We start from the raw sequence: 67,775 nt of genomic DNA on the forward strand, positions 1-67,775 counted from the left end.
CAAGCGAAGACGAACAAAAGATTTTAAAAAACGCAGTCGAAATTTAGTCAAAAGGCATGGAAACGATGCCATATGCATCTCTCATCTGTCCAAGGGTGAAAAAGTGCAGGAATTTATACGAAACGGTAGGAGCCTGCGTGGCTGCGTCAAACAATGGCTTTCTGGCCAGGCTCCGTCGAAGGATCTTGCTGAAAATGCGTCGACTGGGATTTTTAACGACATTGACTACAGGTAAGCCACACACATGCCTTTTGTTGTGAATAATAATGGCCATTGAGGGGCCTCTGATCAGATCACATATGAAGTTAAGACTTACAATGTGAATTCTGGGCTCTAACTGTGATGTCATTTTAAGAAGTCATGATTGTTTTACATTGAGCACAAAAAAAAAAAAGTTTGAGAATGGTATAGCACTGCCATTAAGTAACTGGGATGGGGTATTTTGTAACTGATTGTCATTTTAAGAAGTCAACATTATTATTAGATCGTTTCACATTGAGCAAAAAGTTTAGTTTGAGACTTGCCTAGCATATCCTTTAAATAACTGGTTAGTACAACATATACAAAAATGAGACATTGACAAACAACATAGCATTCAATTTAAATATAGTTCTAAAAACTTATTTGATCATTTTGTTCAGTCAAAATAGGCAAGCCTAGATAATTTTGATTGGACGATTATGTAAATTTTATATGGATTAAGCAGTTCACTTATGGTTTATGTGTGTGCTTGTTTTTCAGAACGGAAACATCCTTTACTGACAGCTACAACTTCTGTGAGACGGTCATCTGTCAATTATTCTGTGAATGGACAAGCTTCAAGACATTTGTGGACATAGTGAAGAATCAAGAGGGTCTTGATGCTTCAGGTAACCAAGATATGTGTCTCTGTCATGGTTCTTGTAAATAAACCCCCCCAAAAATACTACAGAGTTAATTGTTATTAATTTATTCTCACAAAATTCTTATTTAAACTAGTGTTGTACTGATACCACTTTGTTTAAAAAAAAAAAATATATATATATATAGAGTGTATAGAAAGTGAATCCAGTGGTACTTTTTATTGCATACCTGGTATGGGTGACAATAGTTAAATAAACCTTTAAGCTCAAGAACATCAAGCTGTAGTATGACAAGAGGTGCTTGGAGTGCTGCTGGGTGTACAAAGTATACTTCTGGTGCTCTTCGGTGTGGGGATCAAAAAAGCTAATAATTCAAAAAACTGAGGCACTCAAGAAGTACAAAAATAAAAAGCCTTTATTCAGTCATGGCTTTGTGTTAATTAAAAAATGCCGACATGTTTCGGCCATGCAGGCCTTCATCAAGACAAACAGTGACTCTGCTCAGACCACCTCTTAAAAGTAGTGAACAATTGTAAGTTCAGCATATCCAGGTGAACTCTCTTCACTTGATTGGGGTCAAAGGGCAGATCAATTAGGAGCAGCAGAGAAAAAAACATCCTCATTGCAGACCATCACAAATAGAAAAAGCAGGGAAGAAAAAAAAAAAAAAAAAAAAAAAAAAGCAAATTTTTACATACAACCAAGGACCTTTATAGATGACTTCTCAAAATATTTTTTTCAGGTGGTTCAACTTGAAATATCATCAAAGGCTATAAGGCAGAAAAACAACAACAACAATAATAATCCATCGTTAACTTTAAACTAGCTTTTCAAGATAGATACTGTATATGTTAGATCTTCTATCAAGACTGACTATGTTCTCAAAGACCTCTTTCAAACTTTTAAATGACTTTAACTACATATATTATTTTTAATAGCAAGAAGAGATAAACAAGACACACTGAAAATTTATAGTGCATTGAGGGGAAAAAACAAAGGGCAATAAGCGTAATACAAGGAGCCCCAACACTTTAAAAAAAAAGGAGAAAAGTCCAATTCTGCATTTAAACCAGGATATTGGGTCGCTTTTAATGTATATATCCAAAAAGATTCTCTCTGTAGGAGCTTTGTCGATCTATCACCACCTTTTATGGAGTTTTCGATGTGGTCAATGCCAAAAATTTTAATGAATCGCAACTGCCATGGTTAGCTTCTTTATAATGTAGAGCCATAGGATATAATGGATTAACAGTTCTTATGGCTTGTTTGTGTTCAGCCAATCCGGCCTTCAATTTGCGTTTAGTTCTTCCAACATAAAAACGACCACATGGACCTTTAAGTCTGTAAACAACAAAAGAGGTATTGCAATTAATGAATGACTTAATGTTATATTTACGCCCTGATGAAACATCGGTGAAAAGATTTGTTTTTGTCATGTTACTGCAATGATTGCAGTTACCGCACTTGTGGTTACCTGATCTAATTAGGCTCGAGCGTTTACGTCACAGCAGCACGAGATCATGCGAGATTTGCGACAACGCAGCCATTGCGGAAGCGTCACGGGACATTTAAACTTAGCGGCAACCAAAGATGGAGAAAAGTAAGGAATACTTGCCAGTTCGATACAGGGACAAACTTGTTACCACGGCAAAGGATAGATATGTGAGCAAACTTAAGGATGTGAACAATGTTGACCCTTATGAGCAACCCGAACACAAATGGAATAAAGATGTCAACAAGCTTCCACCACTACGCGAAATGGACATCGCGCTGTATTTGGTCTTTGGTGTGAGTTACTACACTCATCAGCAATTCCGAAACTACAAATCGCTGCAAAGCTACGAACAGTTTTGCTGCGGATGGGTGCAGGACCTGCACATAATGACCGTAGCAAACGGCAACACCATCGTTCTTGCCAAGGTAAATATGTGTTTACATTTTCATTATCATGAACATCTGAATTTGTGCTGTGCTGAGTTGTGATAGTTAAGTGACAAATCAATGCTGTGTTTTAGAAAACAGACTTACCTTGCTTTCTCAGTTGGCCTACTGCAAGCCATTATGTATTTGCAAAGGAAAAAGTTATTGCACAACATTGGCTTACTCCATTTTTATCCTGATTTGCATTGTCCGTTGTCTCCATTGTCTGACCCTCTACTAACCTTTTAAATTTCCTTTTTTGCTTCTGCCCAGGTTATGCACTCACAGCGTCCGAGTCAGCCACCATTAATTCCATGGGTTATCCTGGCACCAGATGGGCAAGTCCTTTCAGCATACTGCACATGCATGGCAGGTGTGGCTGAGTCCTGCACGCATGTTGGTGCACTACTTTTTAAAATTGAAGCGTGTGTGCGAGTGAAAAGACAAGCCACAGTTACAGACACTGCAGCCTACTGGAAATTGCCCCAAAACATCAACAAAGTAACCCCTGAGGTTGGGCATCACATCAATTTCTCATCTGCTGCCATGAGGAGAAGGTCCGTAAATGACGCCATACATGGTGATGCCGAAGGGACACCATTGAGGAGCCGCACATCAGCAAAACGCCCACCAATACCAACACACGAAGAAATGGTGAAGTTTTATGAGGGCCTCCACCAAGTGCAACCTGCTGCTGGCATTTTACGTGTTGTGTCGCCACACTCCAAAATGTATAGAGACCCAATTCTGCCAATCAGGGGCATCAAAACACTTTGTAATGCACATAGGGAATTTGTCGACATTGAGGACTTGTCTGCCTTGCGGAAGCACAGCCTGGCTATTAGCAACGTTGCAGATGTTTCCGAAGACATGGCTCAACACATTGAGAGGAGAACAAGGGGCCAGCAAACAAATGCCAGTTGGTTTACTGCCCGTGAAGGGCGCATCACGGCATCTTGTATGCACAGTGTTTTTGCAACCAACATTGAATCGCCAGCCATTTCCACAGTGAAGAAGGTTTGCTACCCTGTCCGTGGTTTAAAAACAACAGCCACACAGTGGGGTACCTGTCAGGAGAGAGTAGCCAAAGATGCCTACATTGGTCAAACCGAAAGCCAGCATGTGCATCAAAGTGTGGTGGAATGTGGCTTTTTTGTGAATCCAGACTTCCCACAGATAGGTGCATCACCGGATGCCATCGTGAACTGCACATGCTGTGGGAAAGGCTGCGTTGAAGTGAAGTGCCCTTTTATGTACAAGGACAGTACAATTCTTGATGCCTGTGCTGCCAACAATGAGAACTTTTGCCTGCACTTGCAGGACGGGCAGCTCTGTTTGAAGAATGGACACCCCTATTATACACAAGTCCAAACTCAGATTTTTGTGACCAAGAGCTCATATTGTGACTTTGTTGTGTGGACACTCAAAGACTGTGTGGTCCTTCGCATTGCTCCAGACAAAGACTTTTGGCTACCCCGCCTCCAGAAGGCACAAGACTTTTTTCTAAAGGTGTGTCTCCCTGAAATGGTGGGACAGTACTATACGAAATGTGTACCCACCAAAGCGCGGGGAACCAAACAGCAAGAGCCAGCGGATGTATCACACAAAAGGAAGCGTCGTCCAGGTAAAGAAAACCGGGCATCAAAGACCAGAAAGACAAAATGGTGTCTTTGTCACAGACCTGAGCATGGGGAGATGGTTGCTTGCGACAACACCAGCTGCTCTGTCCAGTGGTTCCACTTTCAATGTGTAGGCATTGTCGACACACCTCCAGCTGATACAGTATGGTTTTGCCCATCATGCATAAATGACTGACAGTATGCTATCTGTAGGCAACACAAATGCAAACCGTTGTCTTATACTATATGTTTCAAAATGCCACCATTTTTACATTTTTAGCATTGTTTGCTGTGTTTGTGAATCTTATCCTCTTTACAGTTTTGCACTGTTGTTTTTTGCACGGTTTATAATTGTTTTACAAACTTTACGACATATGTTCCAATATGCCAACATTTTTACATTTTTTAACATTGTTTGCAGTGTTTGTTTTGCACTGTTAATTCTTCTAAATATTACCAACTATATTATAAAGTACCTCTTTTTCTGTTTGACCTTTTCTGTGTAAACCTTGCATTTTGTTGCAGAATATATAAAAAATAAACCATGTCATTCGGATTGTAGTTTCAAGTGTTTATTCAATAAAGGAAATCATTACAAGCACATCAAACTACACTTTTACAAATATTAGTTAAGGCACAGCAAACGGTTACCATTTGATCTAACATTGTCAGATTTTCCCCTTCCAAGGGAAGCAACATACTAATTGGCACAACAGTTTGCAAAATACTGTACTTGTTACGTACAACACCAATTACTCTCTCCACATGTATTCGGAGGTGGGCAATGCGTCTGGTCTCTTCTACGTCCTTTGCGTCAAGTTGTGCACGACCTCTTGTATATGCAGGGAGCTTCACTTCCGCACACATCATACCCACACTGTCCTTGATATTGAAACCTCTATCTGTCAACACAATGTCCCCTGGTAACAATTTGTCAAGAAAACCACATTTTTCTGTTATGTTCTTGTCACTAGTGCGCCCCCCCCCACCCTTTAGATATAAACGATATCACACCTTGCGGGGTTATAACTATCAGGTACTTCATTGTGTGATGATGTTTATAGTGTGAGAATGTCTGTGCCCTGGCATGCAGATTGGATGGTGTTTCTGCAAAAATTTCAAAACAATCCACAATTGCAGCGACACGATTACCAAAAGACTCAACAAATTGGTGTGGCATACTGTCCATTAAACATTCTCTGCTTGGCCAATGAATTAATGGAGAGAGACGTGAATACATAACAGCTAATGTTTGCTGAAAGATGACACTGACTGTTGTTCTGTGGACACGAAATAGGTAGCCGAGATGTTGCAAAGGAAGATCTAACCTTAGACGCATTAGAGTGATGAGAAAACACTGGAAGGGTGGCAGCTTTCGCTTATTAAGGGGAAGAAAAGGAAGAAGTTGTGCAAATAAAAACTGTAAAACTGCCAAAGTTGGTAGTCCAGTATAGTACCTCACTTTTTCGTCATCATTTTTCAGGAAATTTTCATTAAGCTTATAATCATTCAACTCTTCTTTCAACAGCCGGTTTTCTACCAAAAGGTTGTTTATCGTGTTTTGCCTTGGTTTACACAACACACAGACTGGTGGCTGGTCCATGCCTGCGTGCGTTGCAGCAGGAGAGGGTGGCTGGTCCTTGTCTGTCTGTGTGGCAACATGACAAGGTGGCTGGTCCATGCCAGTGTGCGCTGAAGGAGGAGAGGGTGGCTGGTCCAAATCGGATCGTGTGGCAGCAGGAGGGGATGGCCAGGCCTGTCTGCGACTTATAAGCCTCTGAAATCTTGCCTTATCAGTCACCTGCACTTCACCGTGGCCCAACCGCAATGACGGTTTCCAATCTGGGTGGTTCTCTAGCATTTCAAAGGATGGCTTACCTGTAAACAATGAACAACATAGAGAAAACAGTCTGTGACCACGGACATACTAATTTTTTGTTGCAGACAATGTAGCCTGTGTACAAATTCTTTGCCTCTCTCTAACTGCAACATATTACAGGTTTTTCATTTAGAAACGACAGGAAGTATGTCTTATGAAGACAATGCACATGCATGCATGCTAGCTTTTTAGCTGTAGCGATAGCTAACAACAGGCCGACTTAGGGCATAAAGTTCCAGAAATTTGCGTAGACAAACGAAATTAACTTACCGGAGTGGAAGTGCATAGAGCAAACTCTGTGTGTAGCTTGACAATCAAACGTTATGCCCTTCCTTCTAATGGAGGCCACCCATGCCATTCTTCGACGTTTGGTAAGTTCCGATATGACCTTTCCCTCGCCTTTTCTCCATTTAGGGATCCGGAAAAATCTCAATGGGGTTCCGTCGAGCTGTGCATTCTCCTTTCTATTTGATCTGTTGTTGCAGTTCTTGACCGAACAATAATTCCCAACCATTTTTAAATAGCGACCTGTGTTGAAATGCCTCAGTTTGTTTTTCGCTTCCAAGATGACGATTGCGGCGGAAACCTCGCGAGTGCCACGTCATACGCTCGAGCCTAATACTCAACCAGGTTTTCTGTTGTACAGGGGGGAGATGGCTCTTTACAAGATTATCGTTAAGTGTTGGAGCTCTCCTGAAACTAATAGTTGGAAGATCCGGAAGTGCCTCTCTGAGTAAACTATCACATTTCAATATGTCCTAGTTTTTTCAATAATTTTTTAAAATTTCATTTGCTTTGTTGCTATATTGTGTCACAAAATACACATGATTGGAACTTTCTTGTTGCCTCTGTTTTTTAACCAGTAGCTGTTCTCTCGTGACACTTTTTACTTTATTATATGCTGTGTTAATAGTCTTGTGTTTATATCCTCTTTTCTTAAATCTTTGACTCATCTCCTGAGCATTTCTTTCAAAATCATCTTCTGAGTCACAAATACGTTTAAGTCGCTGAAATTTACCAAAAGGTATATTATCTATCAGCCAAGGCGGGTGGAAACTATCCGCTCTAAGAATTGTATTGCAGTCTGTTAATTTTCTAAATATTGAGGTAGGCAAATCCCCATTACCATCTTTAAAGATTTTCAAGTCAAGAAAATGGATTTCAGTCAAAGAATAGACTAAGTTTCAAATTGCTATTACTACTGTTTAAATATGTATGAAACTGAAAAAGTTCTGTCTCCGATCCAGACCATATCAAAAGAATATCATCTATATACAGTGGGAGACACACCAAACATGTGGAAGAAGGTGCTCTGGTCAGATGAAACAGAAATTCAACTTTTTGTCCACAATGCAAAACGATATGTTTGGCGTAAAAGCAACACACCTCATCACCCTGAACACACCATCCCCACTGTCAAACATGGTGGTGGCAGCATCATGGTTTGGGCCTGCTTTTCTTCAGCAGGGACAGGGAAGATGGTTAAAATTGACGGGAAGATGGATGCAGCCAAATACAGGAACATTCTGGAAGAAAACCTGTTGGTATCTGCACAAGACCTAAGACTGGGACGCAGATTTATCTTCCAACAGGACAATGATCCAAAACAAAAAGCCAAATCTAAAATGGAATGGTTAAAAAAAAATAAAAGTATCCAGGTGTTAGAATGGCCAAGTCAAAGTCCAGACCTGAATCCAATCGAGAATCTGTGGAAAGAGCTGAAGACTGCTGTTCACAAACACTCTCCATCCAACCTCACTGAGCTCGAGCTGTTTTGCAAGGAAGAATGGGCAACAATGTCAGTCTCTCGATGTGCAAAACTGATAGAAACATACCCCAAGCGACTTGCAGCTGTAATTGGAGCAAAAGGTGGCGCTACAAAGTATTAACGCAAGGGGGCCGAATAATATTGCACGCCCCACTTTTCAGTTTTTTATTTGTTAAAAAAGTTTAAATTGTCCAATAAATTTTGTTCCACTTCACGATTGTGTCCCACTTGTTGTTGATTCTTGACAAAAAATTAAAATTTTATATCTTTATGTTTGAAGCCTGAAATGTGGTGAAAGGTTGCAAGGTTCAAGGGGGCCGAATACTTTTGCAAGGCACTGTATTTTATGACTCTGAGGTGCTGTTTATGTGTGCGTTTTTGTTTCATCTGTATAGGTCCTTTTTTTTTTATGATTCAGGGGTACTGCCCCCCCATACACCATGGTCACTCAGGTTATGAGTTTGATCCCATTGCTGAAGATGTTTGCCAAATTTAACTTCTGTGACTGGAAAACAATGAAAAGAAAGTTGAAGAAAAAATATATACATTATACTTATATGTGACAATCTATGTACATCGAGGATTTGGTCAGACAATATTTTGCTAAATAATACCTTCCCAATAGACACACACACAAAAAATTAACAAATCCCTCATGTGGTTGGGAGACAAGTGATTGTGATTAAACAGTTAGTCAGTGGGTGGGTCCGTGGACACATGAAGCTCCAAGAAATGAACCCTTTCTCCAACCATTTGGCTCAAGTGGTGCAATGCCTCATGAGGCTTCATCTCACCATCACTAGTTTAAGGTGTTTATTCCAACTCAAAATTCACACAATACTTGTGGTTTCTAAATCAAATAAACAGAACTAAACAACAACATGCAGCAGTGAAACAACGGTCAACAGAAAATATGCCTTGAGCCAGCTAACCCCCTCGCTCTGTGTGTCCAACTGACGTGGCTCCTTCTGACAGCCCCATTTAAGCAGGCATAAACAGCTGAAATGTGTCAAAGGCTGATTACCTAAAACCACGCCCACACCTACCAATTAGGAACACAAATAGACAGCCATATACTAAGCAAAGGAAGCTAATGAGGCTCCTAAACAAAAGAAATAGTTTAACATAATCAAACGCAACACTAATAGACACAATGGCTCATACAGCATGTATGTAGCTCTTCATATAAACACGAGTGGTATCGGTACCGTTTTTTAATGGGTCCATATACCGTATAAGCACACCCACCAAAACATTGTCAATTTGCTGTTTTTTATTTTTAAAACATGAGAGCAATTTGAAAAACACAACATATGTGAAACTTAACAGGCAACTGCTGTCCAAGTGTTTAAAAAAACTTACACAAAAATGTACAAAATCATTCAAAGTATTTAGAGTGTAAACAAAAGGTAAACAGCAACTACTGGAGGATTTTTCAACTAAATTTCAAGTGAGCATGTGAAATCCATGTGAGACTGCCATACAAAAGGATGGGCTTAATCTTTTTCTTGGCAGACCCCTTACACACACACACACACACACACACACCTACACCCCCACATTATAGTACATACCCATCTCATTCACCATTGCATAAGTGTCTACAATACTGTAAACACAACTTACTTCAGTTTATTATCATTTTTCCAATAAAAATGCAGTTGTGTAACAAGGTATTTACTGGAAATAAATAGGATCTGAACAACACATGTACAGATAAAATCAATGCCTCTAGCGAAAATAACAAATGAGGTGAAGTTTGTAAGGCTTGTGCGAAATCTTGGAAAAGAACACTCACTGCCTTCAGGATCCCATGAAGCAAGTTTAAAGATGAGTAGAACCTCCCTGATTCTGTCAATTATTATGTGATGCAATATTGCAGAGATGTACGACTGTTTCAGTTCATATTTTGCATTCTCATTGCATCATATACACTCAGGTGGTTAGACTAATACAAGACTTTGAGGTGCTGTTTTATTCTTCAGTCTAAAGTGCACCAACATCTGAGTTTTAATGATCACAGACATGCAGAACACAAGTAGGGATTGAGCAAATTGTGTCGTGTCACACTTTTAGTGGTGTTTACTCATGCAGGGTTCAGGTGATATCTCAAGAGGTGGCAGCGTGGTTCTAGGCCTGATCCACGTGTTAAGTGCCCTGAGACAACTTATATTATGATTTGGCGCTATAATGTAATTGTTCTGTTGAAAGTTACAAAGAGAGGCTTGTGAAACTAATTTAATGCTAAGGTTTGAAACTATGTGCTCAGCATGGTTGTCTTTGGTCTCCTTTAGGTGTGACCTTCAAGCTTGTCAGAGTGAGTGACACCTGAGATTGGAAACAAGCAGCAGTTGTAGATAGGTGATGGAAATCCCACATCCTGTTTGGACTTGTATTTTTATTATTATGACTCATCAATCTGGGTTCATATTACACAAGCATCGTCTCCATCCATGGGCTTTTTGATGGGAGTGTCCTCCACTGCCATGTCCACCTCCAAAAAGTCAGGCTGGTCGTTGTCCTGGGAAGTTTTCACCTCTTTCTCCACAAAGTCATCTTTCTGTTTTTGGCACATGCCAGACTTGATTGGACCAAGCAGAGCAAGGCAGATAGCACCGAGCCCCATCCCAACAGCACAGGAGTAGAAGGCAGCACCGTAGTTCTCTGTAATATCCACCAACACACCTGGAAAGGTAACATTATTTAGAGGTGAAAATACAGGTAAAAGTTGTAAATCAAGCAAACTGAAATAAAAAATAAAATAAAAAGATTATACCTCCAAGTGGTGGTCCAGCAAGTCCAGCAAAGCTCTGAATAAACACATACACTCCGACAGACGATGCCATTTTGTGGATGCCCACCACATCCTCCTCTGCCAGCATGGGGATGTGTGTTGAGCCCACCGTACCCATAAAGTAGCCGTAGACAGCACAGCAGAGCACCAGGCCCCAGAATTCCCATACGACAGTGAAGGCCACCAGCACCAGACACAAAAAAACAACACACCAAAGTAACACCAGTGTCTTTCGGCAAGTTACTCTGTCCAGCAGGACCCCAATAGACAGACGGCCAAAGATCTCCGCTACTGCCATCACACTGAGCGTATAGGATGCCATGCCGGGCTCCACGCCATGGCTTTTACTCAGTTCGATAACGTAAAGCTGAGGTGCAAAAAAGCCCAATGTAGCGAACAAGCCAAAGAGTGAGTAGCAAATGAAGGCACCATCTTTCAAAACAGAGAAATCCAGCAGTTTGGATCTGGGTTGTTCAGGAGGAACAGACATGTTCTTCTCATTATTCACCTCGGATGGGGAGTCAGGCTTAGACAAAGACTGTTCCTGGTCCCCTTTGTCCTGCTGTTCCCACTCTGCCTTGACTTCCACTCCTGCAACCCCCAAATCCACATTTGAGGCAGAGAGGGAAGTGACACCTGAGTCCTCAGAACCGTGAGAAACCTCTGAACTGATGGAGGTTCTGGTTTGTTCGTTTTCCAACTCAAAAAGCTCCCGAAGATGCTTTAGGGAAAGTGACTCTACTACTTCAACATCCTCCTTTTCAACATCTGGCCGGAGGTTTATTGGACGAAGAAGAAGGCCACAACCGATAATAGAAGACTGAAAAATCCCTAGGATGATGAAACAGTAGCGCCATCCAATGTGCTCCTTCAGCTTCATGAAGGCTGTTAGGACACAAAAAAGGTCAAATTTGAATTAAGCATGCACTTATGTGTATAAACAAAATAAACACATACTGTAATACAGAGAACATAAATAACAAAGATGCAGGGACAGTGCCAGTTCAAAAATGTTAATAGTCATCCGACTGGCCAAAAAAGGCTTCATATTTCAATGTTTGAATCCTACCTTATGAGATAAATTTGTTCCTTTTGGTTATCTTTCCTTGTGGAAATGAATGTACAGTGCTCTCCATAATTATTGGATTTATAATAATTATGTGTTTTTTAGCTTCTAATATTTTTTTTTCTAAATAATATGGGACCTTAATGGAAAAAAGAGAAATCAACCTTCAATACAAGTGCATTTATTCAGTGGGGAAAAAATCCCACATAAAGAAATAATTATTTGACATCAAATAATGTGTGTCACAATTATTAGCACCCCTGGTGTTAATACTTTGTACAACCCCCTTTTGCCAACAAAACAGCACCTAATCTTCTCCTATAATGTTTCACAAGATGGGAAAAGACAGAAAAGAGGGATCCTCAGCCATTCCTCTTTGCAGAATCTCTCTAAATCATCCAGAGACCTGGGTCCTCTCCTCTGTACTCTCCTCTTCAGCTCACCCCACAGGTTTTCAATGGGGTTGAGGTCTGGGGGCTGAGATGGCCATGGGAGGAGCTTGATTTTGTGTCTGGTGAACCATTTCTGTGTAGATTTGGCCATATGTTTAGGGTCATTGTCTTGCTGAAAGACTCGGTGACGACCCATCTTCAGCTTTCGGGCAGAGGGCAACAGATTTTGATTTAAAATGTCCTTGTATTACAAAGCATTCATGATGCCATGCACCCTAACAAGGTTCCCAGGGCCTTTGGAAGCGAAACAGCCCCACAGCATCACTGACCCACCCTCCAAACTGAACAAACACCAAAGAGCCGTCGAAGGACACCAGAGACAAAATTGTAGACCTGCACCAGGCTGGGAAGACTGAATCTGCAATAGGTAAAACGCTTGGTGTAAAGAAATCAACTGTGGGAGCAATTATTAGAAAATGGAAGACATACAAGACCACTGATAATCTCCCTCGATCTGGGGCTCCATGCAAGATCTCACCCCGTGGCGTCAAAATGATAACAAGAACGGTGAGAAAAAATCCTAGAACCACACAGGGGGGACCTAGTGAATGTCCTACAGAGAGCTGGGACCACAGTAACAAAGGCTACTATCAGTACACAATGCACCGCCAGGGACTCAAATCCTGCACTGCTAGACCTGTCCCCCTGCTGAAGCCAGTACACGTCCAGGCCCATCTGCGGTTCGCTAGAGAGCATTTGGATGATCCATAAGAGGATTGGCAGAATGTGTTATTGTCAGTGAAACCAAAATAGAACTTTTTGGTAGAAACACGGGTTCTCATGTTTGGAGGAGAAAGAATACTGAATTGCATCCAAAGAACAACATACCCACTGTGAAGCATGGGGGTGGAAACATCATACTTTCGGGCTGTTTTTCTGCAGAGGGACATGGACGACCGATCTGTGTAAAGGAAAGAATGAATGGGCCCACGAATCGAGAGATTTTGAGTGAAAATCTCCTTCCATCAGCAAGTGCATTGAAGATGAGACGTGGCTGGGTCTTTCAGCATGACAATGATTCCAAATACACAGCCAGGGCAACAAAGGAGGGGCTTTGTAAGAAGCATTTCAAGGTCCTGGAGTGGCCTAGCCAGTCTCCAGATCTCAACCCCATAGAAAATCTGTGAAGGGAGTTGAAAGTCCGTGTTGCCCAACAACAGCCCCAAAACATCACTGCTCTAGAGGAGATCTGCATGGAGGAATGGGTCAAAATACCAGCAACAGTGTGTGAAAAGCCTGTGAAGAGTTACAGAAAACATTTGGCCTCTGTTATTGCCAACAAAGGGTACATAACAAAGTATTGAGATGAACTTTTGGTATTGACCAAATACTTATTTTCCTCCATGATTTGCAAATAAATTCTTTAAAAATAAACAATGTGATTTTCTGTCCCCCCCACCCCCCCCCCCCCACATTCTCTCTCTCATGGTCGAGGTTTACCCATGTTGACAATTACACGTCTAATATTTTCAAGTGGGAGAACTTGCACAATTAGTGGCTGACTAAATACTTATTTGCCCCACTGTATTTGTCAACTTTTTAAGAAACAGACAAGGTGGTTTTGATTGAGTCTCTTATTCACCCCCCTTTGGCTCCTGCAGGTGAACCTAGCCTGACTACACAGTAATTCTCTACTAGCCCTGACTCGTTACATATACAAATGTAATAATTTGTCTTAGCAGCCGAGCGTGGTTTACTGAACATTCACCTGGAGCAAATGCAAAGATGGCGAAGGATTCTCCAGAAGAAGAAATAGATGTGACAAGGGCTCGTCGCCTGGAGAAGTACTGGGAAAGAATTGTGACGGTGGGAAGAAAGGTGAGGCAGTAGCCGAGGCCTGTAAACAAAGAGGAGAAAAAAGGGGACATGACAGCCACTGGCCCACATGGTAGGAACACTGCATGGCTAGAGGGTTGGGTCAAAGGTCAAGATGTCAGGTCACTCCTGAGTCAGAGTTGGTGGGTTGCTTGTGAGGGTTCAGCTTTTTTACAGCAGCAGCTGCAAGACAAAGGCATGTAAAGACAAAAAAAAAAAAAAGACGGGGAGAGAAGAGAAACGGGATGGTCAAGTTAGTTGTGGTTGGTTAAACAGACATGGCAGTCAAGGTGGGAGAGCTAGCAGTGATTTCTGTACCACCCCTCCTCTCAAAAAAAAAAAAAAAAAAAAAAAAAAAAAATCACAAGCACACCTCCTTTTACAAATTATCGTCTGCAAAGGAACATGAAATCTAGTACTTAAATAGAGTTAATGTATGGCATTTTTCCTTTGCCACTCAAACCAGATCAGAAAAAGTTTTGTTTCATAATTTGCAGCAGATGTCCATCATCATTGAAAGCTTCTGGAAGAAGAAAAAAACGATTTGGGTGTTGACACTGCTAGAAGTCCCTTTTGTTCAAAATAAATAGGATGTCAAAACAAGACGTCGATAGCCATCACTGTAAAAGCCACTACGCAGGACACACGGGCAAATGACACGTAGCTTGATGCAAATGGCAGCAAAAGTTGAAATGAATTACCTGAGACGATTCCAATAGTGATGTACATCTCGTTGATGGAGTTCGTAAAGGCGGAGGTGATGGTTCCCAAGCTGACGAGGAAGCCCCCTGTCATTACGACAGGGCGATGACCAAAGCGGTTGCTCAAAATGGTGGACAGAGGGGCTGCAGGTAAGAAACAGCATGACAGCATTAAGAACCTCTGAGTTATGGCTGGGTGATTTTCAGATCCAGTTAGAAGATCGTGAAAAAATTGCCTCACTGTACATATAATTTATTTAATTTCATCACCCATCTCTAAAATGAGATAATCCAGCCTTTTGATAATTCATTATCTATTATTGATAAACATACAGTAAGGAGCAGAAGTATTTGCACCCCTTGTGATTTTGCAAGTTCACCCACTGTGAAAATAGGTAGAGGTCTGAAATTTCAATCAGATGCATTTCCACTCAGAGACATAATCTAAAAATATCCAGAAATCACATATTTTGTTTGTTTGTTTTTTAATTATTTGTAATCAACTGGGGTTCATAAGTATTTGTACCCCTGAGAATCAGTAATAATTATGACACTCAAAGAGTCAGTCTACCTCAGAGGTTGCGCTAGACATTTTCGTTGTCTGTCATTTTGACTGACAGGGTCATAAAAATCCGGTCATAGTCTATTTTTACCCGTCACTTAAATTTTTAAAATGATAATGATGACATATTCAATAGTATTCAGTTTTCATTCATTTTTAATTAATATTGTAACGCTTGCTTGGCGGCGAAAAATTAGACACGGAAGTCGTGGTATTTTTCTCCCTTTTTACTCTGCTTACCGCCAACAACTCCGCCCCCAAAGAAAAGGAGGCAACGATATAGACCCCAATCACCAACGTCACACAATGATCTTAATTGTGGTTGTCAGCCCAAAATCTTCTAAATATATATTAAATGCATCTTACCAGATATAAAAAGACTACTACATAGTCTGTGGTGATCGTTTGGTGCCCAGATTTCTTGTCGAATTACAGCAGTCCATCTCGCTCTCATCTTCGGGTCTCTCAGAATACGGTAGAACTTCAAGTCTCTCCATCTATCTTCTCCGTTACAGCAACCAACCGCCACACACGCCTTCACCATTTTGATTATTAATATTAACGAGCAGAAAAACAAGCCGTAATAGGAGGCATGTACGTAGCGGTAATGTGTAAACATGACGAGCTGACACACAATATGGCGGCTCCGGTCAGGGGGGCGGAGTTGTGACGTCATGTGATTGGGGTCTATACACAGGCGGCAATCTTGTCCATCAATTGGATGACGCGCTGGCACAACGGGTGCACCAATAAGAACCTCGCGTTGATGTGTCAATCACGGTGCCGCCGCCAGACCCCGGTGATGCTACAATATTCTGACAGAATATCCAACGACGTCATGCATTAAGAGAGACAATAGCTAATTAATATGCTAACTCGCCATCCTGTGGTCTGGGGTGTGAATTGCAACCTGTCAAAATGACGGACGGACTTCAGTTTTTTCCGTCACCGTTTTAAAAAAACGGTCAACGACGGAAAATTTCCGGTTAACGCGACCCCTGGTCTACCTTAAAAAAAAGGTCCAACTTTACCCCATGAGTAAACACCCACCCACCCCCCATTTGTGCTCACCATTGTTTTCCATGCACCCCATAGTCAGTCATAATCCAACTTCTACCATGGGCAAGATCGGAGAGCTTTTAAAAGACACCAGAGGGAAAAAAATGTTGAACTCCACAAAGCTGGAAAACACTATGGGACAATTGGAAAGCAGCTTGGCGAGAATAAATCAACAGTTAAGGCAATTGTTAGAAAATGGAAAAGGCTAAACATGACTGATAATCTACTTTGGACTGGGGCTCCATGTAAAACTTCTCCTCGTGGTGCATCACTCATGATGAGAAAAGTGAGGGCTCAGCCGAGAACTAGGAGCTGGTCAGTGACCTCTGAAGAGAGCTGGATGCAGTTACAAAGGCTACTGGCAGTAGAATACTCCGGTGCAATGGTTCAAAATCATGCATTGCTCAGATGGTTCCGCTGTTGTAGCCAGTACATGTGAAGGCCCATCTGAAGTTTGCAAGGGACCATTTGAATGATGTAGAGGGGTCATGATAGAAAGTCATGTGGTCAGATGAGACCAAAGTAGAACTTTTTGGTGCAAACTTTACTCGTCGTGTGTGGAGAAAAAACAAGAACGAGTACAATCCCAAGAGCACCATTTCCACTGTGAAGTATGGGGGTTGAAACCTCATGCTTTGGGGCTGCTTTTCGGCAAAGGGGACAGGACGACTGTACTGTATAAAGCAAATGATGAATGGTAAAATGTAACGTCAGATTTTGAGCCACAACCTCCTTCCCTCAGTCAAAGACTTGAAGATGAGTCGTGGCTTGATCTTCCAACATGACAATGATCCGAAGCACACACCCAAGCTGACCAAGGAGTGGCTGCGTAAAAACCATATCAAGGTCTCCAGACCTCAATCCAATAGAAAATCTTTCTCAACAACAGGCTAGAGCAGGGCGGTAAACCGAAAATTTACCGGCACCGAAATTCTTCACGATGACCGACGTAATTTTGACCATGACGGTAAATTCGGTAATTTAATAAAACAAGAAAATATAGTCTTTTCATCCCGCTTTGACTCTGTGTTGTTCGGCAATGTTCATTCCCCTTTAAGAAAGCAGAAAGTGTGCTTACGTATGGAGTCACATGGTTATCAGGAAGCCAAACAAACAAGAGCCCTGTGGCTAACGCTACAAGCAAACGTGATGGAGTGTGGCTTAAGGGAGGTTCGCCAAACTTTCACCCAACATTAAATAGACTCTTGGCGGCATCCAGACAGGCTTTGACCCGCTGTCCTCCCTTGTTCTCACGATTTCCAAAGAGGATGCTTTCAATGCTTTCTACTAGTGGCTAACGCTAATGGCTAACGCTAGCGGCTAACACTACAAATAAACGTGATGGAGTCAGATAGCGGCTCTAACCTTGGCGAAACAGCTGAACTTAATGAGTGGATTGGGCACGGACTGCATCTAGCAATTAGTATGTCACGTTATTGTGTATCTCTGTCTATGAATGATTTCTGATGGCTGTTGTGATAGTAAAGCATTCAGCATAAAGTACAATCCAACAGCAAAAATTTTAATATGACCGTTTAATGGCCCCAGCTATTTTCCTGTATGTGCTTAATTTTGTGTCATTAGATCAATGCAGCTTTAATGTGTGTGTGTGTCTGTGTGGGGGTTCATGTGTGCTTGCATGTTTTAAAAAATGCACTGGGGAAAAAAAAAAACCTGAAACCTTGAAGTAAACACTTGTGTTAAGTAAATATGTCACAGCAGCCGTTAACAAAAAGTTGTCTTTTTGAAGTGTACTGTTCAAGCTGTAAGTCATTTGTATTACAATGACATGTTTGCACAGGCATATTGATTTTGACAATGTACATTGTTCAAGCCATACAAGCTGTTATAAATGTTCATACTTGAATTCTTATTGTTTACAATAAAATTTTTTATACTGAATGTTTAGACTGCATGTACGATTGTTAAACATAATTAAATTGAAAGCTGTTAAATAAATCAACAAGAAACGGTTAATTCTGTATTTCATGCATTGATTCAGATTTTCAAATTATATAACAGTCCGCTTGGGCGAATTTATCGTCATTTATCGTTATCGAGGTAAATCTGCTCAATTTACCGCGATACGTGCTTAAGGCCATATCGACCAGCCCTACAACAGGCCCGAAACCTGACAGATCTAGAGAAGATTTGTGTGGAGGAATGGACCAAAAATACCTGTTCCCATATGTGAAAACCTGGTGAAGAACTACAAAGCGTCTGAGCTCTGGAATCGCAAACAAAGGCTTCTGTACTAAATATTATCACTGATTTTCTCAGGGGTACAAATACTTATGAACCCCAGTAAATTATAAATATATTATTAAAAATCATACAATGTGAGTTCAGGATTTGTTTTTAGATTGTTTTTATATGTGGAAATGCATCTATTATGATTAGAATTTCAGACCTCTACTTATTTTCTAAGTGGGTGAACCTGCTCACAAAGGGTGCAAATACTTCTGCTCCATCAGAAAACCAGAGAAATGAAGGTTTTATTTTTCAAGATTTTTGAAGCCAAAATGTTCGAGTTTGACCCTTATACAAGAAAGATACCAAATAACTCACCGGTAAACGTGAAGATGAAGACACAAATGGAGATGACCCATGAAACCCGACTGTTACTCTCCTTAAATTCCTTCATCAGATCCTGAAGAAAGATCCCCAGGCTCTTGAGGATCCCATAAGTGCAAATTTCCACCACAAAGAAAGCGACAGCTATGGCCCAGCCCCAGCCACCTTCGGGTACCTCTGCGTAGACATTTGAACCCAGGAAACACTGGGAGATGGACCCCCTCATGGCTACAATCACAACAAAAAATAGCGTTCAGTAAACATAGAATACATTTTCATTTTAACCTCCGCAACAGATTTGGATTCAACAAACTGGTGGAATTGAGCTGTTGATTCATGCACTTGTAATCATATCAATCCTCGTAATGGTTGTTGTATAAGCTTAATTTGTCTATAGTTTTATTCTTGAAAATTAATTTCTGCCACACAAAGATAGCAAAGGATTGTATCGTTCTACTGTAGTCATATCAAATGGACTTTTATGACAGTTGATTATAGCATTCCGTATAGTTTGTGCGTGATTTTAATGAAGGTATGGACAGTTGACATATGAAAAGGCAAAAACAGTTTTCGCTTATCCAACAACCACAACAAACCTCTCCAAATCCGCCATTCTCAAATCTCTGAGCCATGACATAGCCTCGGGTTCCACCAACATGCCACACAATTTATGGAAAAGGTTGCCAGAATCAAACAGTTGAAAACAAGGGGCCTTTTTTTCTGGTTCTTAATCGATTCCACTTGTTGCACAAGAAAACAGCAAATCTAATTTTACGGAGTAACAGAGATTGTAATAGCCTTGTAAAGAACTTTACTCGTTTCAGCGAGAACAGAATACTTTTTTGTTGTTGTGAACTACAGTTTCACACAAACGTACATCGAGATCTCATTTAGCTTAGCAACTGAAGGCGTGAGACCCAGTTTTCAACTGTCCCAACCCTCCTCCCCCCCAAAAAAGCGAATTTGTCAAGGTTTCATTGGCCGTGACGTCAACCGAAAAGAATGCTACGATGACGCTGGCACCTCTGATATAGGAAGCGTTCAGAGTTTGCCACAAAATGCTCACTGCCGCCGGGAATGCACCCTTCCAAGCGGTTTCAGATTCTGCACCTTTGAAATAAACTTTCTTGAGCCTCAGGGGTCATACGACATTTTGGAAGATGTTTGCGTACTTGTGAAAAGGGACCATATTTTATGTCCACCTGATCGTTAAAAAAAAATAAATAAATAAAAGGTCAAGGCCAGGGGTGTCCAAACTTTTTGCAAAGGGGGCCAGATTTGGTATTGTAAAAATGTGGGGGGCCGACCTTGGCTGACGTTCTTTATGTTGTGGTATATTTAAACAAATGTTAGCAAGCCATTATGTGTGTCACATTTGCTTAATTTTTTTTTTTCATTAATAATTTCAACAATCTCGCAACTAGCCTTTGTGGCGTTCTCTTTCGACTCTCGGACTCTTGCGAAATACTGCTGCTGTAAATTCAAACTAGCTTCAAATTGCTCCAATTTCTCGCTCCGCATCTTCCCTGTAATCTTGTTGCACATGTCAGCGTGTCTTGTTTGGTCATATCGCATCACATTGAACTCTTTAAAAACAGCGACTGTCCCTTTGCAAATGAGGCAGACACAGTTGTTGTGTATTTTAGTGAAGAAATAGTCCAATTTCCACCTATCCTTGATGCGTCGGCCGTCGCAGTCAACCTTTTTTTTTTTGTTGATTGTCACCATTTAAGAAAATTGGGAGTAAAAGGTCACATGGGGTAATGTTGCTTAGCGTGCTGATGCCTTTTAGTTGGTAAATGATGAGCAGCATTTAGTGTGTAAGCTACTTCATATGCTGGTAGCAGTACTGCTGACCAATTTATTAAGTCTGTGTGCGGGCCAGACGTTATTGATTTTATGAAAAAGGCTGGGGGCCGGATGAAATTTGACCACGGGCCGCATTTGCCCCCCGGGCTGGATTTTGGACACTCCTGGTCAAGGCTAAGGGCATAAATCGGGAAATAATGAAATATATCTATATTTTTTTAATGAAATAAAAAAGGAATTGGAAAGTGTACTATTTGGCCTTCGGTTTTCGTATCTGTCAATACAATTGAAATAATTATACGAAATGGCACAGTACGAAATGTGTGCTTAACTCATTCACCCCCAGCCATTTTCACCGGAGCAAGGACCTTCACTCCCGGCCGTCTTACTGGATTTTGACTGATTTTGCAAGGCCCACAGAAAATTCTGTTCTATTGCTATATAAACATGGAACCCACCAAAAGAAAGATTAGACTCTCTTCTTTCAGCAGACAAAAAAGTTAGTTCATATCTTTTTCCATTCTTTAGAAATCAGCATTAGAAAATAGCTTAGTTTGAGCAATTTTCCAACTTCTGATGAAAAAAAACGAGAAATTGAGCTTTTTGTGAAAGCATACATTTCAAACATAACTTTGACTGATACACAGCTATTTTTTCGCATGTGACATCCCAAACATCTGAATGTTTTCGTTCTACAAAATAACAAACAACAAGACAACTAGAGCTTTTGATTGCAAAGTAACAATTTATCTAACATAACTAAACTATTGAACTGTTGAACTATTTGCGCACATCACAACGGGGAATAAGCCTGAACGATATATCGTTTAAACATCGCCATCGCGATGTGCGCGTGCGCGATAGTCCCATCGCAAGCATGTGCGAGTTTTTATTTTTTTTTAATCCACATACGCCTTGCTTTCTGCTCTGCGCACAGCCTCACACCCTCCCTCTCCCAGTCCTTTGTTCCTCTCAGTCACTGCGGCACTTGTTTATTAAAGTTATCGATGGCTTTGATCTGGCCAAAGAAGCCAGGCAGCAATCTGTCAATCATCGTTTAACTTGTTAAACAGTGTCTGCAAGGAAGCCGCGCTGGAATGAATGTGTGTGTGTGTGTGTGTGCGTGTGTGTGTGCGTGTGTGTGTGTGCGTGCGTGTGGTGACGTTGGAGACATATAAATGCCAGAAGTGATCATGAGGAGTTTGAAATTTCTACATGGCACTCCAACTGTCACAGCTAAGGTAGATAAACAGAAGCATTTAATAAAGCCAAGCATTTATCTACTACAGTACTTTATTCTTGTTAAAAAATGATTTGGTTGGACAGTTATGTTTAAAACTGATCATAATTATGACATTTGAAGTGCTTGAAAACCATTTATTTATATACATTTTTTAAATCACTTTGGGGGGAAAAGTGAGAAAAAACATGTCTTATATGTATCTCTTTCCAATGCTAAATCTGAATAACTACATTGAGCACAAAAAACACACACACACACACACAAAAAAAAGGGGGTGTGCGCTACTTCGCGGTTTTTTACTTATCGCGGCGGGTTCTGGTCCCCATTAACCATGAAAAACGAGGGATCACTGTACACTGTGGTGATGGTGAGTCATCCAAAGTCTTTCCAAACAGCTATTCAAGTCATCTAGTGAAAATTTCTATTAAAAAATATGTATACATACTATTTAATATATGTATACATATTTTTTAATATCGCAATATAATATCGCAATATATCGCAACCCCCCCAAAAATCGCAACAATAGTTTTTTCCAATATCGTTCTGGCCTAACGGGGAAGGCTCTCGGCTGCTCCCGGTTGAATGAGGTGGCTCCGAGTAATCTGGTGAGTCTGGATCAATATTGGTCTCACTTTTTTCATCATCTTCATCGTCGGTTTCAACCTCCGGCTAAGGAGTAACGCAAAGTGAGCTCCGCGGAACGCGTGTGGAACCTGACGCTGTTGTGGACGTCACCGTCTTGTCTCAAGAAGATATGATTTTTAAAATATGCTTTGACAATGGTTTCGTTTTATTTTCAAAACACTCCTCCAGTGTCGTTTGCCTTTTTTTCCGATCGTTCTCCACATTTTTCTCAAATTCTCACGCGTCTTCACAAGATCCCTCCAACTTCTGTTTCCTTAAAATTTTTCTTCACTTCCTTTCTTGGCCCGAGATGAGTTCTTACCAAATGCGCTACTGACCTCCAGTGGCCAGTTTTATTGCTTTAAAATGGGTTTTGAGCTTTGTGCATTGTATCTTAGACAGCAGGGTTTCCCCTAGGATTTTTTGAAGCTGCGGTGGTGGGCTGCATCGGAGTTGGACCGCCTCACCATGTCGTGCCAGAGCAAAATTGCGTCATATCATGACAATTTTTTTATCTCACATTTTGTTACCAAAGAAGAATCATAACAAAGGTTTATTTGAAATATTTCATTAGCCAGGCTAATGTCGTAGCTCTCAGCTACGGTACGTGTACGTAAAATGCGGAGTTGATTACAGCTACATTACCCAACGTAATAATACGACTTTTTTTTCTCGTAGCAATAGTATTACTTATATCATGTAGTCCTTAATGTACTACATTAACACAACAATACTAGTCCTTCTGTTAACAGACTAATGGCGTAGGTTTGCATAGGGACGTTAGGAACATAACACTAAGAACTTTTCAGGATGCTCAAATTGTCTCCACCAACTTTAAAGCAACCTTATTTGCGTTATATAATGAGTTCAGTTATAGAGGTCATTTAGCTTGTCTTCACATATTTTTTAAGGATAGAATTGACCCTACCATTATTAAGTGAATTACTTTCATTATGTTCAGACTTACAATGACACAATTTTTTCCCCCTATAACGCACATTTGATTGGCTGATGACTAGCTGAATTCCCTTGTTTTCAGTGTAAATCTACTAGAAATAAGTTAAATTATCTGCCAGTTCTATAAGTAAATTTTACTCAGATTTCTTGAAATAAAAAAAAAAAAACAGCTTTCTGAGAATAATCTTAACACTCTTATTTTAAGCAAAAAATTAGTATATTTAATCTTAAAAAAAAAAAAAAAAACTTTTTTTGTCACAAATGTTCTTCTTTCAAGAAGTGATATTGTTCAAAACATTATTTGAAATCATTTTCCCCCTTGATTTTGGTGAAAAATGACCAACCTTTAGATGTATGGGCTAAATAAGAACAAATGGTAATATTTACCTAAAGTAAATTGAATAATCTGACCCATTCATCTGTTAACTAGTCTTTAACACTCAAAACAAGATGGAAAAAAATTATTCGAATAGATTTAAGAAAAATCATCAGATTGAAACGTTATAAATTTCCACTGTGAAAGTTAGTACAACTCAATACAGATTTATTTTTGCATTGATCATTTAGCCTATCAATTAATTAGGTTCATATTGGTGAGAAATGTAGCCCTGACCACCGTTCACCTAATCTGTTTGGTTCATGTCCTGTCCCCAGCAAAAAGTGTACATGCAGGTTATGCTGTTATAGCGTCCCCACCAATATTGAGACCAAACCTACGTCCTTGTAATGGAGCCATTTGAAGGTGTAGGGGGAAATTCTAATTGCCGTGTAAAGAGTTTTACTATTTTCGGTGAGAAGGTGAATAGTTTTTTGTTGTTGTTGTTGTTGTTCGTGAACTACTTTTCCACACAAACGCACATCGAGGTACCATTTAGCTTAGCAAGGAGAGGTATGAGACATTTTTCGAGTGTCCCAGAGCTCGTGAAACGGGGGGAAAAAAAGCGCATTTATCAAGGTTTCGTCAGCTGTGATTGCATAAATCCGTCCGCTGTAACAGCCCTGCATTTTCAGCTATTGAATGCGTTGTTGACACAACGCAAATTTGCAAATTGTCAGTGCGAATTCATTCGAATTTGCCTTTCCATCCAAGACGGGGGGGGAGCCCGGTTCCCCGGCTTCGGGACCTCCGGCGAACACCCCGGTTTCTCGAGCGTTCCCCCACGGCATGCGAGCGGAGCCAGGCCCCGAATACGTTGCGGCGAACCGGCCGGTGCGGGCGGATTATCCGGTGTTAGGCGCACTATCCTATTCCCCTCACTATCCACTCATGGGGGCCTGAGCTTGTCAGTGACGTTCCTTATTCTCACTATATGATTATACAACTTTAATATTTGTTAATAATACGCTGTGTGTAGTATCATCCATCACTTTTCCTTTTTAAATGGACACTTTTAAGTGAACGCAAGAAGTAACAACGGGAACATTTTTAAACAGGCATTTCACGGGAGAGCATTTCGGCTCTTCGGCCAATCATATAGCGAGAGCGAGTGGATAGTGAGGGAAAGAGGATAGTGAACCTACACCGGTACGAACGTAGCTGCCGCCACCGAGATGAGACACGATTTTTTTTGACCGAAATGACCCGAGAGCCAAAGCCCTGGATAAAAAAATAATGCAGTTTATACGACCACCATTCTTCATAAAAAACATGCCAATCACATTTTCACCACGGACATTTGGAAAGTGATGTCCAGTAAGCAAGCTTATCATGACGGCACAGTGGTTAGATGATAATTTAAACATGGAGAAAACGAAGTCAGCCAGTCAATAATGCATTCAGTATGTAAAATGACGAGCGGTCAGGTGACTTTGTAACGCTGCCTTTATTTTCGGCTTAACAAAACTCAGGCACAAAACAACTCCGTCCAAATAGTACTGCCGTGTATCAGTTTAGCTGCTGTAAAGCAAATGTCGTGAGTGCCGCAAATGTAAACAAAGCGCTGCAGAATGGGTATATGACATCTTGCTCTTTTGAGTTAATCATTTTCACAGTGTGCAACAAGGCATATAACATTAGCAATCACTTTTCAAATTAATTTAACTTATTTGTCTGCTCAATTACAGTCACAGTAAATAAACAAAACTTATTGGCACTTATTAACACATTAATTTGTATATGCACATTCCTATTGTAATGAAATAACAATAATATTCTGTAGCCACAAATATTATTTAAAATCTTTCCTTCTTCCAAGTTTTTTTTTTAGGATTAAGTATAATAATGTATTGCTTAAAACAAGGCTGTTAAGATTATTTTCAGCTAGCTATTTTTCTTCCAAGAAATCTGAGAGAAATACACTTGAAGCGATGGCAGATAATTTCACTTATTGCCAATAGATTTACACTCAAAACTGACTAGTTTTAAGGAGGTGTGTTTTGCAGTGTATTAATGTTATATATGTTAGGAATGGCTTACTTTTAAAGGCATTTTTGTGCAACTTCGGTATTTACTCTGTAAGTAATTGTTGCCAAAGGTTTACCATTACACAATGTCAGACAATCTGTCATTATTTAGATGTTTGAATTGACGACTTGTTCATATTTTATGTTGAAAAAAAGAGCAATAAATTATATTTTTGCACAGTAATATTTTCTTTTGTGTATACTTTAAAATGTTACATAAATCTTTTAACAGAATTATCGGCTTGACATTATCGGTTATCGGTTGGAATGAGGAGGAAATTATCGGTTGAAAAATGTATTATCGTGCATCACTACCTGAAAGGGAAACGCAGCTAAAAAGAAAATGCGGCATGTTTGACCACGGAATTAGAAAACGCGACTCACTTCAAATGATGCCGAACACAAGGACACATGCACATTTCAATTGACTGCGGTTCAATGTGCCTATACTATATATCTTTGTGTCGGCAAAGCGGCCATTGAAAATCTGGTCAGAATGTCCGCAGTCAGAATATCCGCAGTGCAAGAGATGATGATCATACATACGGCATCCCAGTGGTTTGTAACAATAAATGCAAGCTACGTCTCGAAACAGCCGCTGGTCTTTGTACAGGGAAATGATTAACATTCGAGTGTAGTACCTTTATTTGTCACTTTGTTCTGAATTTCGCCAACTGCATTATTGTGCTACATTTTGTACGTCCCATCTACTGTATGTAATAAACAAAGCACATCTACACGAGCACTACTTAACAAAGCAGCCCGCGGAGAGATAGCAGTGAGCCGGTTGAGAACTGACAGACAGCATCCAACAACACCCCCCCCCCCCTCCCCCGGTTGCGAACCAAACTCATTAGCCGACTTACCGGCAGCGAAGTGGCCAGCGAAATGCAGAGGAAGGGGGAAACGTCTGCTGGTGGAACTAACGCAGATTTTGAATCTTCATTCGCCCTCATTCATTTGCGAATTAAAGTAACTACGACGTCACGTCTACTTGATAAACAGGTGATGTATGAAATCATACTCAAGCGTAGCTATAAAAAGTCACTTGCCTCCCCAGATGAGACTTTAACCGGCATGAACGATTTGGTCTAAAACGTCCCTTCCAAAACGCGCGGCGGCTGGAGCAGCATCTTCTCGTCGCCAGTGAAGCAGAAGCAGTCACTGAACTCCTTCCTGCCTGTTTTGGCAGCTCTTTACCGGCTCAAGCCGGTATTTCAAACGCGGGCGCGCAGATTTTACTATCATGAACGCGCAATGCTCAGAGAGCGGTGGCGTGCAGCTCAAATTAACCCGTTTCTTACCCTGGCTATGTGGAAACAGCTTTGTACTGTTCACTGATTGCAGTTTAGGCGTCGCCAGACATTTTTCACTGGGGCACGTGCCTAATCTGCAGTGCCCCGGGATAAATGTCACCGGGGACAAAATAAATAAAATTAATATTAATACTTTGGAGATTTAAGTCTACATAGCATAAGCTATACAATGCGCCTATTTAATATGGTCCCATTACTCTATTCACTCCATATATACAATCTGTTCCTTAAAATGGTCATTTATGCACGTAACTTTGGCTGTGATAGTGTGCTCGCGATAGATAGTTAGTTAGTTAGTTAGTTAGTTAGTTAGTTAGTTAGTTAGTTAGTTAGTTAGTTAGTTAGTTTACATTACCATATTGTAACAAGAAACAACATATAACACTTTACTTCACAATTCATAAACTCTTACTTGTATGTTTGCATTCGTACACATATACGCCAAGGGCATTGTTTTGTTTGATTTGCGTACGGACAGGAGGGACATAACATTAGAAACTTTTCAGGATGCTCAAATTGTCCCCACCAACTTTTAAGCAACCTTATATGCCGTATATGATGACTTCAGTTATATAGACAAGTTTCCTGAACGAAATATGGGCAGCGCCATCTTGGCCAAGGTCTGCCTCGAACTTCCGGTTCAGAAAAAAACGACATGAACTACGGTTTAAGTAAGCAGTGTCTTGTCAAAGTTAAAACTCCAAAATTAAAGCAGAGGAACTCACGGAATCTCCATAAATGGATTTAGCAATTCGATGAGACGTAGATGAGATTGTTTGATTGTTCTTATCACTTCGTTGATCATTCGTGGACAAAACTATAACAACCCGTCAGCCTGTGTTGACGTTAGGTATAGATTGATACACTGGCCACTTGAGTGACCAATATGAGATTAAATTACACGTTATATTACATTTGCCGAATGCGGAAGGGCTGAAACGGATTTTGTTGTTACAAGGAAATACTATTATTATTAATATACAGTGTTGGGCACGTTGCTTTAAAAAAGTAATTAGTTACGTTACTCACTACTTCTTCCAAAAAGTAACTGAGTTAGTAACTGAATTACTTTATAGTAAAAGTTACTAGTTACCAGGAAAAGTAACTATTTCCGTTACTTTAAAAAGAACTTGTTGTATGTCAAAGAATTTGAAATTTTCTGAGCAGTATTTGAGTCAGTGGAATAGAGAAGAACAGACAGATAGTTAACTTTTTAGGTGCTTCAGCAGATTTGAATTGCTTACCACAGATGTCGACAAAAGCTTTGCCCCGGGACATAAATTACACATTACATGCAGGTTCTTTCCTTTAATTTCGACAAACTTGAAATAGTGTCTATATCTCTACCTCTTAAAGGACAATATTTCTTCTGAACGCTCCGTCATCCCGACCCTGTGCATCTGTTTTGCGTGTGTGTGTTTGCCGCACGCGCTGTTCCGGTTTGCTTGTGAAATCACCGGCTCTGATTGGCTTACCACGACACATGACTCTAACCCTTAGCCAATCACAATCACTTCCATCGCATCTCTCGAGGGGCTGCATTCAGGTAGGCTCGTTTCCCGACAATTCACGTCACCTTCAAAGCGTCTGGCGTCCTCAAGATGGAAGCAGAATTATTGCTGGTTGACAGTGGGAGATGGGAACGAGGCTAGCATCAGGTGTAGCAAACACAGAAACGTTACCAAACTTTGGAAAGCATTGTCTAATTGAATGAGCAGGGACAAACAGCTTGGAGTCAGAAGTACATGCGCTATTCTCGAACCTGAACGCACCCCAAGTCTTGGATGACAAATCAACAGAGCAGAGAGTCGACTCGACACGGCTGGTAGTTTCTTCAATTTATTCAGAGTAAGTAACGCAGCGCTTTTGACCTTCAGTAACAGCAACGGCGTTGTAACGGTGGAAAAAGTAATTAGTTAGATTACCCCGTTACTGAAAAAATAACGCCGTTACGTAACGGCGTTATTTATAACGGCGTTACTCCCAACACTGTTAATATATTATTAATATTGCAGATGATCGCGATAAAAAACATTTGGACAACATGATTCCATTTCTTGTTTTATTTAAAACGATTGGTGCATGTGCAAAACAGGTCAATAAATCACAATTTATATAATGATTAGAAAAATATTAACGAAGGTTAAGCATACAATGCCAACCTTTCACCCGACATTACGAGACCCTCAGCGGCATTCAGACGGGCTTTCTCGCGCTGTCCTCGGTAATTCCAGCTCCAATAGTATATGTTAAAGATGCGGCAGTTAAAAAGTTCGGAGTTGGATCTCAGCGAACCACCCAGCCCAGTCCCAGCCCCTGCCTCTCAGCCGCACCCGGGAGTCGAGCCGTCCATCATCAAAGTAGAACGCATGTAGTCTTGATATATGTCCATCAACATACAAGTCAAGTTGTCTTCCCTTACCTAACAGCGTTTTCCAGCTGTAAACAAACGAACAAAAATTTGTAACACTTGGATTTATGCGGTACCATCAAACACGTACTGATTAGCAACAGGCTAGCAGCAGCAGTAGTTGTAGTAAAAATTATTACACTTCATAATTACAAACATCATCTTAATATCAGTAGCAAAGGCAACAAGTCGTTTCATGCGCCAGATTTTAGGTTTCGTATTTTTGGACCACATACCTTCCATAAGACAGCGTCAGACACGAACGGCCGTGACCCGTGGGACAGTGTTGTGCCGAAAAATATCTGACACCAGCCTTCAGTTTGGACGTCTCCCCCGCTCCGGTATTACGCGCACTCATGGTTTGTGGTACGGAGCATTGAAGCACTGGCTTGGTTGACCGTCTGCCTTCATGAAGACAAAATTCCCATGTTCGTTCATATCCAATTTTGTGGGTGTGTAGCTAGTAGTGGACTGTCTCAGCAGACCTGCCAACTTTTAGAAAAACCTTGGAGTGAGATTTTGTTGGGGGTGACCAAAATTTTGCCCCGCACGCAGGCACACAAGTTGGTGGCTCAAATATCAGGGAATTAGAATTAATTTGGCATTGTACCCATGTTGTGCCCTGCTTTCTGGTGGTTTGTGGGGCATTAGTCTCAGTCGGATAACTGGCCATTGCCGTTTCACACTACAGAGTTATATGACATGAGTCATAAATGATCCCGGACCAGGTTATTGAAAGCTCCTGCGACTCCCTTTTGCGGAGGATGTCATGCATCCATTAACGGAGCCTTGCTGGTTCAGCAGCCTCCTCTTCCTTAAATGTCAAAGCTAACACCAGTAGCATTTTGTTAAACAAATTTAATACATAAATTAAAATGCTAATGATGGACTTCGTTTGCCTAGTTGGTTGACCAACGTTACTAACCATTATGTATGGTGACGTTTAAGATAGAATCCCGTTTAGAATACACGCTCAAAAGGCGCTCAGAAAGCGCTCAGTAGGCGCAGGAGGCAGCGCGCCAAGTGTGAACACGGCTTAATACTAAATAAACAATGCTATATGCAGGCGTGAAAATGGGTGAGGGGTTAAAAAGGTGAGAAAGATGTGGAGCAAATATGTTCCGGTAGGGCACGTCTAGGCCCTACACATACTCCCAGTCCTCTTCTGGATCATCCAAATGCTCTCTAGCGAACTGCAGACGGGCCTGGACGTGTACTTTCTTCAGCAGGGGGACACGTCTGGCAGGGCAGGATTTTAGTCCCTGGCGGCGCATTGTTACTGATAGTAGCCTTTGTTACTGTGGTCCCAGCTCTCTGTAGGTCATTCACTAGGTCCCCCCGAGTGGTTCTGGGATTTTTGCTCACTGTTCTTGTTATCATTTTGACGCCACGGGGTGAGATCTTGCAAGAAGCCCCAGATCGAGGGAGATTATCAGTGGTCTTGTATGTCTTCCATTTTCTAGCAATTGCTCCCACAGTTGATTTCTTTACACCAAGCGAAGAGTGAAGAGTTACAGAAAACGTTTGGCCTCCGTAATTGCCAACGAAGGATACATAACAAATTATTGAGATGAACTTTTGGTATTGACCAAATACTTATTTTCCACCATGGTATGCAAATAAATTCTTTAAAAATCAAACAATGTGATTTTCTGTTTTTTTTCCACATTCTGTCTCTCATGGTTGAGGTTTACCCATGTTGACAATTACAGGCCTCTCTAATCTTTTCAAGTAGGAGAACTTGCACAATTGGTGGTTGACTAAATACTTATTTGCCCCACTGTATGTCACTAATTTTAATGTATCTAATCTCTGTCTGTAATCTTCAGATTGTGACTTTCTTCAGAGATTCTTTCTCCATTCGAGTTTCACCCGCGATTGTCTTCTTGAAGGTCTTCTGTCGCAATTAGGATGTTTATGCAGCGAATAGGTTTACAGTGGCGAGTAGCGCCATCTACTGTCGGAGAGTTTGAAAAAGAAACGAACGAGTCTCGGCCAAAAATCAGATTGTTTTTTTGCGTGAGAAATTGGATGTGTGTGCGTGAGAAAACAGGCAACTGCGTGTGTCAAAGCGTGACAGTTGGCAGCTCTGCCTCAGCGCTTCCTGATGGCGTTTCCATCGACTGCCGTAGAGTCAATAAAATACAATAATATTTTACTTGTGGTCACCCTCGGCCCTTCTTGATGTTGTCTTCCCATGTCGAGATGGCAGAAGGATGCGGTATTTCCAAATCGTGGTTTTTCAGGGTTTTTAGTGAGTGATGCCACTCCAGCGCCACTGAAGTCAATGGTAAAAAATCAGAAACGGAAGTTGTAGGCAGACATAAGGAAGTAAAGCGGAAGTACCCCGGAAACTTGTCGATAGTTAATTTGTTGTACGGATAGAATTGAACCTACCGGTATTGAGTGAATTATTTTCATTATGTTCAGACTTACATTTACCCATTTTCACTGATGAGTGTTCCTGTCCATTTTTTCCCTCAAATGCACGTTTGATTGCACGCACTCACAGCCCCAGCCCCATGCTGCCTCCTCGTCTCACGTCAAAGAGGTGGGATATTACAAGTGTTTTTTTCCGGCCAGCAGTAGCTGCAGCTACTGTGAGTAATGTAAAAATATGTCAGTGTTGTGGAGGTGGGAAACACACCACCAGTTTTGCAACTCAAAGTCCGACCTGTATCAGCGTTAGCATAACATTAAATGTGTGAATTTGCTTACATGAAAAACTGTAGTAAGAAACTGATTTGAGAGAAGTGTCCTCCTGTATGTATTTTCTACTGTTAACGTTAATTAAACTGTGAGAAATGTAGTGAACTGTAGTGAACTTATCTCTTTCTCCACAATTTTAATTTTTATTTTATTTATGTGGTTTCAAAGCAGCCCAAAGGAGCTTTAATTTTTTTGTTGAGTTTGGCAGTGCTCGTGGACAAAAGCAGTAGTGTCTTACCTAAAGGAAGGCTGAAGTTTTATTTTTGATACTCCCTGAATTACAGTTTTTTTAAAGGTATATTTTATTTATATATGTATATATTATATACAGTGGTACCTCTACATACGAAGTTAATCCGTTCCAGGACCTTGTTTGTAAGTCGAAATGGTCGTATGTCGAGCAGGATTTTCCCATAGGAATACATTATAATTCCATTAATTCGTTCCACAGCCCAAAAACCTGCACTAAATCCTTAAAAAATACTGCTGGTGCTATTACAAATGGCAATTACACGTAGCAAAACAAATAAATTATAAATCAAAATTGGAATAATGTAATAAAAAGAATAATAATAAGTCCTGTAATAGTGTAACGAATCGGGTTCTAATAAGGCGGACGTTTTTTTGTGTACCTGAACGCACCGCGGGGCTCACGTGCCAGAGACGGACCGGTGAGCTTGAGTTTCACTTTCACTTTGAATGTTCTCTTGAGAACACCATCAATTGCGGCAGACAGCAGGCGTTTTGTGTTGAATAAGTTGTGAAAGAAATGATGAAAACGTGGCGAAGCTGGCGATTTCTTTGGAGACAATAAGAATTGTCAGCTTAATTTATAAAGACTGGCGAACGATGGTCGTCGGAGGACCGTGGAGATGTATTGTTGAGCCATTTCACGGATGCCCACCCCACGCTCATATTTTTCTGTCATTTGCATCTTCATTTCGAAGGTAAGCATCAACTTTTTCCTTGTTTCACCACCTGTACCAACCTTTTCTGAAACCTGTGTTGATTTGTCACACAAGAAAATCCTCCGTGCATTCGTCTGCGGTGCTGCCATTGTCGTCGTATTTCGAGCATGTCGTCGGATGTAGAAACAAATGGCGAGTCAAATTTTACGTCGGATGTCGAAAAGTTCGTGTGTCGAAGCGATCGTATGTAGAGGTACCACTGTATATATATATATGTTATATCAATTTCTCAACAATGTTGAGTGATCTTAAGACAAATGTTTGTTTTGCATTCCTGGATAGTTAAGAGATGATTATTAACAAGTTTGTATTTATTGTGTATTTTAAAATAATTTGAGTTATGTTCAAATATTTACTAATTAAATCCAGAAATTTATTCTGGAAGTTTTCAAACTGTTTCTTTAGTAGTTTTTGGTTTGACTCGAACAGTGTATCAACTCAGCCAATACATATTAAAGTCGTATAAGTAAATACAAATGTATTTTGTGTTGATCATTTAGCCTATCCATTAATTAGGTTTATATATGTGAGAAATAAAGCCCTGACCGCCATTCACCCAATCTGTTTGGTCTTATTCATTTCCCGTTCCCAGCAAAAAGTATACAAGCAGGTTATGCTGTTATATTGTCCCTACCAATGTTGAGACCAAACCTACACCCTTGATATACGCACCCCCTAACTTCCACCCAAACACATGCACCCACACACTCACAATCATGTGGGTTTATAAAGAAATATTAGATATCGCAAACAATGACACCAATTTGAGGGCTTTATGCTTATTAAACAGCTGCAGAGACATATACTGTAACAAAGAAGAAACCCATTCATCCAGTGGTTACAACAAGGTTTTGTTTTAAAGTATCTGAATTTGTGAATAACACATTTTCCAAACGTTACAATCACTTGATCACATAAATCAAATCTTTATTTGTGCCGGATACTCCAAACTTAATGGAATCCAATGTCCACGTTGAAAGATCAATTTGTTTGGACAGAAGCCAGCTCCGCATAACCCTTCGAAACAACTGCACTAAATCACACTGAAAAAACAAATGTTCAAGATCCTCAATGTCATTTTCAGCAAACACACAAAAATTTGACTCAAAATTAAATTTAAGTCTCAAAAATTCGTTGGTGGAAAAAATTGCACATAGGATTTTAAATTGTACTGTCTTACACTTGGGCATAATCAGAAAGATATTTTGCCCTGAATTCCTTCATCTCTGCCTTGTTAAAGTGTCTCAGAATATGGTCTTCTTGTTGGACTGGGGAACAAAAATTTTGGACCTTGAAAATTTTTCACTATGTCTGCTTTCTTAATATACAGGCATCGATTGTGCCAAATAAATTTAAAATTAGCACTATTAAATTGTTTAATCAGTTTCCGTGAAATGGACAGGGAGAAAGCTGAAATAATTAGCCTAGATAAACCTTCAGTTTTAAACGGAAGCACCCGCTCAAAAATTGAAATGTCTCTCTGAAGCTATCTATTCAACAAATCTGCATTTATCAACGTTATTAACAATATTTAGGCTTTCCATTAATTTTTTTTTTTTTCGTGATTACAAAACCCAAAAATTAAACTTTTTTTTTGACAGCAATCCCATTAATTGTCAGTAGAGGACAATCGTGTAAAGTCAGTATTTCACATTAGTTCATACGGTACTTACTGTAGTTTTAATCCCGAAGCCTTTGAGTACAATTTAATATCCTGCAGTGTCAATGGAAGTTAACTTTCATTTTTCAAAAACAGCTTTGTATCATCCTTTTTCTGACTGATCACTATTTGTTAATTTGATCATTTAACCAGCCTAGATTTGAGCAAGACAGCCAACATCTGCCATTATATGCAACCCCTGGCAGAAAGTATGGAATCACAAGTCTGGGACGAGCACTCACTCGGACATTTTATCATGTAGAACAAACTCAGATAAAAAGCTTGAAAAAATGATGAATTAGTTCAAAAGTGCACCTCTTTTGCATTCAGAAACAGTAAAAGAAATGAATAAAAAACATTGTGGTGGTCAGTAGATGTTAATTTTATCGAGCAAGTGCAGGGAAATATACAGTATATGTATATATGGATTCACTCCATTCTGAGGAAAAAGTATGGAATCATGGGAAACAAAGAAAGAAATAACAATCAAAACACATCACTAGTATTTAGTAGGGGTGTAACGTACACAAAAATCTCGGTTCGGTACATACCTCGGTTTTGATGTCACGGTTCGGTTCATTTTTGGTACGGTAAGAAAACAAAATGCAAAATATAAACGTGCGAGTTGTTAATTACACAGTTTTGTCCTTTCAAAAATAGGAACATTAGCCTATACAAAGCTAGAATTCTGCTCAAAAATAGAAAATACAATATTCTGAAATGTAGATATTTTGAAAAACAAAATAAAAATAAATAACAATGGCTAAGAATTTTTCTTTAAACAAATACCTGATGTGCAAAATTGAACAGTTGCAACACTGAACAGTTTCAAGATTCTCATATTAACTTTATGACCACAGCCTCGAAAAGTAGGGGTAAATTAGGGCTGTCAAACGAAAATTTTTAATTGAGTTAATCAATGCTTAAAAATTGATTAATCGTAATTAATCGCAATTCAAACCATCTCTAAAATATGCCATACTTTTCAGTAAATTATTTTTGGAATGAAAGATAAGACACAAGTACAGTACAGTACAGTATACATCACTGGTGTCAAACTGACTCCATAAAGGGCCAAGTGGGTGCAGGTTTTCTTTCCAACCAATGAAGAGGACACCATTTGACCAATCTGATCTCTTCCATGGGTAATCAGTTAAACTTTGTCAGGTGCTGCTTGTTTCAACAGAAAATTCATTGGTTAAACTGTTTGCACAGTATCGGTTGGAATAAAATCCAGCACACACTTGGCCCTTTGTGGAACTGGTTTGACACCTGTGGTATACAGTACATTAAATATACTGTACATAAGTACTGTATTTGTTGATTATACCAATAAATCCACAAGATGGCATTAACATTAACATTCTTTCTGATAAAGACATTTTCTTTTGATCTGCAAAAACAAACACACAACAGAGCCTTAGAACAGTAACAAAAACAGCATTATTTATAATGTGTGCAAAGTGTGTGTAGCTTACATATAAATGTGGCCCTCTTCCCTACTCATTCTCTAGCCAGTCGCTGAGGCAAACCAACTTATTTACATTTTCTCAGAGTTGTTCCATCTATATTCTTTTTTAATTTGAATTCCCCACCCAGAGGGGCAAACTGCTTTTCTTTCATGTTTGCAGTTAACCGTTACCCACGTTACCCTGGCCGTTTAATTGTTATCTTTTTTGAGACTGTCAGTCAACTGATCGTCGCGTCCGCCAGCTGGCTGCCTCCCCTCCCAACGTAACGTACTCTGATTGACGCCGGACGGGCAGACGACGTCGCCGCCACTGATGGGCCACCCGAGGAAGGGTGCCAACTTCAAAAACTAGCCACTGTCTGTCATGTATCCATTATGCAGCGCTTTGTTTACATTTGCGGCAATAACGACACTTGCTTTACGGCAGCCAAGCCGATACACGGTATTACTATTAGGCCGTTGTTTGAGCTCGCATCCCCGCGTGTGTGTTGTATTGTGCCTTAGTCTTGTTAACCAAATAACTGCAGCGTTAACAAAAGTCATCTGACCGCTTGTCATCTTACAGTCAACACTCAGAGTTCGCATTTGGCAGCATACGTGCCGCGTACCCCCTCGCCAGCTGTTTGCTCGCCATTCATTCACCTGTGCATTTGATCGCTATTTTGTTCCACTCCCACTTTTTTGGTGAGGTATTTTGTGTTCATTCGTTATTGGATCGTTTTTGTCCACCACTGTAAATAAGAGCACCGCAGCAGTAGAGGTAAACTGCCGTTTTCGTTCAACCTGTTTTGTTTAGTGTAGAACATATGGTAGTGGCTGTCTTTTTGGTATTTCCTTTTTAAGATCAGGGTTTACTTAGCGGGTGGGGTTTAAAGGGTATGAAAACACTAAGGGGCTGTGAGATATCAATAGAACTGTTATGTAGCAAGATAACAAATATTAATAAAGTTAGCAAAAAAATAAATCGCATTCATGAGCAATTATCGAAAATAGATCGAAAATTATGAACATTTCCTAAAGTATTCCGGAAACAGCCGAATGGGGCGGAGACGTCATAACAAGGAAACAAAAGGTCGAGGCAGCTGCCATCGTTGTTTATTGATGAGAGAGTTGCGTTCGCGTTTTATCAAAAAATCGCTAAAATGGTTCAAACCTGTCATGCTATGTGGTTTACAAATAGCCATCTGTCGCAATGTAGTACCCATGAGTTCCCGAACGCGAGAAAAAGAGCTGGACTACGCAGACAATGAGTAAAGTTCGTCAGTGCTAAGAGGGCTAATTTTGCAGACCCAGCCTCCGGCACGGTTTTGTGTGGTGCACATTTTACACCTGAAAGCTATACGAACTATGGACAAATGAAATCAGGTTTTGCTAAGAAATTGCTGCTGAAAGCAGATGCGGTGCCCACCTATATGCGCAGCCACCTAAATGTCCCGAGATAACAAGAAAGAGGACGATGACTGGCTCTGATGAGACCACCCCACCACTCCAGGCAAAGCAAAGGAGGGAACTGGCCAGAGTGAGTACTCTTTTATAATAAAAAACATATCATGCATTGGATATAGAACTGGACACATGTATAAATTATCGCTCGTAAAATGTATAGAACAAATCCTCTAATCGCATTCATATTTGTGTCGGTTGGCAGAGCGAAAACCGATGATAGCACTTTAAATGATAATTATTCTATACATTACTTTATTTTGCGGTCACTGTGTATCAGCTTCACAAAAAGAAATGCAAAACAAACCATTTGGTGTTTCTGTTGCCGCCGGTGTTTCCCTCAGTGTGATTACTCCCCTCAATGATCCTTTCATCAGGCTGCATTGGCTTTCGTTTGGGCTCAAATTGATAACCCAAAACACTAAAGAAAGGTTCATAACTCTCCTCGTCACCATTAGAAGGATGTTCGTTACGTCGGATTCGTCGCTGCAACTAGAAACAAAATCGTCCGCCATCATTGCCGCCATTCAGTACTAAGCACTGAGCCGGTTGTTTCCTTATAGTGACGTCATGCACACAATATGCTAGATTTCCGGCATCTCGGGGGCGGGTCGTTTTAGCTTGACAATCGACCTAATTTCTATCATTTTCTTGGTGTTGCGATGTGTGTAATTACACGAAGTGGCATGATATGAATTCAAAAGGCATGCGTTGATGGATAAATGATGGAATATTAGCATTTCCCCAGGTGTTGTCATACCCTTTAAGTGTAGTTTCATTTTGTTTGTTGTTTTGGCCTGGGCTTACGCTGAAGCCAACTTCTTCCGCATTTGGATATTTTGTTCACTTGCAACTTGTGTGTGTGGCTCGTTTTATGTTACGCCCTTAGCGAGCCGTCCGTGGGACGTAACAGTGGAATTACGGGATGCATGAGCGGGCATTCTGCGCTTGCGTTAAATGCTTCAAGTATTTTAACGTGATTAATTTAAAATATTAATTACTGCCCGTTAACGCGCTAAATTTGACAGCACTTTACATTACGTCAGAAACTCGTTTGGTACCCCTCCGTTCCGAACCGAGCACCACGTACCGAAACGGTTCAATACAACTACATGTACCGTTACACCCTTAGTATTCAGTAGCACCACCTCTGGCTTTTATGACAGCTTGCAGTCCTGAGGAATGGAATTGATGAGTGACAAACATTATTCTTCATCAATTTGGTGCCAACTCTCTTTGATTGCAGTTGCCAGATCATCCTTGCAGGTCAGAGGAAAATGACAAACATGTTTTCAATTGAAGGGATAAGAAAGCTGTCTAAAATTTCAATGTAATCTTGTGCATTTATTGAAGATTTATCCACAGCCATCTCACCAGTGCCTTTGGCTGACATGCAGCCCCCTATCATCAAGGACTGAGGGAATTTTGATGTCTTCTTCAGGCAGTTATTGTTGTACATCTCACTGGAACAGCACCAAACAAAGGTTCCACCATCATCACTTTGTCAAGAGTCAAGAATCTGCATTGGACAAGGTGATGATGCTAGAACCTTTGTTTGGTGCTGTTCTCGTGAGATTTACAAAGATGATGATGTTAAAGCTTTCCTAGGAGAAAGACTCATCCAGTCAATGTCATGGCCTGCAAATAGCCCAGATCTCAACCCTATTGATACCTGTGGTGGAAATTGTAAAAAATGGTCCACAGAGAGGCTCCGACGTGCAAGGATGATCTGGCAACTGCGATCAAAGAGAGTTGGCACCAAATTGATGAAGAATACTCATCAAGTCCATGCGTCAGAGACTGCAAGCTGTCATAAAAGCCAGAGGTGGTGCTACTAAATACTCGAGATGTGTTTTGATTGTTATTTCTTTGTTTGTTTCTCATGATTTCATATTTTTTCCTCAGAATGGAGTGATTCCAGATATAGAGTGGGGCAAATAAGTATTTAGTCAACCACCAATTGTTCAAGTTCTCCTACTTGAAAAGATTAGAGAGGCCTGTAATTGTCAACATGGGTAAACCTCAATCATGAGATACAGAATATGGAAAAAAAAAAAAACAACAGAAAATCACATTGTTTGATTTTTAAACAATTTATTTCCAAATTAGAGTGGAAAATAAGTATTTGATCACCTACAAACAAGCAAGATTGTCAAAGAGTTCTAACTTTTTACAGGTCTAACGAGGCTCCACTCATTACCTGTATTAATGGCACCTGTTTTAACTCATTATCGGAATAAAAGACACCTGTCCACAATCTCAGTCAGTCACACTCCAAACTCCACTATGGCCAAGACCAAAGAGCTGTCGAAGGACACCAGAGACAAAATTGTAGACCTGCACCAGGCTGGGAAGACTGAATCTGAAATAGGTAAAATGCTTGGTGTAAAGAAATCAATTGTGGAAGCAATTATTAGAAAATGGAAAACATACAAGACCACTGATAATCTCCCTTGATCTGGGGCTCCATGCAAGAACTCACCCCGTGGCGTCAAAATGATAACAAGAACGGTGAGAAAAAATCCCCGAACCACACGGGGGGACCTAGTGAATGACCTACGGAGAGCTGGGACCACAGTAACGGAGGCTACTATCAGTAACACAATGCGCCACCAAGGACTGAAATCCTGCAATGCCAGACGTGTCCCCCTGCTGAAGAAAGTACACGACCAGGCCCGTCTGCGGTTAGCTAGAGAGCATTTGGATGATCCAGAAAAGGACTGGTAGAATGTGTTATGGTCAGATGAAACCAAAACAGAAGTTTTTGGTTGAAACACAGGTTCTCGTGTTTGGAGGGGAAAGAATACTGAATTGCATCCGAAGAACACCATACCCACTGTGAAGCATGGTGGTGGAAACATCATGCTTTGGGGCTGTTTTCTGCAAAGGGACCAGGACGACTAATCTGTGTGAAGGAAAGAATGAATGGGGCCATGTATCGAGAGATTTTGAGTGAAAATCTCCTTCCATCTGCAAGGGCATTGAAGATGAGACGTGGCTGGGTCTCTCAGAATGACAATGATCCCAAACACACAGCCAGGGCAACAAAGGAGCGTCTTTGTCAGAAGCATTTCAAGGTCTTGGATGGCCTAGCCAGTCTCCAGATCTCAACCCCATAGAAAATCTGTGGAGGGAGTTGAAAGTCCGTGTTGCCCAACGACAGCCCCAAAACATCACTGCTCTAGAGCAGGGGTCCCCAACCTTTTTTGCACCACGGACCGGTGTTATTTAGGTCTTTTTTTTCACGGACCGGTGTTCTGACAAATTTTGCAACCCATCAAAAATTGCAACGATGCGGTTCTGCGCATGCGCGTAGCATTAAACTTAGCCGCAAAATGCGCAAATGCAGCGATTCCAAAGTAAACACTACAAACTTTCTTGAAAGAAATGAATATTACCTTACGTTTGATCATGGAAGGACTTGTAGAAAAGTTCTCCTCAGATTCATCCTGCCATGTAAGCTTCACACAACAGCTGCACACCGCGCTCACCATTAACGACTTCGCCTTGTCATTAAACATTAATTAAGAAGCCCGCTTCACAAAGATACGATGTTGGAAATTGTAGCAAGGTTTTCAACGCTCTTGTCGCGATGTCAGGATATTCCAGAATGACTTTAATCCAGAACCTTGGTAGAGTTGTTGTCTCAAAAGTACATTTAATAAGGTCGCCGTCATTTACGATCTCTCTGTTTATTCACAAACGGATCACGAATCCACTCCTTCGCAGTTCGTGGGTCTTCGAGGTTGTAGGCTCGTCAGGTGCCCTTTTCGCCATAAAAATATCCTTTTCGCCGTAAAAATATTTCCAAAGACGTCTGTTTTCCTGTTATTTTCGCTCGTGTGGGGGCTAATTATTTCCGGGAACAAATGTGCTGCGTCGCGGCCTAGTAATACGCTATTATCGAGGACAAGCGCACATAGATATATTATATACACAAACAAGATGTACTGCTAGCAGTCCAATCACTGGACTTCAATGACAACATTGTAATCTAGTATAGTAGTATTATATCTAGAGTAGACAGAGATATTGGTGTGTTAAGCAGGGGCACAGGGTTAATTTGGCCAGAATTCGGTCGTTATTAAATTTTTTTTTTTTTTTTGTCGGCCCGGTCGCAAATGCGCCACGGACCGGTACCGGTCCGCGGCCCGGCAGATGGGGACCCCTGCTCTAGAGGAAATCTGCATGGAGGAATGGGCCAAAATACCAGCAACAGTGTGTGAAAAGCTTGTGAAGAGTTAAAGAAAATGTTTGGCCTCCGTTATTGCCAACAAAGGGTACATAACAAAGTATTGAGATGAACTTTTGGTATTGACCAAATACTTATTTTCCACCATGATTTGCAAATAAATTCTTTAAAAATCAAACAATGTGATTTTCAGTTTTTTTTCCCACATTCTGTCTCTCATGGTCGAGGTTTACCCATGTTGACAATTACAGGCCTCTCTAATATTTTCAAATGATTGAGTCTCACAGACACTCGAAGGCGAAGGACGCATTTTTCCTGAGCTCCGTTATCTCTGATAATTCAGGCGCCAGCTGGAAGGGAAAACCTCCCAATATGCCTAATGCACCGAAAAGAGGAGAAAAGACTGACAAGACTGAACACATGCAATGCCAATAAACTGTCACTAAACCTTAGTAAAACTAAGTATATGCTATTTGGCAAAAAAGGTCTGAAAGAACATCTAGACATTCAAGTAAACCAGGTGGCTATTGAACGTGTTAGAGAACACAAGGTATTAGGTATAATACTTGATGATTCATTAACATGGAATGCACATATAAGACAACTGAAAAATAAATTAGCTAGCAGCGTCTCCATTCTTTACAGAGCTCAAAATCTACTAGATCACAGGGCCCTCCAAATAATTTATAGTGCACTGTTTTTGCTGTATTTGACTTACTGCGCCGAGATTTGGGGAAACACCTACAAATCTCGATGACACCCTCTGTTGGTCATCCAAAAAAAAGCAATACGGATTATTCATAAGGCAAAATACACAGCACATACACATGAGTTATTCATCAAATCCAAGTTATTGAAGCTGTATGATTTAATAAATTTCAAAACGGGACAGATGATGTACAAAGCCTCAACTAATAGCCTTCCGTATAATTTGCAAAGTCGTTTCCAGGCTAGGGAATCGAAAAACGATTTGAGTAGAGAAAATGTGTTTAAATTTAAGTACGCTAGAACAACACTAAAATCATTTTCGGTTCCTTACTCTGGTGTAAAGCTTTGGAACAAACTAGATTCTGCAGTGACCAGCTCAGGGTCATTGGCTGTTTTTAAGAGGAGGTATAAACAAACCTTATTAAATAATAATGTTGCTGACTCAAGCTAACTCGGACATAATAAAAACTGTACAAATGTTAAATAATGTCTGGTTTGTACAAATGTTAAATAATATCTGGGTGGCAACTCAAAGCTGGAAGCAAAACCGAGTGTACCCAAAACAATGGAAGACAAAAAAAAAAAAAAAAAAACAAAGGGAACTCAAAGCCAATGCAAACAGAACTCACAAGGTCATATCATCTGTTGGCTGTAAATGCACAGACAACTGACTTCAAATTCTTCAAATTTGTAACGATATGGAACTGGTCGATTGGCCACTGTCCTGCAAGAACCTGGACAACGCGCCTGCCTGGAAAACATTTTTACGTCTGGATATTGTGGAGGATGGCTGGGGTAGATGGCGGCCGCTGTGTCTGACCACACTCGAAGAGGAACGATATGGAGGATGTTTCCTTATGGTGCGCTGCTGGCAACTTCTGATTGTGCCAGGTGGGACAGTGATCGCTGGGACGGTCCTTCTGAAGGACCTAGCGACACCAGTCCCCCAGGCCATGAGTCCACAACCGAAATGGCAATGCAACCTAGGAGTCAGCAAGGAATAAAAACTGCGACGAGGATCAAGTCAACAAAAGGAGGGTGGCGGACACGGCCTACCATCGGTCCTCAGCTATTCCCTATCTTCTGGATCGAATCAACTGAATAAACTAAGTACTAAATTATGAACTAGCCTACTGGATCTAATCCAGTACTTCTCAAATAGTGGGGCGCGCCCCCCTGGGGGGGCGCAGAGCGATGCCAGGGGGGGCGCATGTGACCTCGGGGAACATGTTTTTTTTTTTTTTTGCCGTACTGGAATAAAGTGTACTTGCACATCCACTCAGTAGGTGGCAGTGGCGCTCTCATTTTCAGAGTGCGCGCAGTCTTTTTGAACTAAGGGAGAGCACTCAGCACACACAGACAACAGATATGAAGAGCAGTGTGCCACCGCCGTTTTCGAAAGCCGTTTTCCGACCGGACTCACTCACGCAGCGACCCACTGTCTTGTCCGGTGTTCTGCCAAAATATGCTACATCGGCGAAACCTACTACATTAGTCGAATTTGACACCTAAAGTACTACCGTGCGCTCTAAACTTGTTTTGTTTAGCTGCATACAGGAATAAAGTACTAAAAAAAATGCCTGCAGAAAATACTTAAATGTAGTTATATCCAATAAGGACGGTTTAAATACGCTACGTGACTAATGTGGTCAACTGCTTCAAAGCTAACACAAAAAAACACAATGGTTAAAAGTATGAGAGGGTAATACATGCAAAAAGTATCTTTGAGGCAGTGAAAAGGTTCTAAATAACTAAATAAAAACAAAAATAGTGAGTACTCGCCGCTTCTAACCGATGTGCGCATGCGTGTGGATGCACGGTCAAGCGCCCTGAGCATTGTGTAGGACGTTTCGCCGCGTAGTAAGGAATGGCCGAACACCGGTTTTCACGTCGCCGCCCGAGAAGTGCCATTTTCGGCTTGGGATCGTCACGACGACCGCCCTCACCTACGGTTCTTCCTCGGCCGCCGTGAATACGCTTTTTCGTGCCGTTTGCCTTTTAGCTTTGACTTTTAATACAGTGGGTGATGATGAAAGACCACTTTTTACTGTGTCTAAAAATAATTATAGCAGACAGCCAGAAGCCAAATCAATTAAGACGCCACTCCATTAAGACGCCACTGAAAGACATTAGACCCCAATCTCATTGTTAAGCCGCTTGATTTTTTTGAGTGAAAACGTGCCGAATATTGCCAACAATCGTCCTGCTTTGTCAGTGTAATATCAGTAAACCAGTGAGCATTGTTAGCATGCTCATTGCAAAATAACTCCACACCATTGCAAAGGAGGTAAATACAGTGAGCAGCAAAAATAAAAACTGTCCTGTCCAAGGACACTTTTTCTTTTATTCAGATTTGTTTTTTCGGTCAAATTTTTTGGCACATTGTCCTCATGAGTGAATGTTTCTAATCAATTTTAATTTGTTATTATTTACTGATTTTATTACATTTTATTTTTCTGTATCAAATGGTCAAAAATGTACCTTGAGTGTATTTTTTAGTTTGGATGTGAATTTAAAAAAAAAATTCAGGCAAATTGATGCACGTCAAGTCTTCTCTGTTACAAACAAAACAATGTTAATAAAGTTATACTTTATTATAAGTTGATCTATGTTACTTTTTTTTTTTTATTAGAAAAAAAGGACACAATGTTAGGCAGATGCGTATTTATAATAGTAATTTTATAGACAAATGATACTATTTACAGTGGCGGCAGAGAGTTTGGGGGGGCGCGAAACATTTACGTCTTACTTGGGGGGGGCGTGACAGAAAATAATTGAGAAGCACTGATCTAATCAACATAACGAGCACATCGATCGACTATGGATTATTGGGAAAATGAACAATCAGAAGGGATGGTTATTATTTAAAAAAAAAAAAAAAAATTGTGATCATTACGAAATCTGAATGTCAAAAATTTGATATTTGATATTTTCTGCGTCCTTTATGGTATACTGGGGACGGGTTTCAATAAGCTTCGGCTTCTCCCGTCAGCCCTTTTCGGGTTGAATTAATCGTAAACACATATAAATGCTGTATGTTTGTTTGGATTTGTCATGCCTGAAGTGAAAATAAATAAAAATAAAATAAACTTGCACAATTAGTGGTTGACTAAATACTTATTTGCCCCACTGTATTTCCCAGCACTTGCTCTATAAAATTAACATTTACTGACCACCACAATGTTTTTTATTTATTTCTTTTAGTCTTTCTGAATGCTAAAGAGTCGCACTTTTGAACTAATTCATAATTTTTTCAAGCTTTTTATCTGAGTTTGTTCTACATGATAAAATGTCTGAGTGACTGCTCTTCCGAGACTGGTGATTCCATACTTTTTACTAGGGGTTGCATATGAGAGGCGAGCAGCTGCAACCTTGGCGTATTCCTCTTCTTACTTCAAATCTATCTGAGTTGCCCTTACCCATTGCTACAGAACTATTAATATCCTTGTACAGCATACCAATAAGGTCAATGAATTTGTCTCCAAATCCAAATAACTTCATGTCCTCAAGATAACGGGGTGTTCAATAGAATCAAATGCCTTATGAAAGTCTAAAAATATATGAATATGATTTTTTTTCTTTGATTGAGAATTTTTTTTTTTTTTGATGAAAGCAACTTTTTGGGGGATTGAATGATTTAGACACAAATGTCCTACCCTTAATTTGGCCGAAACACAACGATTGCTTCAGTCAAAGAAAACATTATCAATGAAAAATTAAGTGTTCAAATGCAAAATTTTAAGTCTCAAATATTCTTTTGCAATTAAAAACCTTTTTTCTATGATTGAAAAAAAAGTTTTTGATTGAAGTGATTTTTCTTTTTTTGTCTGGAGCAACTTATTTTTTTTATTGAATTATTTAAACACAAATGTCTTACCCAAAATGGGGCCCAAACTCCAAACAACATTACATCAATCAAAAAAGTTGTTCATCATTCATTCATTCATTCATTCCAAAAAAAAAAAAAAAAAAAAAATCAAAGAAAAAGTTTTCGAATGCATTTTATAAGTCTCAAATTTATTTTTGCAGTCACACATTTTTTTTTTGATTGAAGTGACTTCTTTTTTAATTGAAAATATATATTTTAATTGAAGCAACTATTTTTTTCCCTTTTTTTGTTGAATGATAAAGACACAAATCTACCTCCATACACTATTAGCCCCAGTGACCCTCGTGGGGATAAGCATCTCAGAAGAGGAATAAATGAGTGAACATAAATGATCATCATCTTACAAATTGTTTTATTGTGCCTGTTTACGATTAAATTCCTGTGTGTATGTGTGCGCATGTGGGGTAGATGTGTGTAAATTAACAGGCAGAACTGACACATTCAATATGGCTGACACGTTGACATATCTATGCAACGTGCCAACTCACTCAAAGAGGGGTCAATGTACATTTTATGTCTGTGAATGAACGAGACAGGTTTGCTCCAGTTTAGAAGTATTTAGAGCCGTAGCGTTGCGACACTCTTTGATGTCGCCGCAGGTGGTCACGTGGTTCCCGTAGGGTGTGGGTAGTTCCAAGCACAAACAATGCTGTAGTGGTTTTCAATGGAACGGACAGCAGTAATTCAGACCTTTATTTGGAATATAAATAAAATCGCGTATCTAAGTACTAGTTTGATTATGTCACTGCATTATAACGTATATTTAAATGCTAGTTTTACATTTGGAGGGGTAAGGCAACAAGTGAAAACTATGTAAACTGTTACTCAGAAGGGAACTTTCCCATGTGGAGTGAAAGTTTCATGTTTGTGTTAGCATTAGCATGGGAAGTCAACTTTTACATTGAAATGCAAGAGGATTTAGGTTTTTCTTTTTTCACAACAAGAATACTGTTTTTCCAGAGAATGTCTAGATTTCCTTGATTCACCTACCCGTGGTAATATATTAAAGATAACACCATGTATAACATATTTTGTTCCCAAGTTCTAAATGGCACATCAAAGTTTGTTTCGTCGCATTGACATTTGAGGTCACGACTTTTAAATTCTATTTTCCACTTTTCTTTACTGTTGTAATTTCTAATGCTTATATATGTGTGTGTGTGTGTGGGGGGGGGGGGGTGCGTATGTGTGTGCATATTCCTTCCTATTTTAGAGACTGTTTGACCTGAAACACAAAGAAATTACGTTTAGAAAATATTTCCCGCTAAACTCAAATTTTGAATATAGCCTCTTATTTCAGCAAAACCAAACCTGTACCTTTTTAGAGGCATTTTTCATTTAGTTTGGACCCAAGCAACACAAACAAAAGGATTACAAGACAGGAACAAAATTGTTTTATTTTCTGTAACATGGTGTAATGTATACCAATAAGAACTTATTACACTTTGATAAAAAAAAAAAAAAAATTAAAAATCATATTTTTTATTGAGCAATTGGTGACATTGGTGTCATGGTTCATTGTTTACACCTAACATTTTATAGATCAGTGGCCTGTGATGGTTGGTTGTGCAGCATGGTTTCCCCAAGAACAAGAGCAGCAGAAATGGATGGAAAAACACGAAATAAAAGGCTTTTTTAATATAATTTTTGCTATTTGAAAAATAGGCTTCGTGCCCACAGCCAGCAGGCACCAGCAGCAGTCCCCAGCAGAACTGGATCATGAAATTGTGACCTAAAAAAAACAAACATTAAATTAGTTTTCTAATATAAATTTGTGTTTATTATTTGTTGACATCATTTTTCAATCTATACACATCTCTAAAATATAATAATGTCAAACATTTTGGTGTAAAAAATACAGGTTGTCATGCATTGACTTGGTACTCTTCCATGAGGGTGATACATTAATTCAAAGCTTACAAAATCGAGCTAATAAGCACGTGAAAGCCAGTCGTCAACCAATACTCACAAATACAGATGAGTGCGAACATCACAAAGGGCCTCTGAAAGAGTTGACAATTTAAAAGAGGTAGCGACTTAATGAATTTATCCCTAGCGATACATTACCAGTTAGCAGAGTCAGTTTAAAAGGTAGGAGAAAATCGCTTGTCACCAAGATAAAACATATGTATAATTACGCCACGCACATACAAATAAAGCTTGACATATACTACGGTAGTACATCATAAAGCGCCTCTGATAGAATACAGACTGTTGAAAATTCAAAAGGGACAGTTTTTATCATCAACTTACCTCCTAATACATTTGACAGCCAGCCATTCGTATTAATGTGGTCCGCCCTCGTCGAAGCCATGCTTGGAACTACCCGAGGCTCCACTTTCCGGAAAACCCGGTGTTTGGCCATTCCTTACTAAGTGGCGAAACGTCCTACACAATGCTCAGCGTGCTTGCGCAACCATCCGCACGCATGCGCACATCGGTTAGAAGCGGCGAGTACTCACTATTTTTGTTTTTAATTAGTTTTTTACAACCTTTTCATTGCCTCAAAGATACTTTTTGATTGTATTACCCTCTAATACTTTTTAACCATTGTTTTTTTGTGTTAGCTTTGAAGCAGTTGACCACACTAGTCACGTACGTATTTAAACCGTCCTTATTTGATAAAACTACATTTAAGTATTTTCTTAAGGCATTTTTTCAGTACGTTCTGCCTGTATGCATCGAAACAAAACACGTTTAGAGCGCACGGTAGTACTTAGGTGTCAAATTCGACTAATCTACATTACATTACATTTCGCCGATGTAGCAGATTTTGCCAGAACACCGGAAGTAAAATGGATCCCTATGGGAGTGTCGCAATCCTCTTTATATGGCTCTGGAAGTAATAATCTGGCTCTTGCCAGCTGTAGTTCACTACAGCAAGTCGGATCTGAGAAATGATTCATTAAATGTTGTCGAGTAAACTGCGGTTTATTTCCCTTAAAACATGACTCATAGTATGACAGAGGGGCACATTTTTACAACATTGAGCTGATGTGAGCCATGTAAAACAGTGGCAGATGTTCTGACGCCGAGTGTAGTCTAACCACAGCCCCTCGTGCACTGCAAAGAACTGCACAAAACAATGGAATTACACAAATACAATGTAAACGTTGATGAATAGCCCTCTTCGCTTGGTTTTCTGTGTTCTTTTGTTCAGTCTCCCCCCCAATAATAGTGAAATTTTCTTGCAAAGCTACACTAAAACAAAATTTGAGGGAAAAAAAATCAAAAACCTTGTATGAGAACTAGTCCTGTCAATTGTGTTTTTCATAGTTAATTTGTAGTTGACTTGCAGTTTATTGTAAAAAAAAAAAAAAAATTGGTATTAAATTTTAACACCAGTGGCGTCAAGCAATTAAATGTTTTATTTGTGATTAATCGCATGCAGTCAATAGTTTAACTCGTGATTATTTGTATTTTGTATTAATTCATTTAAAAAAAAAAAAAATTATCCAAAGCCTTCTGTTGCTCAGCTCCCCACCTGGAACACCGTCCCTGAACATTTGAAGACTTTGGACTCAAGTCACACAACCTTCAAGTCACAGCTTAAAACGTATGTATTCAGACAGGCCTATTCTTCCTCATAATTACATTATTCTTATTTGTAATTTTGTGTTTTTATGGGTCTTATCGGTAACTGTGTTTTTTAACCTTTTACTTTTTATCTTGTGCGATGACCTTAAGTGTCTGGAAAAGGCGCCTAGAAATAAAATGTATGATTATCATGATATATTTTCAGTTTTAAATACAGCTATTAGCACAGGAGTTAACCGATGTGCTTACCTTACATAATTCAAATTTCAACCTAACTAGAAACAAGCAGAGGTGGGTAGAGTAGTCAAAAAACTTACTCAAGCAATAATGCCGTTACTTAGAAATAATATTACAAAAGTAAAAGTAGTCATCCAAAAAATGTACTCAAGTACAAGTAAAAAAGTACTTGGGGAAAAGAATACTCAAGTAACGACTAACATGGTGAGTAACTGCTTATGATGTTAGATTTTTTTTAATTTTTTTTTTAAACAATGCCATTTTTTCTGAGCACAAAGTTATCTAAATGAACTGTTATTTTTATATTGTACTATAACATATTACATAACCCCATTAAACCAGAGAAATTATAATAATTAATAAAAAATAAAATTACCTTCAGCGAGATAAAAAAAATCTACAGAAATGAAGCATCATTCGTTCAAAGAGCATTAGTGCCTCTAGTTGGGAAAACATATTTCCTATTATGAAATTAAGAGAATCATATCTCCAGCTTTCTGTGGTTGATTGAACATGATTGAACAGACCTGCGTAATCATAGAACGGCAAGCTTGAGTCTGATTGGTATTATGGAGTCTTGTGATTATTGTAGCGACGTCTCATTGGTGAAACTGGCAGAGCCACTGTTGATATCTCTGGCAAAAAATAGTCAAATGTAATATGCAGAACATAGACTTCATAATGTATTGACGGCTCGGATCAGTCATGCACTGCGCCCCACATTCAAGTAGGGGGCCGCTCATATCAAGATGAGCTATTCACAAACACGCACGCAGCGATTTAACGCCAGATTTCTATTGAAAAAGTAGGAAAGCTGTACCACTTGCAAACAGGAAGGATTGTCTCAGAGGTGTGTTTGTTCGAGGATTCAAGGTAATTATTATATTTTTCGTACCATGCACACATTTTGAAACGTTGTGAAAAAAATCAATGGGAGAAATTAGCCACTACTGCACTGGCATCATAGTTTCCAATATTTACGGAAAATAAATGCTAAATGCACGTTTTTTTTTTTTTTTTTTTGCTTTTAACCAAGAATCGAGACTGTTTTACGTCCATATCTATATAGAATTTGGGGATTTAAGCATTTATTCACAAGAATTTTCACCAGAAAAGCTCTGTTTACATCAGGCGGCCACTAGCTACATTCAGTAACGGACTAGCATTGTACTTCGACATATTTACGTAAAAATAAACGCTAACTGCATGTTTTTTTGTTGTTGCTTTTAACCAAGAATCGACACTGTTTTACGGTCATATCTATAAAGAACTGGAGGATTTAAGCATTTATTCACAAGAATTTTCAACGAAAAAAGCTCTTTGTCTGTGATTCCACTCAGTCAGCTTTGACAGCCTCGCCAACAATGCAGGCCCCCTATTTATCGGCCCCGTGTCCCTACAATACATTATAAAGTCTATGATGTAGAATGGGGGGGGAAATGTAACAAATAGTGAAGCCCAAAGTAGCAGGGTAAGAGTAGTGTTTCTTCCTCAAATCTACTGATGTAAAAGTAAAAAGTATGGCCTAGTAAAAGTACTCTTAGAAGTACATTTTACATTTTTAAGTTACATTTACACTTTTGCATTTATTTAGGTAATGCGTTACTACCCACCTCTGAAACAGGAGTAGAGCAACTTTACCTTTGTAAAGATGAATTAAACGTCAATTTCCCCCAAATAACTACAAATAAAAGGGTGGCATAGAGGGAGAGTGGTAAGCACGTCTGCTCTCAATTCTGAGATTAAGGGCTCAAGCGCCGGCCGGTCCTGCGTGAAGTTTCCATTTTTTTTTTTTTGGTACAATTTATAACACTTTTATTTTACATATCTTTCTTTTATACACTTTACATTTTATATACATGTATGCTTTATAACTACTGTGGTATCATTTGTTATCCTTGGTTTAATATATTTTATGAAATAAAAAAAAAGTGAAAAGGAAGATAAAGTGATTGAACTCCTCAAAACCCGTTTGTTTCCAAGCATTTATAAAGTTCATCTGTGCATTTTAGAGAGGTTTGCGCCAGTCAATCCACCTCAGCGTGCCAATTTCTGGGTTAAAACGCCAAGTTGACATTTTGCCTGAGAATGTGAATTTCCCCCCAATAACCTGTGTCCTTGTGCCCGAAAGTGGTAAGCTTCGGGCAGCCACGTAAGGTGCAAACCACCTGGGGCCTCTATGCTGGAGGCTCTCGAGGTGCTCGAAAACTTTCTCATTATTTCATTCCACCCGTTCATTCACAGTTTATCTTCAATAATCTTCTTAGGAGTGCCACATTTTGGGCTATAAAGCCAAAGTTACATTTCGCCAGACACAGGGATTTCACCAAGATTCTCTGTGCTTTAGCCCGCATGTAGTGCGTCTCGGTCGGCCCAACAGATACGCTAGGAATTTTATCACTGTATTTACATCCAAATATGCTCGAAAACGACCATTATAGATCGTGCCAAGGAGTATTTCACTCTGGCTCAACTCTGGCAGCCACGGCAGCATGCGCATTGTCTTGAAATTCAAACTACGAGGAGTGAACTGGGCCATAATTAATCATGGATTAAAAATATTAACGTAAACCCCCTTTGACGCCGTCAACGCTGTTGTTAACACGGTAACTGACTGCACCAATAAGAACACAAGATAGAGGATATGCAGCTAATATCATCACATTTAGCAAAACTATTTAATTTGGCTGCTAGTATAAGCTTAATTAGACAAGTTCCTTCATTCATTTATAGAATATGTTTTCTTCAACAACACAATATCCAAATACTGTACACAATTTTTAAATGATTAAAAAAAAAATGCAACAATAATCTTAAAACTGCTTAAGTGTGATATGTCAATTAAAGATGATAATAATTTTCAAATTCTGAGGATTTTTGGCAAGCATTTTTGTTCTTTCAATCATATGCATTTACAGTATCAAACACCTACCTGCTATTGGCTGAGGCTGACACCAGCTGTGTTATTCAAAAGGCAAAGGCAGAGAGTTGAAGGCATGTGTCCAGCCCTTAAATCTGATTGGACCAAGATATGTCCACTCAAAACCAATGACAAATGGCAAAATGAGGTTGGTAGGGGATTTCGGGGAAAGGGGTGCGGTTGGGGACTAAGAGCATCGTTGACATTTGTCTAATTTAAGATTTTTTTTAAAATATAAAAAAGCTATAGATTACACAAAATAAATATCAACTTTAATTTTTTTTTTTTTTTTTTAACTGAATTAATTGGAAACACCGTCCACATGAAAACACTCAATTGTTCTAATCGGAATGTTGACTTTTTACCTCAATGCGTTTAACTGTTTTGCTTCAAATATAAATACGATCAGTAAAAAGTAGGCCTAACTGTTATGACATAATCCAAGTTCATCGAGTGAAAAGTGCACATGCTGGGGTCCTTTGATAACACCTGTTACATCATAACTCTGTAAATTGTCATTTGTTTTTAGTATATTGCAGAGCTGTTGATTGCTTTTAGTCATAGCAGAAAATAATTGAAAAAACACTCCGTTAAAGTTTGTCAACAAAAGTCTCTGATATCAAAAGGGCCACTGGTTAGTATGGGGTGCCGTTTGTAAAGTAGCACATGCTGAAAATTACGACAACATTTTCTCACATTTAGCGCCACACAGTGTTTAAAATGGTGTGAGATTTTTAGAGTCACTTTTTTTTGCATATTTCCAACACTATTTAGCAACTTAAATATTTATTTTTAAATAAGAAGTTTAGGACCTGATTGTTTAAATCCAGAACTAAATATTTAGTTTAAATATTAAATTTATATTCTATATCCTAAATGTTAAATCAGGAAACGGTGGGAACTAAGTATTTAGCTTAATATGCAAATTCAAATGACTGGAGACTGAAAATAACAAAATAAAAGCTGGTGGAGCAGCTCTGTCTGTTTACGTTGCTTCAAAATGAATAAAACCTACTCAATGGTGGCACACTGTAGCTGTCCCTCAGTCCAAAAAAGACGAAGTAGTCTCGACTGATGCTCCAGTTTATTTTATTTTTTCTCTCCACTCTCGTTCGCACCATAAGCACCTGATTCACCTGGTGCACCTGTTGCACCGTGAAAAGTTATTCCGCTGACCAAGGGTGCTAAACAATGTGACCTGGTCTGCAGCTTTAACGGACACTCTTGAACGATTTTGGATTTATCATTTATCTCTTCACTCGCCTCTAGAACTTTCCTTTTTGCCGTCTTGTGCAACGTACGGCTGCAACGAGCGGTGCCTCCCGCATTCTGAAGCTCTGGCCTTTCTCCTTACTACTTCTACTTCGTGCTGATAAACTAGGGAAGCCTGTGCAACGTTGCCACCCTATGGCGCTTATGGGAATTGCACGAAATAATGATACAGAATGAACAAGCAGACATATATGGATAATTAAATTCAAAACAAATTAACCTTTGAACTTTTAAACATTATATTAAATTATAATACATTGGAATGCAGATTAGCTGCATTTACACACACTGCTCTTGCACTTGGAGTCATTTTGATAATAACAATATAGGAGAAAGTATTTAAAGAGTATTTTGTGTGCTCCAGCTTTTATTTTGTTACTTCCGGTCTCCAGTCATGTGAATTTGTATATTAAGCTAAATATTTAGTTCCGTTTCCAGATTTAGCATTTAGGATATAAATTTAGGATTTAAATAAAATATTTAGTCCTGGATTTAAACATTCATGTCCAAAAACTCTTATTTAAAAATGAATATTTGGGTTGCTAAATAATTTTGTAAATGTGCAAAAAAAAGTGACACTAAAAATTTCACACCACAGTTTCACGTTTTCAACACTGTGTGGTTCTAAATGTGACAAAATGTTGTCGTAATTTTCAGTATGTGCTGCTTTACAAACAGCGCCCCATAGGTAAGAAACCATTGCTGGCATTTGAAGCTGCTCAGTGGTCCATTTTACAAAGCAGGTTTAATGTAAACTTGGAATCTATTCACTAACTACTAAGATATTAAGGGAGCAATATGAAAGATTTGCACTTCAATTATTCTTTAAATATATGTTAAAATATATATATGCAAACATGATTTGCAAATGATTGTATTCTGTTTTTATTTATGCTTCGCACACCGTCCCAACTTAATTTGCATTGTGGCTTTAGAACACGACAAAGTTCTGATCGGGCTTGCTGTTCCTCCCAGTCATGCCTCCCTTCTTGTCTTACTATGAAGCAATCTGACCTTCTAACCAGACCGCCGGAATTGCTCCAGCCGAACCGCCGGACCGGCGCTAGCGCAGCTACAACGGGCCGGGCCGGCGGTACCCCATAAAAACGGCCAGAAGACCAAACTCCACGCGTTTACCTTAGTCTTAACCCTTTGTACTGCCTCCATTTTGAAAGGTTTAACCCTTTAACACCTGAGCCTATTTTGGTCGAATTTGCATGCCTTTGATGTTGCCTTTATATTTCAAAGAAAAAGATGTTCACAATGGCCAGGTTGGGTCCCTTTTTTCAGGACACCTTGAACTCCATGTCCAAACTGTTCTTTTCTTCACTGACCAATTATAATCCACATTTTGGACCCAAAAAGACAAAAAAATCTCAAAATCGATTTTCAAAATTTGTAATGTTGATGTCCCATTGACAACCAAACATGCTCGACCATTCGTTTTGAAGCTTGATAATATTTATTCAACTTGTTAAGATAAACATTCAAAAGAAAAAAATAAGATTGAATAGTTTTATGTTTGACAATTCAACACAAACAGCAGGTATGATCATAGGTGTTTTTGGTCTTTAGACATACTATGGTAACACAGGTTATATACAGTGCAAAATAGTGAGAAAAAATTTATGTATATCATCTAACACAAAAAGGGTTTGGAGGATATTTCTTTGTGAAGTTAGGTATTGTACCCATCACCTTATCAAAAGTATATACGTACGTGCAATCAAGCTTCTCGAACACACATCTATATAAAAATGGAAAAGATTCATAGTGAAGAAAAAAAAAAATATAACATTGAAAAAAAGTATTTTCAAAAATATTGAAGGAATTTAGTCCTCCCAGCCCAAAGCGCACGGGGAGGCCGGCAACAGAACGGAAATGTGCGCCGTCGCTGACGCGCCCGCAGAGCCAGGCGGGAGGAAGCTAAACTCCGCGCGTTCCTGTGTTAACCCTTTGCACACTGACTCCATGTTTCAAAAGCTTGAAGAACACTCGCCGAAAACAGGTTGACAATTTATTCGTCGACAATGGTAAAAAACAAGGCAAAAACAGACGACGGAGGGACAATTCTGGATCCAAAACAAGGCTACATGTTTCCGAGCAGAAGAAATCTGTCTTATCTCAGTGTCCAGTCTTTTTGAAGTCTTTGCTGACGCGGGTCTTGTCGAAGGCGTTTCTGGGCGTTGCTTTTGTGCCACCCCCGCTGTGGCCGGTTTTGGGCGGCTTAGGTTCGTGCGCGGATTGGGACGCCCGCTATCAACTTTGCTGTCCGGGCTGGTTGTGCTTGTTTTAGGACAAAGCGCTTTGTCCTTGGAGTTTGCTGGGAGAGCAGATTTGCCAGAGTTGGTGCGTCACTCCTGTGATAAGACGGCATTGTGTATCTCTTCTATTTCCTCTCATTAAACTATGGTGTTCTATTTATTTTATATTAGTAGCGTAGTCCTACCGTAAATATGAAAATGATACTATTTCCTGATTAATTATATTACGTGTGTTAGAGTAATGCAAACACTTAGACGGTGTCATATGTATGTGTTAGACTATATATGTGTTAGACTAATGCAGACAATTATATGGTGTGTGCTATGACGATATCGTTTCCCCTTCAATATTGAGAAGTAGTTCAGTTCAATTTTTTCAGGCATGCGATCCAATAAAGTTTTTTCTTTTTTTTTTGCACACTCAATAAAATTTCCTCTTGAACAGGTCACGAAGCTATGTCACACAGCCTACTCTTCCGCTGTTTGCGCGCTGCTGTCACTTCTGCTCGCTGTGACGCCGACTCATCCGAGGAAAACAACGACAAATACGGCTCATCCTCTTCTTTGAGATAATGAAATAATGCATTAGCTTGCGCCATATTTAGTTTTCGATTCATTCTGCACGTTTCAAAGTCGCTCGCTCAATCCAACCGGCCGTCGCTTGCTTCGCATGCCTCCCTTTCCTTAGTTGGTGCCTCGCTCAGCAATTTATTAAAAATGTTCACATTAGGTTCATCCTTCTTGACATCACAACGGCTCTTGGGATATGTAGTCTTTTGTGATGCTTTCGGTTTTGAAAAGGACATGAAATGATGGAAATATGGAGATATACACATGGTCCATGCAGCGTTTTAATGCATATTTATGAGTGCAACAAAACTATATAATTCAAATGACATTATCTCCCGTTTTACTTGGTCGATTGACAAATAAAAACTAGTGTGGACATCAACTTCCGTACTTTCAAATGAGAGCAACCAGCGGCACGTGGGTGACGTAATTACAGCGGGACGAGGCTTCAAAGATGAACCGACCGTCGCAACCGACACGTTCGGTGTTAGAGGGTTAAAGAAGGCTCACAGGGAACAGTTGACAATTTATTTGGGTCAACAGCAATCAAAACGGCAAGGCGAAACAGAAACACTCAGACGAGGAGGCAAACTCGTTCCAAGGTCACCATATCAGAAGTCAACAAAAGGTTCCCGAGAAAAATGACTACGCTTAGTTAAACATTCAGTCTTTTGAAGGCTCTCGCGGGGCGGGCTGTGGGCAGGAAGAAGGGTGTGTTTGGGTGTTGTTGGGCCGGATGAAGAGTATGTGTTTAGGATAATTTTTCTGTTGCAGATTTGGGTGGTCAGGTTCGTGCCTCACCTTTCGTTGCTGGGTTGTTGTTGCCAGGCAACTGAACGGGGGTTCGGCCTGCCTTGAAGTCCGCGAGGCGCCGAGTTTATCAAACTTAGTTCTCCTTGTTCTCGGGTAGCCCGGGATGTCTTCGCCCCACCAAAGAGATGACGACGGCAGCGTCTTTTCCTTTGCTGATCAGGCGAGGGCTGATATGGAATGTACTGATGACTCAGCGCTGGCCTCCTGCTTTTTGAGGAGTGCGTCTGTGTATTATAATCTTATATTATCATTCTTATATTATAATATTAAACTATGGTTAAATGTCTTTTTATTATATAGTGTTAGAATAATGCAAATGTTAGACGGTGCCAACTGTCATTGCCCGTGTAAGCATTGAAGTCCCCCAGCAGAATGAGAAATGCAATGTAAGCAAACCGCTGATGTAACATGGGTTAAGATTCCCAATTTTTAGCCAGCACTTGTTGTCCCAATGCTCCCTGAATGCACCACGTCACATGACAAGTCACATTTGATCAATTATCCAATCACCGGTCACCTAGGCACTATATAAGCTTCCTTGACTCCTCTCCCTTCAGTCGTGTGGAAGAGAAGCGGAGGAGAAACAGCTGTAGGTCAGTCGCAAACACTTTTGATGTATTCAACCAACTGTATGTTTCAAAGTTGTTTATAGGGTGTTTTATGAATTATAGAACCAGACCTTTTTATTTGTGCTGGGTACCTGTTAGCGTGTGTGCTCAACCACATCCAAGTGAGCTGGTGGGGGGGGGCGATGGGTATTGATGAGTCCGTCAGACCTCATGAAGCGTGTCGAGACAGTGACACACTGTGTTGACACAGTGTGGGTACTGTGTCACTGAATACTGACACCTGCTGGACATAAAAAATCCCTACAGGCAACCCACTTTACAGACTGACACTTAATTGATGACATAGCATGTAAAATCAAATCATTTAAGTCTTTGCATTCATATTGCATTATTCCATATCTTTAAATTATGTGAACAAATATTATAATGTGAAAATGTAAGTAATAATGAATGGGTGAATGAGGATGCTTGTGGACTTTTTGTTGTTGAATTTTATTCAAAAACATAGTTTTTTTTCATGTTTAAAATAGAGTATGTTCCTTTTTATTTATTAAACAAGAAATTTCACCTGCTGTGGACAACACACACTCGCATGGAACCAATGATGCCAGCATGCACAAGAATTTCTTGACCAGTTGAAAGAGGTTTGGATAAGATGTCCATTGGCTCCTCCAGTATTGAAGAAAATCGGCATTGCGTGCCATGTTCGGCTCAACCATGCATCGTTGCACTTTTGCAATTTCATCTACAGTTGCATTGCCTCCTTGACTCCCCACTTCGTCATCTAAGTGGTACCATAGCCCATCAGAAAAAAATTGAAGTGGACAATAAATAAATTATAGCTTGATTACCAATTTCTAATAAATAACCAAAAAAGCTACTGTGGGAAAGTAAAGGAATGGCTCTATACCTGTGTTTATTTCGGTATTTTCAGAAACTTCATTCTCATGCTTGGCCAAATAATGCTTCAGCATTGAGGAAGTGGCTACTGTTTGTATATGACAGGTTGAAAGTACAAATGTGACATTTCACCTGCAAAAAAAATGTTAATAATATAACCGGTGACTTTGGAGCCGCGCCGTGCAACGAAATCCGTTCAGACCAGGAGTCGTACCCGCGCGCACGACTCATTGAGGACAAAAGGTGGATGCTCTGGCCACTAAACTAACTGCTAATGCCTCCTCTTGAAGGCATTAAATGGGTTATTTCCAAGCACCGCAAACGACGGACCCGTGTGTACCCGTCACACTAATAAACTAAGAGTTACTTTAAAATTAATTGTATTTTGAATGGAAGATGACAAGTGTGTTTTCCCTGTGTTACGTACATTTCCACAGCATGAAGACAACGAGGAAGTAACCAGTGAGATGTGGATTGTTTCAGCAGCTCCATCGCGTTGACAGGCGCGCTTCCTTTTGAACCAGTTTGCCGCGTCATGACTGTGTCGACAGTTCAATGAGTTCATGCATCGGTCACGTGATTTTCTTGTAGCGATACGCGCACCGACGCAGGGTTTGTTGCTCCATGAGCTCGGCACGCGCGCCGGCGCATTAGTGTCAATGGACCCATCACTAGCGATGGGTGCTTGAGCACCTGCCCCTTAGCCTCTACATGCCCAAAGTGCCGCTTTTGATTGGGCTTTTTTTTTTTTTTTGGTGCGTATCTGTGTGGTGGCTGACTGTGCAGGCACGCCACCGAGTACTTTACTTGAACACCGAAAACACCTTTAAAAAAAAAAAAAAAAAAAAAAAAAAAAGTTTATATTATATATATATATATATATATATATATAGATATAGATATATTAGGGCTGTCAAACGATTAAAATTTTTAATCGAGTTAATTACAGCTTAAAAATTAATTAATCGTAATTAATCGCAATTCAAACCATCTATAAAATATGCCATATTTTTCTGTAAATTATATATATATTCTGTAAAATAAATTGTTGGAATGGAAAGATAAGACACAAGATGGATATATACATTCAACATACGGTACAAAAGGACTGTAGTGGGCATTTCACTCTACTGTCATTTAAATCTGTCTATGCTGTCCTCACTCTGAAGCGTCTACTTTTTCCAAAGCTAGACAGCTAGTGAACGACGCCTTAATAATTAGACTTCTTCCTTTTTCATCTGATTTATTAATAAAATGGCCTCAAACCATTGTCCTCTTTAGACCGTCGTAAAACTACAAAAAAAAGAGTACACAAGCATTGCATTAGCAACAATGTTAGCTTAGCACGCTATACAGGTTCACTAAACATAAGCAAAAAGCGTCTCATACAAAAAATATAACATTTCGCTTACTAACATAATATGTACATTCTTTACAACAACCATACTTGCGGACAAATCTTGTCCAAGGATCATATAAGCACAACATTATCAGCCTGAGACGTCGTGCAGCCATAATGAACTGGAAAGAAAACAATAAACCATGTCGCAAAGCGACCACAAGAATTCGCTGTTGGACAGCAATAAAAGTCTTGCTGTAAAACTTACCAAAAGGCAGAATACTTTCTGAGCGGGACATGTGCGTTAATTGCGTCAAATATTTTAACGTGATTAATTATGACAGCCCTAATATATATATATATATATATATATATATATATATATAAGCCCCTGTGACCTGGGTGTGTGGTGAGGAGTCTGAGGACATCTGGTGGTTGAAAACAAACAGTGTTGCCCTATCAAACCATGTTCGAGCAAATACTGTAGTGAAAATTCTTACACCAGGTTCATTGTGGGGATTTTTTAAAAATTAATAATATGTCATTTTCTCTTATATAGTTTTTGTACTTTAATAATGAATTATCCCCCGCTCCAAGGCTATTTCGACCTCATGTTTCGACCATATTTGTCTGTTCTCTTCATATCGTTATCCAGAAAGGTACAAATCATTAAGTTCTCTAAAAATGAAATAATACTTTTGAAAAAACTGATGATTGTGGCTCAGTGAACATCTAATTTGGTTTGTTCTCAGATGAACAAGTTGAGTAAGAAGGTTTTGATATAGAGGTTGAAGGAGGCAAAGACTGACTGAGTCATAGCCAGAAAGTGTTGATGACAGTGTTGATTTCTATTCACTGTTAAAGTCTGTCAGAGTTATTACTGCCAATTATACCGTAATATATATTATTAATTATACCGTGTTGTAAGGTGTATTAAATTTTTGTTCATGTGCCCCTTTTGATCCATGAGCCACCTGCCCCCCCCCCCCCCCCCCCCCATTGGTCTATTCACGGCCGTGCTGGTGAGTGTAAATGTTTTCGACTGTTGTTAGCGGATTAGCCACAATGCTAATATATGCTAATTTGTGTGCTCATTAGATTTTCTGTGTCTCTCTGTACTTATTTTTTTAAATTGTATTTTGTCATGTTAGCATGCTAAACATAAGCATGCTAAGATGCTAATACATGCCTTGGGACTAACAAAGGGATGGCGAGCTAGAAATTGAGCCTGAAGACTGTCCTTTTTCCTGTCTTGCAACACAATTGTCAAGATAGGAGACACAATTGTCTGATAGGAGGCTCTGCAGCCTCTCCCCACTACGCAAGCCAAGCACTTCCAATACCCATTCAATCTCTGATGACTCAAGCAGCGCTACTGGACACACCTTGCACATCTATAAAACTGAAGGCCTTCATGCGCTCAGCTGTTCATTACTCATGAACGTTTGGGTGGGGGGATTGGACTAGGTTTTTTACTGTTGATCAACATTGATGGTATCCACACAAATATATTGCAAATATTTTGGGGGGTTTCTTTTTTGTATCACAATTTTCTAAATACATTTTTCCCCCTCAAATCCAACTTTGTCTTTATTCATTGCCGCTGCCATCCAGTAGCCTAACCTGGCATTCCTGATTTGTAGACTTCAGTGGTGCTATTAACATCATGGTTCACACTTGTTATACTGACATTTGAAAAAGTAATGAAAACTTGTCTTGGAAAAAAAAAAATCATCTCATTATTCTGGCATTTAGCAAATATAGTTCATTTTGCTAATCCTCATTAAAATCAAACCGCAAAGGCCTAGGCTCATTTCATGTCAGACAGTCGGGGGTAGGATGTACTATATTTTCCTCTATTGTACAGTATGTAAACATCTGGCTTCAACTGGATGAGCAGAGATTCAGGCAAGGAAATTGGAAAAAGTTAAAGAAAATGAATGCATAAACAAATAGGCTTCAAAGCAGTGTGCTGTGTTGAATGATTGGCACAAAAGGTATTTGCCCAAGTTCTTAAAGAACATTTCATGTCTAAGGAAAAGTTTATTAAATAGTATTGATTCACAAAGATTTCTGTAGAACAGAACAGTTCATGTTTGATCTTTGACCAAAACTCTGAATCCGTTTTTTTTCTTGAGAACTTAACACGCACTTACGCAACATAACAATAGTTAACACCGTTATATAAATGGTAAATCGTTTTAAATTGGACCTTGGATTGACCAGGTAATCTAACCAGAGCTGTTGTCATAAAACACTAAAATAAGATTTGTACTAGAGGTGTAACTGGATGTATTGTTTGGTTTTGCATGTTCAGTTTGTTTCACTTGAAATCACTTTGGCTTGTTCTATGCATTTTTTCCCCCCTAGATAAAATTTATTTAATACAAGCTGAGCGCTATGTGTGGAACCAAAGTCCTGCAGGAGATCCCTTTAAAGGCCTGCGACACTATAAAATCTTAGATAGCATTACTATTGGAAGGAAAATCATATTTTGAGACAATTCGACTATATACAATTTGGCCAAGCGTGAGAGATGAGTCTTTTAATCTGCTGTTTAGTCCCTCCTGTCATTATTGCCCATCTGAGTGATGATGTCTGCGCAGTAGTGATTTCAGAATTCAGCCCAATGGAGGAGGAAGCGTTTTTCAGCGATTCTGGTTCAAGTGGGGATCTTTCAAGTGATATTGTCGATCCAGAGAAAGACTGTGGCATACAGTCATATGTTTGAGTCTTATTTGGAGGAGGAAGATCCAGAATGACAAAAAACACGAGGCTGATGACTAGAGCATACTGTAAAATGTCATCATTAGGGCCCGAGCACTCAGCGTGCGAAGGCCCTATTGTTTTGCAAAGGATTATTATTATTATTATTATTATTATTATTATTATTATTATTATTATTCTTCTTTTTTCAGGGCAAATGAAAATGGCCAATTTGGAGGCCTGAACATGCACGAAAAGTCACCAAAATTTGCACATACGTGCGGCTTTGCGTAAATTTCGATAATCTTGTGTCGTTTTGAAAAAATGTCAAAAAATGGCTCAGTGGCGCCCCCTTTACCCTTAAAATTTTCAAAAAGGCCTCTCCTCTCAGGTTTTCAACGTAGAGCAATGAAATTTGGGGAGTAGATACCTTATGCCTAACTGTTCAAAAAAGCCTCTTGCACCCATATTCCAAATCCAACAGGAAATCGGATATTTTGGATCAAATGTGAAATTTTTATCGGTTCACAGTTGGAGTTTACATTTGGAGGCCTGAACATGCACGAAAACTCACCAAAATTTGCACATACATGCAACTTTACGTAAATTTTGATAATCTACAAAAAAATTTAACAAAATGGCTCAGTGGCGCCCCCTTGAAATTTTCAAAAAGGCCTTTCCTATTAGGTTTTTTCAACGTAGAACGATGAAATTTGGCGAGTCGATACATTGTGCAAAACTGCTCCAAAAAGTCTCTTGCACCCATATTCCAAACCCAACAGGAAGCCGGAAATTTTGGATCAAATGTGAAATTTTATCGATTTACATTTGAGACCTTGTCGCTGAAGAAAATAGTTGGATCGTCTTCAAAATTGGTCAGACTATTCAGGAGACATATGAGATCTTAAGTTTTGAAAATGGTGAGTTTTCACTCAAGGGTCTGACCTGGGCGTGGTCCCAAAGTCGGCCATTTTTGGGCAAAATACCAAATTCAGAAAATGATTAAAAACTCCGTGATACAACGTTCAATCTTTTTCATTTCTAGCATGTATATGAGATATCCCAGCCTGAACACGACTGCATTGAAATATTACCCATTAGGCCTGGCGCCCCCTAGTGGGAACAGGAAATGGCCTTCTTTACGAGACAGGCTCCTCCTCCAAGGGAAAAAAATCTATTGACCTCAAACCTGTTTCAGGGGAGCCTCAAGACATGTGTTCAGGTCCCTGATGAAAAATATTGAGGTTTCGTTGAAGCGGAGAGGTCCAAACTGGAAGTGAAAATGACCGTCAACAATTTGTCTCGCCAAAAATTTTGAACAGTCATAACTCGGCAGATATGCAACATATCTGCGCCAAACTTTCCGTGTTTGTTGAGAGTCATACCCTGAAGGTTCTTGTAGGGGTCATTTGCATCAACTCTACAGTGCCAACTAGTGGCGACAGAAAGAAGTTTTAAAAAAGGCCTTTCCTATTGGGTTTTTTCAACATAGAGCAAGGAAATTTGGGGAGTAGATACATTATGCAAAACTGCTCCAAAAAGTCTCTTGCACCCATATTCCAAATCCAACAGGAAATCGGGTATTTTGGATCGAATGTGAAATTTTCATGGGTTCACAGTAAGAGTTTACATTTGGAGGCTTGAATATGCATAAAAACTCACCAAAATTTGCACATACATGCGGCTTTGGATAACGTTCGATAATCTTGCAACGTTACGAAACAATTTAACAAAATGGCTCAGTGGCGCCCCCTTGAAATTTTCAAAAAGGCCTCTCCATTTAGGTTTTTCTAACATAGAGTGATGAAATTTGGAGAGTCAAAACTTTGTGCAAAACTGCTCCAAAAAGTCTCTTGCACACACATTCCAAATCCTACAGGAAATCGGGTATTTTGGATTGAATGTGAACTTTTTATCGATTTACAGTGTGCACATTTTACACCTTGGCACCTAGGGAATTAGTTTGATCATTCTCAAAATTGGCGAGACTGTTCATGAGGCATATGAAATCTTAAGTTATAAAAATGGTGTGTTTTCATTCACGGGCCTGACCTGGGCGGGGCGCCAAATTCTTCCATTTTTTCGCCAAAACACCGAATTCGGAAAATGACTGATAACTCCCTCATACAACGTTCAATCTATTTTAAATCTGGCATGTGTGTGAGGTATACCAGCCTGAGCAGGACTGGATTGAAAATTTACCATTTGTGCCTGGCGCCTCCTAGTGGGAACAGGAAATGCCCTTTTTTACGGGACACACTCCTCCTCTAAAGGGAAAAAATCAATCTACCTCAAACCTGCATAAGGGAAACCTTAAGACCTGTCTTCAGGTGCCTGATGAAAAATATTGAAGTTTCGTTGAAGCGGAGGGGTCCAAACAGGAAAGTGAAAATGACTGTCAACAATTTTTCTCTCCAAAAACTTTGAACAGTCATAACTCGGCAGATATACAAGATATCTGCGCCAAACTTCCCGTGCTTGTTGAGAGTCATACCCTGAAGGGCCTTGTAGGGGTCATTTGCATCAACCCTACAGCGCCAACTAGTGGCGATAGAAAGTCACTCGTTTTTCCAAAACATGTCCAGTTCTTTTCATGTTGGTCATTGTAGTTTCAAGACCTATTAAAATACTTTTTTACGGCCCATGTCCACGTGTCTCTGTCTGTTGCCGTGACGACCCTTTGTTCGCCATTTAAAGGAAATATTTTTTTTTCAGAGACTCAGGGAGCTTATAGAGCCACAATAGTTGGCACACTTGGTCGAATTGGCCCAGTTAGAAGATTAATTTGGTTTTGAATAAGGGCTTGGCTGCACAGCTCAGTAGTGGCTCCTTTTTTGTAGTACTCTCTCCAATAGGGGTTTTTATCTCTTGGGTGTGGGAATGTAAAGAGGCGACTTTCGAGCTTGTTAGGTTCTAATGAGATGATTAGAGAGGAGGATCTGCCACCACCCTGACCTGCACACAGTCCGAGTTGCATGACGTCCGAGTTGCGCTAGATTGCGAGGGCCCGTTCAGTCCTGCTTGCAGGCCTAGTTGTTTTTTGTTTCCACTCCAATATTTTTACAGGATATTCTTTGTATCTAAGTATTTTCCCCAAATTGCTAAATATATTGTATGGTCATGACAAATAAGTCTTGTACCTAATGTAATATGAAATATTAAAAATGAATTTATTCAGTACAAAGGGCTAAATTACTGCATAATGGTCCAAACTGTCGACTTCTTAACACTAGAAAACCCAGCAGAGGCCGACTCGGCCCTTCCCCAAGACAAATATTCCTAATATTCCCAAGCAATGGCCGATTTGGCCTCTCTTCCTAAAAAACCCAGAGGTGGCCCAAATGACCCAAGTGCTTTTGAAATAGCAAGTCGTTGTCCGACAGACAGCAACCATACATATGTAAATGCAACCACTAGACATACATTGTGTTAGAATGCGGCCCAACGGAGGGGAACACACCACGGTTGCACACTTCATGTGAAAGTTTTTGTCAGTTCAAGTCAAGCTACATTTATTAATTTACATTTATTTATGGAGTTTTACGCTTTTTACAAACTTTTAACTTACTTCTCCTATACTCCACACAGAAAAACAGGAAAAAATGGCCCAAATGTGTACATTGTTTTTGAAGAAAAAAATGTTTTAGAACTGCAATTTGAGTTTAAAGCAAGATCATGTATATAGTTTAGAATGACTGGATCTAATGGAGCAAGAATTGTGGCCATTTTGTCTGAAGTTAGTACGAGAAAACGTGTGAAAACCTTTGAGAAAAACAAACAGAATTTGTGTCA

The 67,775-nt window shown here is 39.7% G+C and overlaps 1 protein-coding gene across 2 annotated transcripts; it reads right to left on the minus strand.

Moving 5' to 3' along the window:
- Window positions 1-1,278: 1,278 nt before the first annotated feature.
- LOC130904647 (monocarboxylate transporter 7-like) lies at window positions 1,279-27,309 on the minus strand. Of its 2 annotated transcripts, none has more exons than XM_057817556.1 (6): window positions 27,143-27,309; window positions 19,046-19,279; window positions 14,857-15,000; window positions 14,049-14,177; window positions 10,805-11,707; window positions 1,279-10,713 (listed from the first exon to the last, which is right to left on the minus strand). In XM_057817556.1, the coding sequence occupies exons 2-6, from the start codon at window positions 19,275-19,277 to the stop codon at window positions 10,454-10,456; spliced, it is 1,668 nt and encodes a 555-aa protein (XP_057673539.1). In that variant the 5' UTR covers window positions 19,278-19,279; window positions 27,143-27,309; the 3' UTR covers window positions 1,279-10,453. The 2 variants fall into 2 exon arrangements, with proteins under 2 accessions (XP_057673539.1, XP_057673540.1); XM_057817557.1 differs by lacking the exon at window positions 27,143-27,309 and adding an exon at window positions 26,957-27,135.
- Between the last annotated feature and the right edge of the window lie 40,466 nt (window positions 27,310-67,775).

Source organism: Corythoichthys intestinalis, chromosome 16 (genome assembly GCF_030265065.1).
Source record: "Corythoichthys intestinalis isolate RoL2023-P3 chromosome 16, ASM3026506v1, whole genome shotgun sequence".
Taxonomy (NCBI): Eukaryota; Metazoa; Chordata; class Actinopteri; order Syngnathiformes; family Syngnathidae; genus Corythoichthys; species Corythoichthys intestinalis.

Coding starts and splice junctions, on each gene's coding strand:
- LOC130904647 (XM_057817556.1), bottom strand. CDS start 19,277: ATGAGGGGGTCCATCTCCCAGTGTTTCCTGGGTTCAAATGTCTACGCA. Junction 15,001..19,045: donor CTTCATCTTCACGTTTACCG/GTGAGTTATTTG, acceptor TCTTACCTGCAG/CCCCTCTGTCCACCATTTTG. Junction 11,708..14,048: donor CATCTTTGCATTTGCTCCAG/GTGAATGTTCAG, acceptor GTGTCCTAACAG/CCTTCATGAAGCTGAAGGAG.